This window comes from Quercus suber, unplaced genomic scaffold, assembly GCF_002906115.3.
Source record: "Quercus suber isolate HL8 unplaced genomic scaffold, Cork oak 2.0 scaffold_788, whole genome shotgun sequence".
NCBI lineage: Eukaryota > Viridiplantae > Streptophyta > Magnoliopsida > Fagales > Fagaceae > Quercus > Quercus suber.
This window is the reverse complement of record NW_027070224.1, coordinates 87343-159431: the sequence shown is the minus strand read 5'-3', so window position 1 is coordinate 159431 and position 72089 is coordinate 87343. Positions and strand designations below refer to the sequence as shown.

General features: G+C 37.3%; 1 protein-coding gene, 2 long non-coding RNA genes and 1 pseudogene across 4 annotated transcripts; 2 read left to right on the top strand and 2 right to left on the bottom strand.

Annotated features, from left to right (window-relative positions):
* Nucleotides 1–3654, bottom strand: part of LOC112035857 (protein TRIGALACTOSYLDIACYLGLYCEROL 2, chloroplastic-like) — a 3734-nt pseudogene extending 80 nt beyond the window's left edge.
* Nucleotides 3655–37210: 33556 nt separating this feature from the next.
* On the top strand, nucleotides 37211–38520 carry LOC112033425 (zinc finger BED domain-containing protein RICESLEEPER 1-like). The gene is made up of 2 exons (XM_024066197.1): nucleotides 37211–37503; nucleotides 37578–38520. The coding sequence occupies exons 1-2, from the start codon at nucleotides 37211–37213 to the stop codon at nucleotides 38518–38520; spliced, it is 1236 nt and encodes a 411-aa protein (XP_023921965.1).
* A 1044-nt stretch (nucleotides 38521–39564) lies between these two features.
* On the bottom strand, nucleotides 39565–44554 carry LOC112033434 (uncharacterized). The gene is made up of 2 exons (XR_002885224.2): nucleotides 44368–44554; nucleotides 39565–39841 (listed from the first exon to the last, which is right to left on the bottom strand). It is a non-coding gene; the product is annotated as an uncharacterized LOC112033434 (long non-coding RNA).
* Nucleotides 44555–60198: 15644 nt separating this feature from the next.
* On the top strand, nucleotides 60199–63902 carry LOC136064874 (uncharacterized). 2 transcript variants are annotated; one of them, XR_010626530.1, is made up of 3 exons: nucleotides 60199–60456; nucleotides 62524–62947; nucleotides 63049–63902. It is a non-coding gene; the product is annotated as an uncharacterized LOC136064874 (long non-coding RNA). The 2 variants fall into 2 exon arrangements; XR_010626529.1 differs by having other exon boundaries at nucleotides 62524–63902.
* Nucleotides 63903–72089: the final 8187 nt, after the last annotated feature.

The following is a 72089-nucleotide window of genomic DNA, read 5'->3' as shown; positions in this document are numbered from 1 at the left end:
ATGCACTTTGACTAGAATTCACATTTAAACCAGATAAAAGTATGCAACTTTTACCTTTAGCATCAAAGCCTTTCTATGCAAGTGCAACCAAAAGAAAATCCCAAAAAGGACAAACTTCAGTTTCTCCCTAAAATGACAATGGAAGAAGAGCACCATTTTTAACCATCTAATTAACTGTCATAATATGTTTCCCTATTTCCAACTTTCATTTGTCTTCACATTAGCCTGCTAAGGGACCTGACAAGTGCTTTCAAATTCTGTTTTGTAGCCTCATCACCCATAAATCCCTGAATATCAGAGCATATATTCTGCAATGGTGGTTGGACCGAGAAATGGAAATGTAAGGGTAAAAATTAATAAATAAATAAACACAGCTCATGACTTATAATTAGCAAAGATTTTAGGCAGTTTGTCAATTTAGGATCTCACCTCAATGTTCTTCAAGGTAAAAAGCAAAGTTTGAATAGAATCCTGAATCAGTGAAGTGTTCTCAGGGGTCATGATAGATGAATGTACCCTTCTGCACAAATTAAAAAAAAAAAAAAAAATAAAATGGTTTCCTTTTCGGGGTAGGGAAAAGCGAAAAGGATTAAGATCTCTTTCCATGGCAAATGGCAAGGATCCTTTTCGCAGTATAAAGTGTTAGAAATTAGTTGGAATCTACTAAAACGGTAACCATGTGATACAAGGTGTCAATACCTCTCCATGAATATTTATGTCCAAATTTATACATAAAATAAAGGTTGGACAATTCACCTCAATTCCTCACAGGATTCTGTAAGGCTTCTGGTTAATTTATCAACGTCCTGTAGCAAACCACTATCACGAACTTCAGCAAGCAAAGGTTGAACATCTTCAGTCAGGGCTTTGATCTGAGACATTAATGCTGATTACACAAATGGATCTTTCTTAGTTATATAGATGCATGCACATGGACATAACATAGGCACACAAATTCCAATGTCTCCTGCATAATGAATTTCCTAAATATTGTTGAAGTTCCCAACTTGTCATGAATCTTAGCGCAATACAACAGGCACTGCTACCATGTCCCTGACAAAAGCTAGGATAAACTAGAACAGTTCACCATTTTAGTTTTAACATGAATAATGAAACACAGTTATATTACTTGCCATGATGCAGTTCTCTATGACAAACAAATAGACACAGCAACAGTAATAGATAATATAACTCAATATGCAAGGATCAGGTAAGCTTAAATGCAAGAGAAGATATGCTGGAAACTTGTCTAAAGTGTGTCAATATATCTAGAGTTGTGAAAGATCTACTAACTTCTTCAACATAACACTGACATTTCTCCAAGTGAGATTCCTTGAAGGATCACAGCCCCATTAGGCAACTTTTTAAATGACTCTTTCCCATCTGATTTAATTACTTTTCCCCCAATAACTAACTGTGGAAAATGTCCAAATGCTACCCGTAAATAGCATAACTGTAGAACAATGAAGGCATTATATATTCTCTTAAAGCCAAAGCCAAAGATGTCAGAAGTTCCCACTCACAATACGTCTTACACCTAATTTCTTTAAGACTGTAACACACAATGCTCAAGAAGATAATTCTTGCTAGTGGACTTGTCAAACTTAGACACAGATGGCAGACTAGGATGTTTATCTCATTTACACTCTTTGCCAATTCCCTGATGACAATAACCCTCCTAAACAATTTTGAAAATTTGATCTTGAAGAGGACTACAAGAATATAAACGGGTGAATTCCTCAAGGATTGTCTTAAATTGAGAAAATAATTGGACAACATGAAAGTTCTTAAAGAAATCAAGTTTTTAAGGGTCAACACTGCAAACTCGAGATGTAACTTCCATAACTATGTAACTTATACACTAGATTTTCAGTTTGTATAATGCTCACTTCTATCTCCATGAATATTCAATTGTTTATATGGCAATTTCTAAAGCTACTCTCACTCCACTCCACATATATTCAATTTAAGAATTGAACTTTTTTAAGCTTTGCAATAAATCCACTTTTCATATATCAAAAAGCTTCATCCATAATCTTTAAGGACTGCCCCACTGCCACATCTCTTTGGATATGTTTAAGGATGTAATCGGTTTCCGATGCTAAAGGGCAATGCTCCGTTAAATTCTTTAGATTAGGTACATTCATTTGGTCTGCACTTTTCCCTTGTAAACAGATGCCTAACAATTTCTCGCACATAGACCCTTGACCTATCTTAATAAATCAAATAGGGTAGCTTAATAGGAAAGTATGTAGCTAATACATTCTATATCTTTACTAACAAATTCTTCATTTTTCCATAAACTTGCTTGGCATTTGCAATAGTAATACCGTTATCTAGTTCAACAAAGCAGTCAATAACTATTTTCAGTTAAACATATAAACCAAGAGATGCACATCCTACCTTTGAGAGCAATGGCCTTGCTTCTTCGATAGCAGATAAAACTCGTTTAGCCAGTTAATAGTGGTTGGCAATACCAATGTCCTCCACTTCACGTCCCAAACGGGTGAATATCCCCACCAATTCATCCAAACTTACTCCTTGATTTCCCTTTATCTTTTTGCAATCACATACAATTAGACCTTCTTCAGAACATTTTGGGTCAAGTGGCCCTACTGAAGGTGTTGGAATTGGATTGTGAGGTGTAATTTCAATTAAAGTTTCCATGAGAAGACCCGATTGGTTCACCTCTATAAGTGAATTTCGAGGTATGACTGTTTTATCGTCATCAACCTACAAAGAGCATTAAAGTAAAATACATACACCAAGTAAAATCAACAAAATCTTGATCACATTCAAGAATTTCATTGTTAAGAGGGAAACATGAACAAAATTAAGCATCCGTAACAAGATTATGGTGTCAAACTCACCTCAACAACTGCTTCAATACTTTTCAATGAAGGATTAATGCGGATGACATTGCCAACATTCACCACTCTAATCCTCACTGGTGTTCCGATGCTAATACCACAAGCTTGAGCAAACTCGAACACAGCCTGATACTTCTGGAATTTATGCCGCATTTGATACCCCCTCAACCAAGACAAACTAAAAGCTATGAGAACAGTACCAGACACTAGAAACAACCCAACCCCACCTTCCCAAATGCTCTTCCGACTAAACCCAAAATCATTCAATGGCCGCAATGTTTGCCTCCAAATAGTTTGAGGAACATCCAAAACCAAAGAAAATGGGTTCTTAGTTTTCACATTAGAGGGTGGGTGACTATGTCCTGTATCAGCGGATGTAGCTCTTATCCGGGCTGGTTTCCTCTGTGATCTCAATGGCAACTGAGGCAAGCAATTTGAAGAACTACCCGGTAAAGTAAGAATTGGTGAGTATAGCACTTTTGGGCATCCTGAGACATGGGCCATAGGATTTCCAACCATCATTTACTCAACCCCAGCTGAGAAATTTTTGCATCAATACCCCCTATAAACAATGACAAGAGCACTAAAGTTTGAAATTTGCAATTATGGTCTATCAAGAACAATAGGAAATGTGGGTTTTATAAGTCTAAAGCTGATATATATATATATATATATACACTCCAATTTGATGGATTTTACACTCCCTTTAGTTACTATGAAACATATATAAAAAAAAAATATATATATATATATAAAAGTTCCAAGTCTTATGATCTAAATTCTTATTATCTTTAAACACACACACACAAAAAAAAAAAAAAAAAAAAAACAAATTNTTGGACCTTTACCAGCTCCATGGCTAGGCTTGGGAGGCAACAGCTACTTTGGCTATTTTTCAACAGCAGGAACACCCGGTCCTTTCTTCAGCAAACAGTCATCCTTCCTGTCACTGTTCTGCTTGGATGTTCCCTTGCCGACGCCCTTGGGAACTAACGAGGAGGCCCCCTCCTTCTTACGTGCCACAGCTGACGCCCTTAGCAAGGCTCTTTGCCTCGCTGCCTCTATTTCTACAAATGGTAAGAGACAGACATTAGATAAGTAGATGAAAATAAAAAATAAAAAATAAAAAACAGGAAGAAAAAAGCTAAGGAATAGGAACATACGATGTCGGGAGTATGTGTTTAATTTACGAGCTGCAGACGTCGGTACAGGACCACCGCAATAGGCATGCAATGTATCAAGGGTGATCAGGTCCCTGCACTTCCTCTCGTCAAAGGGTATCTCAAGCACCCGACAGATGAAAGCCTTTTGCTCGTCGGTTATACGTGGACAAATGCTAGTTGAAAAGAGAAAAAGTAGACGACGTTAAAAAATTAGAAAAATAAATAAAGAAAAAATGAAAGGACAGATAGTGCTAGACCTAAATTCTTAACAATACTTAGGATATTGTCAAAACCATGAGGCATCGTCACCCACTCTTCCCGACGGCATACCCAATCCATTCCTTAAACAAAAAAGTATCTACCCTTCCAATTTCTATTGGAGTCGAGCATGTCCAACACCAGCTTAAGTGTCTTCTTCCTCGTTACAAAATGATATATCCCCTAAGACGAGGAGATATGTTATGGTCTGTAGCACCAAAAGAACTCGTCTAGGGTAAGATAACGATTCCCCCCCACTAAGACGACCCTAGAGGATTTCAACCCCTATGAATATCCTTCAAGCATTTAGGGTAATTTGGCTGACGGATAGACCAAAGAAAATGGCCAACTGACGATGTAGTGCAGTCAAAGGCAATCTCAATCCTACCGCAAACATGGCGTCATACATGCCGACGTCTGTGGTCTTCCCAAAGTAGTACTTTTCATACTTCCCAGGCAGACGAATTGGAATGTTATCAGAGATTTGGTAACGATCCCTTAAGTTATTAAAAATTTTGGTTGTCATCGTCGGCTTAAAATCATTAACAGTCCATACCGCGGAAAGGATGAAAGGATGGGTATGACCATCCCCTGGGCTTCTTGAACTTCCCTCCATAGAAGCTCCCCCATCGCTCTCACCCTCATCTTCTCCCTCGAACTCCCCCTCATTCTCTCCTTCACCCTCGTCGCACTCATCCTCATCTCCCTCTCTCTCCTCTACTTCCTCTCCGTCATAGTCTTCCTCCTCATCGTAGGAGATTGGGCAGACGATTCCCTCTCTGACGACCAAGACAATCCTTCCTCGGGCCTATAACCTGACAGGAAGAGTTCGTCGTAGCCTGCTCCCTCACGGACTTAAGGTTAATAGATGAGTCTGTAAAGGTGACAAGATCAGCAAGTAAATGGCAGCAAAAATAACAAAATGACAACTCTCGCTCTCTCAAGATTTGCAAAGATGTAATAAGGAAAAATGAAAAGAGGAGGTGAGTGTCACATGTCGTCTGGCATTTAAGCTTAAGGATGCTTACACCATTTAATGACACACTCATCGATAAAACACGTCATAAATACTTTAATACTCCGTGGCTCGTTAGCCAAAGCTGACAGTACCACGAAGTAAGGGGCAGCTGATAGGGATATTTTAGTCATAACTTTAATACCCCCAAAACATCGTACAAAAAGGTCATCAGCACCCACATATCTGTCAGCTTCACGAAAACCAACGGAAGAGTTAGGCCGACGACACCATACGAGACGACCCCACAAGGAGACTTGACAGGCATCTCCATAGGTCGATGGGAATGCTAGGACGAAGCAAATGGCTGACAGATGTGGAGAAGCTGACGGGGTTAAAGAGGCCAACAGGTCCAACCTGGCTTAACTTGTTCCCCACGGATATCTATGTAAGGAAATTTCTTGTATCCCACAATCAACTCTAATAAAAGGAATCCCTACAAGGAAAGGATCCTGCAAAGTACGTGCATTAATGAGGATCTTCCCTACAAGGAAAGATTTTCTCCACCAAGAAACGAATGTCAGCTCTACACTACTATAAAAACCCCAAAGCCCCCACAAATTAGGGGCACGCTTAATTTACCCCAGCTCTGGCACTCTAGAATTGTGAAAGTTTTCTAACATAACCTTCAGAGGGTATTTGGCCGATACCACACCGGTGCTCTCTACAAGATCTTCTTTGTTTCTGTTTCGCAAGTTTTGTCTGAAACACGTAAGGACTGTGCAGCTCATTGACAATTTTAGGCATCATCAATATGTTTCCAAACGAATTTTCAAATAATTACTCATTCGCTGGATAGGAACAAGATTTGTTTCCAAATTGTACCTTTCATGGATAAGATTGTGTTTTGAAAAAATATTGGAACCCATGCATTTTACCAAACCCTTTTTTTTAGGACCAAACCACTTTATAAAGTCTTATAAAACTGTTTCCACACCCCCCCCCCCCCCCCAAAAAAAAGGGCTGGCAGGTGCGAGTCACGTGCCCTACAAACACCTTTGGCGTTTTCCTTTTCATTTTTGACCAGCTAGTTAGGTGAAACTTACTTTATAGTAGTTTAATACAAAGTACAGAAACGTATGTTAGAATCAAAACCTCGGGGGAATTTGCAGACCAACTATGTAAAGCTTAACAATGTAGTAAGTTAAGCAATGCTTGGAAAGATTATGAAAAATAACATCTCGAGTTTTAGAAACTCGAAATCCATATTAAAACTCGAGTTTCAAAGACTCGATTTGCAAGTGTTTTGCTGGTGACTTGGACTGAAAATGCCACACAAATCTCGAGTTTTAGAAACTCGAGTTCTATGTAAAAAAAAAAAAAATAGTTTGATCACCCCTATAGTGGCATTTTTAAGTCCTATAATGACGTTTTAAAGTCCTATAACGACGTTTCCTTAAAAAAATTTCATAAGTGATCAATACCAGGGTTCCCAGTGGCGTTTTTAAGCTCTATAGTGACATTTTAAAGCCCTATAGCAGCATTTTTATGCAAAAAAATTTTATAACTCGATTTTTAAGCCCTATAGTGACATTTTAAAGCCCTATAGCGGCATGTTTATGCAAAAAAATTTTATAACTCGATTTTTAAGCCCTATAGCGGCATTTTTAAGCCCTATAACGGCATTTTCTTGTAATTTATGAAACTTGAATCTTTAAACTCGAGTTCCACGTGGATTTTTTCCACATCAGACCCATCTACTTACAAATCGAGACTTAAAAACTCGATTTTTATCTTGGAACTCGAGTTTTAGACACTCGAGATGCTAGTTTCACACATTCTTTCAAAACCAGGTAACTAACGATATTGTTAGATATCCTTTGTTATTTGGTAAGGGTGTTCTCGAAACCTCACTGTGATTAGCTTTCCCGCGTCGGAAAATCCTACGTACTATGACACAATTCTAAGATACCTTGAGTCCTAGCCAAGGTAAATATGTCAGAATATATAGATATGACATCCTACTTTTTGTTTTCATTAGACTGCTAATATTTTTTTATATTTTGTTATGCATGCTTTTCATTTTCACTACATTTCTCTGTTTGGTTTCTGAGAAAATATAGGGAAGGAAGTGAAGAGAAAGGAAGTGGGACACAACAGAAGGCAAGCCTAAATCAACTCCGTTAGAATACAAGTGCTTCTCTTAGTTTAGGTGTGCTTTTCTTATATCTTTCTTTTCCTTATGAAAAGAAAACCAATTATTGAATATAAGTCATTTATTTAGTTATTCTTGTTAAACAAATTGCCTAACGGTTGTTTTTGCTTCTAGGCATCGATGTGCATAAAGGCACTCTAGGACAAGTGTGTCGTCAGAGAGGGAGTGATCCATTAGCTCTAGAAGCGTCAAGATATCAAAAACAAGGAGATAATTTAGTACAAGAAGGTTGTTAACAAGGAGCTGACGGCCGTTATTGAGAATTTGAAGCAAGAATCCATTCTCTGAAAGAAGGTGCAGGAGGTGGAGTTGACGACCATCTGTAGGCAGGTAGAGATGGCTAAGGTTGACGCCATAGCAGAGTTCAAGGCTTCCCAGCCTTTTATCGATGCATGCGAGTGTGTACTCTGGTGACGGGTTTGAAGATTGCCTGAAGCAAGTTGGGTTCGTCTACCTAAACCTGGACTTATTTAAGGTCACTATAGACAACTCGATACTGACAACTCCTACATTTGGAGACACCGTCAGCAAGGAGACCGATGATTCCACTCATATAGAGTAGGACCCGAAAGACGACGATGTGGTCCTTGCTCAACCTGCACTTGAAAAGCCTGTCATTCCCTTGGTCTCTCGACTGCTGAAGATCCTCTTGCTCATGACGAACCCAACTATCCAGGACGCCCCGAACGTTTAGCTTTAATTCTTAATTTTTTATGCATCCACTTTTATTTCCAAACAGTAGTAAATGCCCTTGGCTTTAGGCTTTGTTGTAAACACTTTTTATTTGTGGTGTCTATTTAACATTTTACATCTGTCACTATTAATATTTTTTTCTATGTGTTGATCTTTATTTTGAGATATGCGTATGTCCGTCCATCTTTTAGGATGTACTTGTCCGTTAAAGGACTTGGTGAATGATTAGGATGAACCCATCTACTTTGGCGTACTCATCCACCTATAGACTTAACGATGAACTCGTCCATTTGTGGATCTAATAATAAACTTGTCCACTTGGGCATCTAATTATGGACTTGTCCACTTGGGGACTTAATGATGAATTCTTCCTTTGGTGGACTTAATAATAAACTCGTCCTTTTGTGGACTTAATAAACTCGTCTACTTGTGGACTTAATAATTTCAAGGCATCCCCATGGGACGAATTCGTCCACTTGTGGACTTGATAATTTCAAGGCATCCCTATAGGATGAACTCGTCCACTTATGGACTTAATAATAAACTCGTTCACTTGTGGACTTGATAATTTCAAAGCATCCCTATGGGATGAACTTGTCCACTTGTGGACCTAATAATGAACTTATCCACTTGTGGACTTAATAATTTTAATGCATCCTTATGGGATGAACTCGTCCACTTGTGGACTTAATAACAAGTCATATTTGAATAAATCCTTTTATTGTGATAAATGCGTGCATAAGTAAAAAATTGTTCTTGAAAGAGTAAAAAACTACCCTTTGGGCTTAAAAGGTTTTGTAGAAATTAAAAATTAACTAAAAGGAAATGAGGAGTGTTGTTCTTATGCCGTTGTCTACTGATAGTATTTTTTCAAGTGTTTTGTGATCCATAGGTGGTGCAACTATTGCCCATCTATCATTTCTAGGTGGTATGTTCCCTTCCTCTGCCATGAAGCGATCTTGTAAGGTCCTTTCCAATTAGGTCCTAGCTTTCCCTGGGAGGGATCTCTTATAGTGCCTATCACTTTTCTCAAGATGAGATCTCTAACTGAAAGTCTTTGTGCCTAACTCTCGAGTTGTAATGCTTGGCCATGAGGTTCTGGTACAGTGCTAATCTTTGTTCAGTCGCTATTCTGACCTCATCCACTAAGTCAAGCTGCAAATGCATAGCTTCATTGTTCTTGCTCTCGTCATGGTTTCCCACTTTGTATCTTATGAGTTTGACATTAGCTAAGATGACAATCTCATTTTGGTATGCTAGTTGTAACAGTGTCTCTCCTGTAGGTGATCTCGCCATCATCCGTGCGCCCATAGAACGCTTGGCAATTCTTCTGGGCAAATAGCTGAGTCTTGATGATTTTGAGCAAGGATTGGTTCGTTACCTTGACTTGTCTGTTGGCCTGAGGGTGGGCAGGTGAAGAATAGTGATTCTTGATCCTCAACTACGAGCAAAAATCTTCGAACGAGTCATTGTGAAACTGCTTCCTGTTATCTGAGATCAATACCCTAGGTATGCCGTACCTGTAGATGATGTTCCTTCATACAAAATTTCATATTTTCTTCTCTGTGATAGTGGCAAGGGCTTTAGCTTCCACCCATTTGGTAAAGTAATCTATGCCGACCATTAGGAACTTCAGCTGCCTCATTGCTATTAGGAATGGGCCCATGATGTCTAACCCCCATTGAGCAAAAAGGCCATGGGGCCGTCATTGGAGTGAGCTCTTCTAAGGCCTGTTTGATGACGTGGCCGAACCTTTGACATTTACCGTATACTTTGACATTGGCTTGGGCATCCTTTTGCATGGTGAGCCAATAGTATCCAGCCCGAATCAACTTGTGCACCAACGACCGTGACTTGGAATGGTTCCCACAGATCCCCTCATAGACTTATTTCATGACATAGTTTGCTTCTTTGGGTCCTAAGTACCTTAGGTATGGGCGAGAGAAGCCTCTTTTGTACAAGACATCCTTTATTAGGGTGAAACATACTGCCTGGACCTTCAGCTTTCTTGCGGCCTCCTTACCGTCAGGTAGTGTGCCGTCTTTTAAATAAGAAACTATCGGTGTGGTCCAGTTGCTTCCTGAGTCTATTTTCTACACTCAGACGCCATCTAGCAAAGGTAAGAGCTGAATAAAACAAAGTACCTTATCGGGGATGATTATGTATTCTGCTAATGCGACTTTTGCAAGACAGTTGGCCTGCTCGTTCTCTTCCCTAGGGATTTGAACAAACTTAGTCTGAAACTCGCCCATCCGTTTCCTTACTTACTCCAGGTATTTCTTCATTCTTTCCCCTTTGCATTCATAGTCACTGTTCACCTGGCTTATGACCACTTGAGAATCACAGTATACAATCAGACTTATGGCCCTTGTGACCTTGGCGAGATCCAGTCCTATCACTAGGGCCTCGTATTCTGCTTCATTATTGGTCGCAGGGAAGTCGGGGTGAACCATACACTCGATCTTGTCTCCTTCTGGAGAACAAAGCACTATACCTGCTCCACTAGCTTGCCTGTTAGACGATCCATCTGTGTGAATACTCCATTGGGGATGTTCTCCTGCCCCCTGGCCTTCCATGTTGGTGAATTCCGCAATGAAGTTAGCGACTACCTGTCCTTTTATGGTAGTATGTGAGTAGTACTGTACATCAAATTCGCTTAACTCTATTGTCCATAGTGCCATCTGTCCAGCTGCTTTAGGGTTACTCATTACTCACCATAGGGGCTATCTGTCAAAACGACCACAATGTGGGCTTGGAAGTATGGCTTGAGCTTATGGTTGCTATAACTAAAGTGAATGCAAGCTTTTCCATTGGTGGGTACCTTTCCTCTACACCACGGAGTGCCCAGCTAGTGTAGTACACGGGCTTCTTCACCTTGTCTTTTTCTTTGACTAAGGCCGCACTGATGACAGTTGGGGATACCGCCAAGTAGAGGAACGGTTCTTCCCCTGGTTTGAAGGGCCTTAGCAATAACAAGGAAGAGAGGTAGGCCTTTAGATCCTCAAATGCTTGTTAACATTTAGCCGTCCACTCAAAAGACTTCTTCAGCGTGCGGAAGAAAGGTAGGCACTTGTCTGTTGCCCTTGATACGAACATATTTAGCGCGGCCACCTTGCCGTTGAGGCTTTGTATTCTTTCAAGTTCCTTGGTGGTGCCATCTCCATTATGGTCTGGATCTTGCTTGGGTTGACTTCCATACCTCTCTGAAACACCATGAATCCCAAGAACTTTCTGGCTGTCACCCTGAATGCACACTTGCTCGGGTTAAGCTTCATGTTGTTTGAGCGAACGGTGTCGAATGTCTCCCTGAGGTCGTCCAAATGGTCATTCTCTCTTCGACTTTTTACCGGTATGTCGTCTACATAAACTTAGATGTTTCTTCTGATTTGATGCACAAACATTTTATTCCTAAGCCTCTAATACGTTGCGCTTGCATTCTTGAGACAAACAACATCACCTTATAGCAGAATAGACCTTGACTGGTGACGAACAAAGTTTTCTCCTGATCAGCTTCATCCAATTTGATCTGATTGTAATTGGAAAATGTGTCTATGAAGCTTAATAACTGATGTCTTGCTGTCGAGTCTATTAGGATGTCAACCTGCAGGAGAGGCTAGCTATCCTTGTGGCATGCATTGTTTAAGTCTGTGAAATCTACACACATTCTCCAATTCCTATTGGCTTTCTTAACCATCACTACATTGGCCAGCCAGTCGAGGTAGTACACCTCCCTAATGAAATCTGAATCTTGTAATTTGTGGACTTCTTTCGCTATAGCCCTGTCTCATTCTTGGGTGAACACTCGTTTCTTTTAACAGATTGGTAGAAAAGAGGGTGACACATTCAACTTATGCACCATGATTGAAGGGTTGATCCTGAGCATGTCTTCATGACTTTAAGCAAAGATGTCCTAGTTTTCTATTGGAATGTCGTGAGTGCTTGACAGACTGGCGGACTGGTGAAGGTGCCGATCCTAGTCATTCACTCGGGCCTAAAGTTATCAAGAAGTATCTCTTCCAATCCTTTAACGAGCTCTGCGACCGCCCTTTGTTCTTCATTGTTCATGGTCTGCAAGTGGTCATCCATCTTTAGCATTGTTATGTAACACTCTCGTGCTGCCACTTAGTCCCCATGTACCTCTCCTACTCCATACTCAGTAGGGAATTTGATCATCATGTGATAGGTTGAAGTCACAACCTTTCATGAGTTAAGGGTAGGTCAGCCTAGTATGGCGTTATAGGCAGACGAGCAGTCAATAACAAGGAATGTAAGATCCTTAGTAATTTGCTTAGGGTAGTCGCCGACCGTCACGGGCAATGTGACCATGCCAAGAGGATATACCCATGTTCCTCTGAACCCAATGAGTGGCGCGTTGGCTGGTATGAGTCGCTCTTTCTCGATCCTCATCTACTGGAATGCTGGGTAGTAGAGTATATCAGCAGAGCTTCATTTATCAAGCAAGGCCCAGTGAGTATTGTAGTCCCCTACCCGAATGCTAACAACGAGTGCATCATCGTGTGGGTGGTGAAGGCATCGAGCGTCTTCTTTCGAGAATCCAATTATGGGGTTATCGACTTGCACCATTTTTGAGACGAAGCCTATTAGCTGGATGTTCTGAACCATCTTGAGGTAAGTCTTGGCCTTCTTGGATGAACTTGAAGTCGTAGTGCCCTTACAATCATCCTTATGTCCCCTATGAGTGGTCTGGGGTGCTCGTTATCCCTTCTAACAACTTGCTCCTATGGTGGATTTGCCCTTTCTTTGCTGACGAATCGTTATAGTATCCCTTGTCTAATAAGGGCTTCAATTTGTTACTTCAGGTTATAGTAGTTAGACGTGTCGTAACCGTGGTCCCGATGAAACGGCAATATTTGTCCCTAGACCTCTTGCTGGGACTCCCTTTAACTTGCCAGGCCACGTTAATGCCATGTCACCCTTAACCTGCATCAACACATGATCAATCGAGGCAGTCAGTGGGGTGAAGTTGGTGAACCTTCCAGTGGGTGGCTTGGAGTGCCTGTCCTCTCGTCGATCTTCGGTTCTAGTCATCTTTCGTCCCTTTTTCCTGCTGGGCATCTTTGGGTCGTTCTTGTATAAGGAGAACAAAAACTTCCCCTTCCGTAGACCATTGGTGAATGGAACATCTAGTATCTTGTCATTAAATTCATCTATCAAGAGGGCTTCCTTGTTGGAACGGGTTATGTAAGACCTTAGTGTCTCGTCCTCCCGTTGCTTGATGCTCAACAGGTATGCAGTGGACTTCTTATACCCATGTCCCCCGATAAAGTGCGAGGCAAACTGTGCGCTTAGCTCCTTGAAGGTACCAATGGAGTTGGGCGTCAATTTGCTGAATCACACCTTTATGGGACCCTTCAACATAGGTGGGAAGGCTCGGCACATGATTTCATCTGCCACACCTTGTAAGTGCATGAGGGTTTTGAATGACTCCAGGTGATCCCTTAAACTGCCATAGGCTTCTATTTGTAGCATACAGAACTTTGTAGGATGGGGGAACGAAGTGACGGGTGCTGTGAAAGGCGAGTCTGTTCGATGAACCAACTCGTCAAGGTCATTTGACACCCGCCTCTTGAGGGCGTTCATCATGAAGTCCATCATTTCCTTCATCATCTACATCACCACAACCATATGTGGTGGTGCCATATCTGTGATAAATGGATTACTAGTATCTTGTCGCTTTTGCCTACTTGGGGTATGGTTGCCATCCTGTCCTTCTCGATTCCTCCTTTTGGTGCTGGTGCCCTCTTGCTCCTCCTTGTGATTGTCGAGCCCAACATCCTTTTGGAGCAGTTGTTCTTCCAGGTCATGGTTCTGCTTGGTAAGGCATTCCACCACTGCCACTAAGGTCTATATCTGTCTTTCAAGGGCAATAGTGCATGGTTCTTCTCCAATATGGTTATTGATTGCCATTGAGCGAGTGAGTACCATACAACTCTTTGTCTGAGAAGTGGTAGGCTGTTACTATTTTACTCTCTACGATTCCCTATAGATGGCGCCAATTGATGATGCCTAAAATTGTTAGTGAGCCGCATGGTCCTTATGTGCTTTAGATAGAACCTGCTAAACAGAAACAAAGAAGACCTTGTAGAGAGTACCGGTGTGGTACCTGCCAAATACCCTCAGAAGGTTAAATTAGAAAACTTTTACAACTCTAGAGTACTAGAGCTGGGGTAAATTATGCGTACCTTAATTTGTGAGGGTTTTGGAGTTTTTATAGTAGTGTAGAGCTGACCTTCATTTCTTGGTGGAGAAGATCTTTCCTTGTAAGGAAGATCCTCATTAATGCACGTACTTTGCTGAATCCTTTCCTTGTAGGGATTCCTTTAATTAGGGTTGATTGTGGGATACAATAAATTTCCTTACATAGATATCCGTGGGGATCAAGTTAAGCTAAAATTGACCTATCAACCTTTTTAACCCCGTTAGCTTCTCCACATCCGTCAGCCATATGCTCCATCCTAACATTCCTGTCGGCCTATGGAGACACTTGTCGAATCTCCTTGTGGGATCGTCCCGTATGGTGTCATCAGCCTAACTCTTCCATTGGTTTCCATGAAGCTGACGGGTATATGGGTGCCGACGACCTTTTTACACGTTGTTTGTATTAAAGTTATGGCTAAAATATCCCTATCACATATCTTGTTCTTATCAAGCAATTAATAATATCCAATATTTTATGAACAATGGTCTTTTCTCTTATATAGGTTTTTCTTTTTTAAAGACTTTTTTCAATTTATTTGTTTATTTACACCTTCTATTTTCTTACTTTTTTTTTTAAGTATAATTATATTTTAATTAACTCTTTAACAAATAATTTTTCAACATATATATTTTTACTAATTTTTTATTGTTATTTTAGGACCACGAACAATTTCATTATTATTTTCACAACCATCTTATTTGACAAATTGTGATTGATTGTCTCTTTTACATGAATCTGCCACTTTTTATTTTTTTTTTCACAATTTCCAATCAGAAAATGGTATATTCACAATATTTTCATAAAAAATCTTAAGTGATAATTTATTATAGATTAATGGATAAAAATTGGTTTTATTGGTAGGTTCAAATTAGAACCAATAACAATTTATCACTTATGATTTGTTATGAAAGTGCTATGGAGGTAATATTTTCTTTTTAATCAACCTTTAAGCATTAACAAAAGGCATAAAGTTACATTAATGCACACAAATGACAAATGTTAGGTTTTGCAAGAGTCGGTGGATTTTACTACTAGAAAAATACTAGCAAGGAGGTTGAGTGGTGGGTCCTTTCGTCTCCTATTTTTAACTTTCCTATTTTATGTTTTTTGCAGTGGCGGGTCTAGAATTATTTTTTAGGGGGTTCAATAAGAAACATAAATTATACAATTTTTTTTTTAAAAAAAGATAAATTAAATATATTGACATTACAAAAAAAAAAATATATATATCTTTAATACATAGAGTTTTACAATTGCCTTCTATGGTTTTTCATATTTTAAAATTATTGCACGATATCTTCATTATCAATTCTACTAGCTACATATGTTTCAATGTACATAGTCAAGCAATCATTCATCCACTAATTTCTCATTTGATTGATTAATTTAAAATTTCTTAAGATCTAAATGAGCTTTTTCTAAGGTTTAAGATTAGAGGTTATTAAAATTTTTTCTCATATTTTAGATCAAATTGATTTGTTATTGAGATTTTTCCATGTTTAAAAAGATCAAGATATTGTTAAGATGATTATATTTAAGTTTATTTCAATTCGGCTTAAGGTTAGGGTGTTCAAATTTTTTATTTTAAGTGTCAAAACAGTAAAAATTTTATAAATTTTTTATTTTTATTTTTTATTTTGGGTTCAATTCAGGGGGTTCATTTGAACCCCCTAGGCTCCAAGTGGAGTTGCCCCTGGTTTTTTTTTTTTTTTATATGTTTCTATTGTCTAGAGACTCTAGACTGCTCTAAGATTTAAGATCAACTAGTAAGTTTAGCCGTGCAATGCACGGATAATGTTGTAATATTTTATATAAGATGGTTTTGGAAAATGTTATATATGTATTATAGCGTATTTGTTATAGAACTTTATTAGAAATGAGTTTATCATAGGGTTTGGCTTACCTCCGGTACTTTTTAAAATAAAATCTCCTTTTATTTTAATGAGAAATTGTCACATCACCCACTAACTATATAAAATGTGTAGATTAAAACCTATTACCACTTGCCATTGTTATTTAAAAAAAGTACTGGAGGTAAACCAAACCCTTGATCATAAAAAGCAATAATTAAAAATTGAACACACATATCCATTATAATTATTTAATTGAAGTAATGAGAAATTAAATATATATATATATATATGTATATATATAAATTGGAGGAATATTATAGAATAAAAGTTTTTATAGAATGTGTCTTTCTTTTTCTCCTTAATTTTAAAACAAAATACATATCCAAAACACCCATAGTCAATCACATCATTTACAAAACTCACAAATCCACAACATCTAACCTTAACATCAAAATCGTAATTGTTGCATTATTCAATATAAAACGCGAGCCCCCTTTCCTTAGTTGTAGACAACTCATATGAGTTAGGATTAAATGAAACAACAATGTTAGAGCTAGTTAGGTGTCGTCGAAAGATTGAAAGTAAATAACATAATTTTTTTGTCTATGTGTATTTGACATGGGATAGCATGAAGGATTATGGGTAGGTATATATAAAGGGGTAGAAGTGCAAATGGTGAAAATGATGAATTAAAATGCAAAGAGTTTTGTGTGTATGTGTGAGGAATGAAAAGTCTTGAAACATTGAATTAAAGGATACAAAGAATATTTATTTGCTAATTAGAAAAGTCTTCAAACATTAAACCAAATGAAACAAAAATTCTATTTTTAATTTGTTCTTATCTTTAATGTGGTCTTGAGAATATTTCAATTCTCTTTGCATAGAATGCGCCACTTAACAGAACCTCATACTTTACCGAATAAGATCTCTGCTTATATATATATATATATATGCACTATGTTATTAAATGGGCCGATAAAAAACAACATGTTCATAAAATGAGTAGAGTTAAAATGAGAACTATAAGATGAAAAGTGAAAATACACAAAAAGATTAAAAAAAAAAAAAAAAAGATATAATTGGAAATGAAGAAATTCAGTTGATGATAAAAGTGGTTTCAAATGATTTGGTTATGTGCATAAGAAACGCCCAGTAAGAAAAAGTGCATTGATTTAACTTGAAGGGCTAAAAACAATTGGAGAAAGACCATATTAACACTAGAAGGAGGAGCAGTTAAAATGACGTATTAATTAAGAAAGTAACAAATTGATTTTAGAAAAGGTTAAGGATCCGTAACTAATGTCGCCAAAATTTATTATGAAGTCCCTTTTATATTTCTTTTTAATACAAGATAGATATTTTACTCTAGCCTAATTTAAGTGTATGTGTAAAACTCCCTCCTAGAGACTTAAACTCCAGCTCTTGCCCCTCCCCACAAACACTTAATACTTGTGGAATGACCATCGCGCCAAGGGTGCATGGTGGTCCCTTGTATATTTCTAATGTCTCATGTCTGTCCTATTTATAAATTTTCTCGTTAATATCTAATGCATCCATTTATTACAACAAATATAATTAGTACTTTTAGCATTTATTAACGTCCGTCTTTAACTCTCCATTTTACACTCATCCAACTCTTTTATCTGCACCTATCACACATAGGTAGGTGTACTTTGAAAAGCTTCAAAGCAGAAATTATACAAAGGAATCTTTCCTCTTAAAATCTATTATTTTGTGCTCTGGAAAAGCTTGTCCACAAATATATTTTAACTGAGAGAAACGGCAACACCTACAAAGTCCTTATGATATGCATGTTTGGAACCTAACATTCTACAATGGAAAGCATTTTCCGTGAAAAAGTTTTCACTATAACATTACTATATTGCTGTTGCTGCTAGTCTAGCCTCTAACAGTGTAGTCCAGCCCAGGAGCACCATTCTATTTGCAAAACAATCGAAGAAATTGCTTAGCCTCAAACTAATTTTAAATCGAAAAGGTACAGATAAAGAATCCAGCTCAACCATCCATAAATTGAACAAACTGAAAAAAGAAACAAGAGTCTAAAGGAAACTGTAATAATGCAAAATTCTCGAATTCAGATTTTCAAATGCTTTTCAGGGGTCACATCCATCTAGCAATTAATGGATGAACAGGCACAAACTATAAAATCAGTATTTCAATTACTTTGAGAAGGCATAAATTAAAGAAAAATTTCATTCTTTCTAGTAACCATTTGACATGCTTGGTCTAGATCCCATTTTCATAGGCCTTGCATGCTCAAACCTGCAGACAAGAAAACCCAGCAAAAATTAGCTAATTGTTAATAGGAATAATCCAGTACCCAAAGATGAAAGATAAGAAACCAAAATAAGACACCAAATGCACCCATCATGCCTATTAATCACAGACCGGTTCTGGATTGGTCTATCTTAATAAAAAGTAATTTTTTCATACAGATCAGGAGGGAGAGATTGCTTCAACTTTTCAGCCTTCTCCAAGTTAAACACACAAAGTGTATACAGATACTTAAAGCAACGGACCTTGTGTTGGAAAAGCTGGTTTTGCATCTCATACAAAACCCACAGTGAAAGCAACACAAGGATCTACTTCATTCATGAGAGATAACATATAACTTTGAATTCAAGAATAAAGAAAAGAAAGCGTACCTTGATGTAGTAAAATTAAAAAACAAGACTTGAGAATATCTTCAATTTTCATCCCAATTCCACGTGGTGCCCAAGATGAGTGGCTTTCAATCAGTTCTTATGTACGTTGATTTTCCTTTTTGGAAAAGTGTATTCAAAAGATTCTTCAAAGAAAAAGTGTTTTCTCTTCTTTTAATCATACGTATATATTAGATGCCTTGGCAGTTACTTTATTTAATAACTCTTATTAAATAAAAACTGATTATCTAATTGAATTAGCCTTTTGGGCCAGCCCAATTGGGGTTTAGTGTGTAGCTTGGGATAGGACAAAAGAAACTAATAAGACTCTAGCTCCAATGGGTTTTAGACTTATCTATCAACTCTTGATAAGTTCAAAATTACCATTAATTATATAACAAGTACCACTATAGAAATATAATTGCACACTAGGCCTTATTAATAAATTATATCTCAAGACTTTAATATAATATCATTTGACCCCTCCATGAAATATCTATAGTGAACAAAGTCATAATTAAACTGTCACTTTGTAAACAACTATTTTATTCCTTGAGTCTCCGATTTAATCTTTTAGTTATTCATATTTATAAAATCTAATTTCATAAAATATGAACTTTAGTAACTCTTTACTAAAGTGGCCGGCCCTGAATAACTAGTTCCCATTAAACTTATCTCAAGGGGATATTATGTGTCTCTATGAAAGAGATTATGAATTCTATTTTGAGAATATGTGTTCCCTCAACACTACGTATAGTTATCCAACATACTGAAATTTTAACCATTAAATTAGATCTCACTCCTGATATATCAAAGTAACCTACATTTCATAATCGGGTTCACTATCCTCTCAGGATTAAGAGTCTATGAAATTAGAAGTCGTAAGATTAATTATTGAGGTGATAGTTGTTAATTGAATAATTAATCTCACAGTGGTCCAGTTCAATATGTCTTACACACTTAAGACACATCAACACATTAACTAGAAGTCTCCATTTCCATAATCAAGACAAACCATCTTAGTTGATGTGTTATAGTCCTCACAGATGAAATGCATAATTTCATCATTGACTACAAACTATATTTTGAGTTTACAAGGAACTTGTGATATCTTTTATAACTAAATCATATACAATGCATCTCAAGGACTATGAAAATGTCCAATTAGTTTATTTACAAATAGTTTCCTATAATTAAACAATTTAATTATTTACAACATGCCAATAAATTTTTATTTTAGGCCATAAACCCTAATAATCTCCCACTTGCCCTCAAAGACAATTTTACTTATACATCTGACACTTATTTCCCTTTAGAGTAAATCACAGTCACTCTAAGGCAAGGTCTAGAAAGAAGTTTCAGCTAAATTTATTTCATAAATTATCTTTTCTACTACTACATCCCACATACTCATATCTCTCTAATGAGATGATACTTAAGCTTAATGTGTATCTTCACCACCTAGAGTGAACACATATCCTAAAGTCAAACTTCATGAATCACAATCAAACTACAAGTCAGTGGTGTAACCAGTAACTATCAAACTCTCACTTTGGTGGACGAGCATATAATCTCCCATTCTCCTAAGATACTTCAGTATATGCTTTATTCCCACTGTAAAATAGATATTTGGCCTAGTATTTAGTATAACATAATTGAGACTTCCTTTTAACATTGTAAGGAACCGTCTTTATATGTTTTTCCTTTTTTATATGTCTTAGGACTACAGTCCTTTACAAAGAAACTTCAAACTTAAAAGGAAGCAATCATTTCTTGAAGTATCACATGCTATACTTGGCTAGAATCTAATCTATTTTAGTAGTTTGAGATAGACCCAACATTCTAATTTTTGAATCTTACCAAAGTTTAACTTTTAGGATGTGACCAGTCTTCCAAGTACTTCATATCAAATTGGTTTTGACACAAAAAATTCTATTGATAACTGTGGGGACTCAATTTGGATTTGACCCTGAGTATGAATGGGTTTTCAGCCCAACAAGCCCAAACAATAAATTTGTAGAGAGTGGGTTAAAGGTTTAGGCGCTGGCCGTCGTTCACCAAGCATGAACTCTCTTTTATTGAAAAAATACTTAGAGTTTATTTACAACTGGGGGGATGCTCCTCGGACCGTGGCCGAGGAGCTCATTTCCTTCTCCTTTTCCCCCCCTCCTTTGCTTACTTTACTTGTTTTTCTTATATAGTCTTCCTCTTCCTATCTCCTTCTTCCATCTGTTGATCATCTATTCGCCTCTCTTCTGGCCGTCCATCCCATCAGAGGCCTTATCAGTACTTAAGTGGTTCACTCTGATCAACGTTGCCCTGCTAAGGGGTTATAACCCCATTAATGCGGCCAGAGGGGTTAGGTGAATGCATTAAGTGTGAATGTGACAGCTCGGTATGGGCTTGTCCCTTCCCAAAAATTATCCTTAGTATGCCGAGGACGAAGAGGTCCTCGGCGTGGGTCAAAAAAGAGGCTTTCCCCAACTTAGCCTTGAATGGTCAGTCTTCCTCAGCGCCGGCCTTGGGCCTACTACGCGATGGGCTGAGGCTGTCAGGCCCATGGGCCCCACAATAGCCCCTTAAAACCCTGCTGCATGTTCCCTTGGATGGGGAGGAGGGTTTTGATACCTATGGGCCCTCTAGTCAAATCGCCCCACTTCGGTTCGTGCTAATGCTGGCGACTTTTCGACTGCCCGATGTGCGTTTTTTGCGTTTCATGACTTAATGTGTACCCACATTAAATTTTGGCGGCACCACGTTTTCCACTTTCAACGGTGTGATGGTAATTGTTCGGTGGGGATCTCCTGCTTTTATGGGCAGGCAGTTACATTTGGGGAACCTAAGGGGGAGTATAAGTACCTGTTTGAACCGCCTGACATGAAGCCCTACACCAAGCAGGGGTTGATGCCTCTTCTGACCTTAGGAGGGAGGACAGGGTATATTATCCTATTGTAATTCGCGAGACTACCTCTGCTGCTCCCGAGGAGGGGTCCTCATTACCAGCGGTTGAGAGTCACGATAAGACCGCCGAGGACATATCTTTAACTGACCAACCATCCGAGGAGGTTAAACCCCAGAGAATGTTGGGGGGAGTTATAACCGAGGGTCAGGAAATACCACAAGACGTGGCGAGGCCTCTGGCAGACCCTTCGAGACAAAGCCCTTAGGCCTTGGCTAAAGCCTTTTGATTTTCTTATCGAATTAATTTGCCTACTGAGTTGGGGAGACTAGTATACGACATAGGATAATTTTGTTTATTTTCTCTTTCATTCTCTCTTTTATTTCATTTTGTTTCTTGCCTCAGTGGCGTTGTAAGGAAATTGAATACTTTCTGTTTGAGCTGAATGCTTAATACTTTGCTTCCAACTACAGATGTTTTCTTTTATTTGCTTTACTATAATATTCTGCTCGATATTTGTATTCTATTCTGGAGTTAGTCTCATGAAATCATCTGTTATCCTTCAAATATAAATCTAAGGACAGTGTTATATCTTGACTCTAGGTAACGCTTAGGTTTTTCTCCAGATAGTTATTTTCTCCATGGCTTCAAGTCCGAGGACCACGCAATACCTTGGTTCTGTCTTGTACTTATATTTTTCTGTAAGTATCTAGTTTTCCATAGGCTTGGGTCCGAGGACCATGCAATACCTTGGTTTTGTCTAGTACTTCTATTTTTCTGTAAGTATCTAGTTTTTCATAGGCTTGGGTCCGAGGACCATGCAATACCCTGGTTCTGTCTAGTACTTCTATTTTTCTGTAAGTATCTAGTTTTCCATAGGCTTGGGTCAGAGGACCATGCAATACCTTGGTTCTGTCTAATACTTCTATTTTTCTGTAAGTATCTAGTTTTCCATAGGCTTGGGTCCGAGGACCATGCAATACCTTGGTTCTGTCTAGTACTTCTATTTTTTTATAAGTATCTAGTTTTCCATAGGCTTGGGTCCGAGGACCATGCAATACCTTGGTTCTGCCAACCCCTTCTATTTTTCTGTAAGTATCTAGTTTCCCCATAGGTTTGAGTCCGAGGACTATGCAATACCTTGGTTCTGTCTAGTACCCAGGTATAATGGTGTGAATAGTTTTACCATAGGCTTAGGTCCGAGGACCATGCAATACCTTGGTTCTGTCTACCCCTTCTATTTTTCTGTAAGTATCTAGTTTCCCATAGGTTTGAGTCCGAGGACCATGCAATACCTTGGTTCTGTCTAGTACCCAGGTATAATGGTGTGAATAGTTTTACCATAGGCTTGGGTCCGAGGACCATGCAATACCTTGGCTCTGTCTACCACTTCTATTTTTCTGTAAGTATCTAGTTTCCCCATAGGTTTGAGTCCGAGGACCATGCAATACCTTGGTTCTGTCTAGTACCCAGGTATAATGGTATGAATAGTTTTACCATAGGCTTGGGTCCGAGGACTATGCAATACCTTGATTCTGTCTACCACTTCTATTTTTCTGTAAGTATCTAGTTTCCTCATAGGTTTGAGTCCGAGGACCATACAATACCTCGGTTTTGTCTAGTACCCATGTATAATGGTATGAACAGTTTTACCATAGGCTTGGGTTCGAGGACCATGCAATACCTTGGTTCTGTCTACCACTTCTATTTTTCTGTAAATAGGGGTTTGTCCTCGAACCGCTTTACTGGAGGTGATTCCTCTTTGGGTCGGATTATGATCTTTACACGTGGCGTTGATCTCGCCTCCAGCTCGAGGCCCCATCTTTTTCATTAATGAAGCACCCTTTGTCTGTTCGTGTTCCGCGCTTGACGCTTCGGTGCGCGAAATGTGCCTTCATTAATGTCCTCGTGAATTAACACGAGTCCAACAGTCCACGGCCTCCTTGGAAATTGGTAGCTTCATTATTAGCCCAGCTGATAATTCTCTTTTCGAATTCTGCATGAATTAATTCTCACCAACCCTCATCCCCTATATAAGGTGGGGAGATGGTTTCTCCACAATCCATGAACCTCCCAACACAAACAGAAAAGACACATCCTTACAGCTCCCCAACCCCTTTTAACAACCCCGCCGGAATTGTGACTGGAATTGGCAAATATGAGGCGGCTTTGGGCGGGTGTGAGGACATCCGTGCCAAGAGCCATTGTGGCCGCAGCTCCCACTGGGCTTCCGGTGCGGCAGAATCTAGGCGTAACCCCGATGGTGCCATACAAGGTGGCCCGGAGGGATGTTGTTAAAGTACCTAACGTCTCTCCTCGGAGCGCACCCCTGACGAAGAAGACGTGCGAATTCGTATCATGGGCGGTGCTCGAGTGTTGCCGTCTCCAACGGCCAACACTCGCGAGGATTGGAGAGAATCAAGGGAACATCGTGGGGAAATGTGTCCCGGAGCCCCTGCATCTGCTCCTCTCTTTGTTCCAGCTCCGCCGCTCCGAGAAAGGAGTTGTTGGCGGCCTTGAAACAAGCTGGCCCTCCCCCTTCTCTGCTTTTGGTGTCAAGTTCTCCCATTCTCTTGATGCCAATAAAAGCATGGGTTGACACTTCCCTCTAGCTAGTTTTTTAAGGCGGGTCCACCTGGGCCTCTGATTGTAGAACTAGCTGGTAGGATTAGCTTGTAAATTTGTTTGTGAAACACGCCTGCCTAAGCCTCTGATTGTAATTTGTACTGTTTCTGTTTATGAAATAATATCAAGATTTCTCTTTTCTCTGTCAAATCTTCAATTTTTTTTTTTTTACTTCGCTAACCTATTGTAAAACGACCACTTAGAACAATCGCCTGGTGCGCCGGCCAGCACCCTAATCCTCCCCACAGATGGCGCCAATTGTGGGGACTCAATTTGGATTTGACCCTGAGTATGATGGGTTTTCAGCCCAACAGGCCCAAACAATAAATTTGTAGAGAGTGGGTTAAAGGTTTAGGCGCTGGCCGTCGTTCACCAAGCATGAACTCTCTTTTATTGAAAAAATACTTAGAGTTTATTTACAGCTGGGGGGATGCTCCTCGGCCCGTGGCCGAGGAGCTCCTTTCCTTCTCCTTTCCCCCCCCCCCCTTTGCTTACTTTACTTGCTTTTCTTAAATAGTCTTCATCTTCCTATCTCCTTCTTCCATCTGTTGATCATCCATTCGCCTCTCTTCTGGCCGTCCGTCCCATCAGAGGCCTTATCAGTACTCAAGTGGTTCACTCTGATCAACGTTGCCCTGCTAAGGGGTTATATCCCCATTAATGCGGCCAGAGGGGTTAGGTGAATGCATTAAGTGTGAATATGACAGCTCGCTATGGGCTTGTCCCTTCCCAAAAATTATCCTTAGTATGCCGAGGACGAAGAGGTCCTCGGCGTGGGTCAAAAAAGAGGCTTTCCCCAACTTAGCCTTGGATGGTCAGTCTTCCTCGGCGCCGGCCTTGGGCCTACTATGCGATGGGCTGAGGCTGTCAGGCCCACGGGCCCCACAATAACAATATCTATACATTTTTCTAAATGATTAGAATGTCATCAACATACATCAAAAGATTTATTACTCTATATAGCTTTTACACAGATAAGGTGTATCACTACTTGATCAAAACCAAACAATTTGATTGCTTGATCGAAGATGATATTCTGTGATCTAGATGCTTGCTTTAGTCCATAAATGGATTTTAAGCAACTTGCTTTCTAAATACTACTGGTTCTTTGCTATGAACTGGTCTAGCTACATCATATAGATGTCTTTCTCAAGACTGCTACTAAGAGAAGCTTTCTTGATATCCATTGTCATATTTCGTCCAAATGAAATATAATGGATAAGAGAATCTAGATAGAGTCAAATAACACAAACACCTTGTAGTCTTTATGACTACGAAAATAATCTTCCACAATTCCTTTTGAATACCCAACATAAACATACACTTTTCAACCTTTTGATTCCAATTTGTCAGAATTCCTTTCTAGCACAAGTGCTAGACATCTCCAAAAGTGGAAGTATCATATACTAGGTTTTTCATCCAATCCACAATTTGACAAATGTCCTAGGAACAAACTTTTGGAATTAATTTTAGAAATGTATAATAATAATTAGATTATATCTCCAAAAGAAATAAGTAAATAGAATAACTTATCATGTATGCACTGACTTCAAGAAGTCATTGGAACTATATTCCTTTACAATAAAGGAGCTCTAGGTCATATTATCCTCTAAATAGGATTTGTAAACTGGGAATATAACAAAATAATGGTTTTAAAAGCCCATTTTTCACCAGTCTTGAACATCATTTAGATTAATAAGACCTAGATTTAAGTGCCAAAACATACAATACTAAAGTATGGAAACTCTCTCTTTAAAAGTAAAACATGTAAATTTCCATTTAGATTACAATTATGGACAATGCTTAGCTTTACCATGAAGGAAACATTTTCCTTTTGGTCATACTTTTGAGTCTAATTTCCTTTTGGCAACTCCTAGGACAACTAGCCTTCCCAACTATTTGATATTATTATTCTTCTTCTTACCCTTACCTTTCGGTTAAGGCTTAGAATTTGAATTAAGTTATTTTGATCATAGCCTTAGCTTTTAGGATGTCTTCTGTTGCATAGAACTCACTTATCAACTTAGATGATATAAAAATTATTTATTTATTTCAAAACAATATGAATTGATCAAATGATTCTAACAAGGATTTGTGGATCATATCCATATGAGATTAACGATTAATCTCTACATCCAAGCATTCCAACTCATTTAAAGATGAAAATATTTTCATAAAATGACATAGAATTGGAATTTCTTAAGCTTTTCTTAGCATTCAATATGATTCATGCCAAACATCTCATTTAGACTTAATATAAAGTCTAAACCTAGTGCTAACTTTTGTAACTCATGTGGTAGCACAATTGAGATAGAAGCCAATGTAACATTTTAGCATCTCAATGAGACTATGAACACATCATAAGCTATCTTCCAAAAATGCATAATGTATAGGAAATTATGACAATGCTAAATTGAAACATATTTATGTATTTCAGCTTCTTTAAGCACATTGTCCAAAACAGTTTTTTAGTCCGTGATTCAATTAAAATAGTAGTTAGAGGACAAAAATTTATGACAACTTTAATTTGAGACTATAAACATAATTACAAGGACATTATATTTTGCATTCATAACTATATAATATGGAACCCATAAAAACTTATTATATTAGGTGCAACGACAACCCAATCATGCAATTAATATTCCTCGATAGCAAGATCATACCAATCACTATGATCAGATGAGAACTATTCTAATTATTAATGCTATCATGATAACTCTTACTAAACAAAAATAATTTGCTGCTCTTCCCTTAACCTCTAAGTAATAATGACATAACTCTGTTGGGAGGTTAACATTACATTTAGTCTAGTGTACACTATTACCTAGACTCTATGTGAGTCACCAAGTAACTCCGCAGTAGCGTGGTCGTTCTCAATGTAAAAACACACTTCATCCATCATTAAGAAGTTTAACCTGTAGTACCATGAATTAAACACCCTTCGTAGGGAGCAAGGCATATACGCCAAGGCGAGGTGCCTAATCACACTACTATATACCAGCAATGGAGGCCGTGAGACTCAACGCTTGAATCTCTCTCCCACTAGAAATTTTAAAATAAGTGGATTGTCTTGAAATCATTGTGATCTTGTCACAATTTTAAACCTACACATCAAATGTGTTTAATTGTTTAAATTCAATGTGATCTAACTAAGTCACATCACAATAGTGTAACGTACATTCGCGTAATCACAAAGAAGTTTCATCATGTAATCCATGAAGTAAATACCCTCTACATGGAATGCAAGGCTCAAGGGCAATACAAGGTACCTACTCACATTACAATAAACTTAACAAAAGGGTTATTTTAAATCCAACACTCCCACTTGTTATTTGGGTTTTCTTTAGACTATTGCGATCTCATCACAATTTATAACCTTGCATTTGTTAAAGACTAATCTCCTTAGAATCACTAACTAAAATTGAAGTCCCAAACTATTTAGGATTCCTTATAATCTAATGGATTAAAAATTAGTTATAAAGAACTCTATCCTTAACTTACTTGATAAAGGATTCTAATCTCATTAGAATCTATATAACTTTTAATTAGAGCTTTAATCCCATTAAAAACTTCTAATTAAAATAAATCAAGGACTTTTAATTATATAACAATTCCAATCTCATTAGAATGTTTCTTAAAAGACAAGTCCTAAAAAATTTAGGATTAAGAGTTTTATTTAACTAATATCTTTAATCTCATTAGGCCTCTTAGTTAGATAATGATTTATAAATGTCCTTAACTTTTAAGAACTATAAAAATTAATCACTTTATATATAATTATGTGCAATCTCATCAGACATAACCTTGCTTTTATTAAAATTTTAACATTTAGTAAAAAACAAGTGAAAATTCAAAATTCAGTACCTTCTATCGGTTGAACCTTTTTTTTGATCGATCGAAACATGAAGAAATTCATCATAAAGTCTCTGCCTAAATTGATTGATTCTTGATTCCTGTTCGATCAATCAAAAAGAACATTCAATCGATCGAAAGGAATTCTCAATCGATCGTGACTCGTAAAATTGAATTTTTTCTTTTCAGAATTTTCTGGTAACCGTTTTTGATGTTTTTACTATTTTGCATCAAAACACTTTCTGATTTTATAAAAGAAAATTTATATATCTTAAGAGTTTAAGATCAAGAACAAGAACCCTAACATGCTAGAAACCCTTGAAAATAAAATTCTAATCCCATTAGGAATAAATTTCATTAAAGGGTTTCTATCTTTGTATATCTCCATATAAACCGCAACATATAAAGCACTTCAATTATAACATACAGATTCAATGGAAACAACACATGTTCATAAAATGGTCAACAAACATAATGGATACCATGTCTTATTATCAAAAATAATAAAACAAAATTGACCAAGGGAAATAAGCAACATTACCATTGTGGGGACTCAATTTGGATTTGACCCTGAGTATGAATGGGTTTTCAGCCCAACAAGCCCAAACAATAAATTTGTAGAGAGTGGGTTAAAGGTTTAGGCACTGGCCGTCGTTCACCAAGCATGAACTCTCTTTTATTGAAAAAAATACTTAGAGTTTATTTACAACTGGGGGGATGCTCCTCGGCCCGTGGCCGAGGAGCTCCTTTCCTTCTCCTTTCCCACCCCCCCCCCCTTTGCTTACTTTACTTGCTTTTCTTATATAGTCTTCATCTTCCTATCTCCTTCTTCCATCTGTTGATCATCCATTCGCCTCTTTTCTGGCCGTCCGTCCCATCAGAGGCCTTATCAGTACTCAAGTGGTTCACTCTGATTAACGTTGCCCTGCTAAGGGGTTATATCTCCATTAATGCGGCCAGAGGGGTTAGGTGAATGCATTAAGTGTGAATATGACAGCTCGCTATAGGTTTGTCCCTTCCCAAAAATTATCCTTAGTATGCCGAGGACGAAGAGGTCCTCGGCGTGGGTCAAAAAAGAGGCTTTCCCCAACTTAGCCTTGGATGGTTAGTCTTCCTCGGCGCCGGCCTTGGGCCTACTACGCGATGGGCTGAGGCTGTCAGGCCCACGGGCCCCACAATAGCCCCTCAAAACCCTGCTGCACGTTCCCTTGGACGGGGAGGAGAGTTTTGATACCTACGGGCCCTCTAGTCGAATCGCCCCACTTCGGTTCGTCCTAATGCTGGCGACTTTTCGACTGCCCGATGTGCGTTTTTTGTGTTTCATGACTTAATATGTACCCACATTAAATTTTGGCGGCACCACGTTTCCCACTTTCAACGGTGTGATGGTAATTGTTCGGTGGAGATCTCCTGCTTTTATAGGCAGGCAGTTACATTTGGGGAACCTAAGGGGGAGTATAAGTACCTGTTTGAACCGCCTGGCATGAAGCCCTCAACCAAGCAGGGTTGATGCCTCTTCTGACCTTAGGAGGGAGGACAAGGTATATTACCCAATTGTAATTCACGAGACTACCTCTGCTGCTCCCGAGGAGGGGTCCTCATTACCAGCGGTTGAGAGTCACGATAAGACCGCCGAGGATATATCTTTAACTGACCAACCATCCGAGGAGGTTAAACCCCAGAGAACGTTGGGGGGAGTTATAACCGAGGGTCAGGAAATACCACAAGACGTGGCGAGGCCTCCGGCGGACCCTTCGAGACAAAGCCCTTAGGCCTTGGCTAAAGCCTTTTGATTTGCTTATCAAATTAATTTGCCTACTGAGTTTGGGAGACTGGTATACGACATAGGATAATTTTGTTTATTTTCTCTTTCATTCTCTCTTTTATTTCATTTTGTTTCTTGCCTCAGTGGCGTTGTAAGGAAATTGAATACTTTCTATTTGAGCTGAATGCTTAATACTTTGCTTCCAACTACAGATGTTTCCTTTTTTTTGCTTTACTATAATATTCTGCTCGATATTTGTATTCTATTCTGGAGTTAGTCTCATGAAATCATCTGTTATCCTTCAAATATAAATCTAAGGACCGTGTTATATCTTGACTCTAGGTAACGCTTTGGTTTTTCTCCAGATAGTTATTTTCTCCATGGGTTCGAGTCCGAGGACCACGCAATACCTTCGTTCTATCTAGTACTTCTATTTTTCTGTAAGTATCTAGTTTTTCATAGGCTTGGGTCCGAGGACCATGCAATACCTTGGTTCTGTCTAGTACTTCTATTTTTCTGTAAGTATCTAGTTTTCCATAGGCTTGAGTCCGAGGACCACGCAATACCTTGGTTCTGTCTAGTACTTCTATTTTTCTGTAAGTATCTAGTTTTCCATAGGCTTGGGTCCGAGGACCATGCAATACCCTGGTTCTGTCTAGTACTTCTATTTTTCTGTAAGTATCTAGTTTTTCATAGGCTTGGGTCCGAGGACCATGCAATACCCTGGTTCTGTCTAGTACTTCTATTTTTCTGTAAGTATCTAGTTTTCCATAGGCTTGGGTCCGAGGACCATGCAATACCTTGGTTCTGTCTAGTACTTCTATTTTTNGGTTATTTAAAAAATATATTAAATATATAATATATTTAAATATATATTAAATATGAGTGGGTCAGGTCGGGTTTGGCGGCTTTGTAATTTTATGACCCAAACCCAACTCAACCCGCTATAAAAAAAGTTTTGTAACCCAACCCAACCTGCTAAGTCCTAAAAACCAACCCAACCGGCAGGTTGGGTTGGGTTAGGTCGGGTTTGGTAGGTTGGTGGGTTTTCTGCACACCCCCACTTAAGTGTGTAAGACATATTAAACTAGACCACTGTGAGATTAATAATTCAATTAACAACTGTCACCTGAATAATTAATCTCACAACTTCTAATTTCATAGAATCTCAATCCTGAGAGGATAGTGAACCCGATCATGAAATGTAGGTTATTTGATATATCATGAGTGAGATTTAATTTAACAGTCGAAACCTCAGTATGTTGGGTAACCACACGTAGTGTTGAGGGAACACATATTCTCAAGATGGAATCTATAATCTCTTTTAGTGTTGAGGGAACACATATTCTCAAGATGAAATCTATAATCTCTTTCATAAAGACATGAAATATCATCTTGAGATAAGTTTAATAGGAATTGGTTATTCAGGGCCGGCCACTTTAGTAAAGAGGTACTAAAGTTCATATTTTATGAAATTAAATTTTATAAATTTGAATAACTAAAAGATTAAAACATGAACTCAAAGAATAAAATAGTTGTTTACAAAGTGACAGTTTAATTATGACTTTATTCATTGTGGATATTTCATGGAAGGACCAATGATATTATATTAGTCTTGGGATATAATTTATTAATAAGGCCTAAAGTGCAATTATATTTCTATAGTAGTACTTGTTATATAATTAATTTTAACTTTGGGCTTGTCAAGAGTTGACAGATAAGTCTAAAACCTATTGGAGCTAGAGCATTATTAGTTCCTTTGGTCCCATCCCAAGCCACACACTAAAGCGTAATTGGGCTAGCCCAAAAAACTAACCCAATTAGATAATCAATTTTTATTTAATAAGAGTTATTAAATAAAGTAACTGCCAAGGTAGTTAATATATACATATGATTAAAAGAAGAGAAAACACTTTTTCTATGAAGAATCTTTTGAATACACTTTTCCAAAAAGGAAAATCAACGTACTTAAGAACTAATTGAGAGATCACTCATCTTGGGCACCATGTGGAGTTAGCATAAAGATTGAAGGTATTCTCAAATCTTGTTTTTGAATTTTACTGCATCAATGTATGCTTTCTCTTCTTTATTCTAAAATTCAAGGTTATATGTTATCTCTCATGAATGAAGTAGATCCTTGTGTTGCTTTCACTGTGGGTTTTGTATGAGATGCAAAACCAGTTTTTCCAACAAGTGGTATTAGAGCAAACTTCAATATCATGCTTGTATAACATGTGATTGGGTTTTAGAATTAAAGAAATCTGTTTTCTTGGTGTTTCAAAATTATGCAAAAAAAATTACTGCTTAATTTTGTTTAGATTTATTGTTCAATAAACCCTGAGTGCATTTATTAATATATGGGATATATTGTTTTGTTTGGTTCAAAGAGGCCACGTTTATATTTGTTTTCTTTTCAGTGCCGTGTGCTTGTTCAATGCTATGTTTATTGAAATTGAAATTAGCCTTTTTTTTATCATTATCAAGTTAGCGTTAGAATCGTAATAGTGCAATATAAATGCATTGTTTCACTTCTATGTTGGCGTTGGAATTTAAATGCTAGAACTTGACAAGTAATGAAACATGTTTGTGTGTTTTCTTTCTTGGATGGTTGTGGGGCCCGTGGGCCTGACAGCCTCAGCCCATCGCGTAGCAGGCCCAAGGCCGGCGCCGAGGAAGACTGACCATCCAAGGCTAAGTTGGGGAAAGCCTCTTTTTTGACCCACGCCGAGGACCTCTTCATCCTCGGCATACTAAGGATAATTTTTGGAAAGGGACAAGCCCATAGCGAGCTGTCACATTCACACTTAATGCATTCACCTAACCCCTCTGGCCGCATTAATGGGGATATAACCCTTAGCAGGGCAACGTTGATCAGAGTGAACCACTTGAGTACGGATAAGGCCTCTAATGGGACGGACGACTAGAAGAGAGGCGAATGGATGATCAACAGATGGAAGAAGGAGATAGGAAGATGAAGACTATATAAGAAAAGCAAGTAAAGTAAGCAAAGGGGGGGGGAAAGGAGAAGGAAAGGAGCTCCTCGGCCACGGGCCGAGGAGCATCCCCCCAGTTGTAAATAAACTCTAAGTATTTTTTCAATAAAAGAGAGTTCATGCTTGGTGAACGACGGCCAGCGCCTAAACCTTTAACCAACTCTCTACAAATTTATTGTTTGGGCTTGTTGGGCTGAAAACTCATTCATACTCAGGGTCAAATCCAAATTGAGTTCCCACAATTGGCGCCGTCTGTGGGAGGATTAGGGTGCTGGCCGGCGCACCAGGCGATTGTTCTAAGTGGTCGTTTTACAGTAGGTTGGCGAAGTAAAAAAAAAAAAAAATAGAAGATTTGACAAAGAAAAGAGAGATCTTGATATTATTTCATAAACAGAAACAGTACAAATTACAATCAGAGGCTCAGGCAGGCGTGTTTCACAAACAAATTTACAAGCTAATCCTACCAGCTAGTTCTACAATTAGAGGCCCAGGTGGACCAGCCCTAAAAAACTAGTTAGAGGGAAGTGTCAACCCATGCTTTTATTGGCATCAAGAGAATGGGAGAACTTGACACCAAAAGCAGGGAAGGGGAGGGCCAGCTTGTTTCAAGGCCGCCAACAACTCCTTTCTCGGAGCAGCGGAGCTGGAACAAAGAGAGGAGCAGATGCAGGGGCTCCGGGACACCTTCCCCATGATGTTCCCTTGATTCTCTCCAATCCTCGCGAGTGTTGGCCGTTGGAGACGGCAACACTCGAGCACCGCCCATGATAGAATTCGCACGTCTTCTTCGTCGGGGTGCGCTCCGAGGAGAGACGTTAGGTACTTTAACAACATCCCTCCGGGCCACCTTGTATGGCCCATCGGGGTTACGCCTAGATTCTGCCGCACTGGAAGCCCAGTGGGGGCTGCGGCCATAACGGCTCTTGGCACGGATGTCCTCACACCCGCCCAAAGCCGCCTCATATTGCCAATTCCAGTCACAATTCCGGCGGGTTGTTAAAAGGGCTTGGGGAGCTGTAAGGATGTGTCTTTTCTGTTTGTGTTGGGAGGTTCATGGATTGTGGAGAAACCATCTCCCCACCTTATATAGGGGATGAGGGTTGGTGAGAATTAATTCATGCAGAATTCGAAAAGAGAATTATCAGCTGGGCTAATAATGAAGCTACCAATTTCCAAGGAGGCGTATGGACCGTTGGACTCGTGTTAATTCACGAGGACATTAATGAAGGCGCGTTTCGCGCACCGAAGCGTCAAGCGCGGAACACGAACAGACAAAGGGCGCTTCATAAATGAAAAAGATGGGGCCTCGAGCTGGAGGCGAGATCAACGCACGTGTAAAGATCATAATCGACCCAAGGAGGAATCACCTCCAGTAAAGCGGTTCGAGGACAAACCCCTATTTACAGAAAAATAGAAGTGGTAGACAGAACCAAGGTATTGCATGGTCCTCGGACCCAAGCCTATGGTAAAACTATTCACACCATTATACCTGGGTACTAGACAAACCAAGGTATTGCATGGTCCTCGGACTCAAACCTATGGGAAACTAGATACTTACAGAAAAATAGAAGTGTAGACAGAACAGGTATTGCATGGTCCTCGACCTAAGCCTATGGTAAAACTATTCACACCATTATACCTGGGTACTAGACAGAACCAAGGTATTGCATGGTCCTCGGACTCAAACCTATGGGGAAACTAGATACTTACAGAAAAATAGAAGTGGTAGACAGAACCAAGGTATTGCATGGTCCTCGGACCCAAGCCTATGGTAAAACTATTCACACCATTATACCTGGGTACTAGACAGAACCAAGGTATTGCATGGTCCTCGGACTCAAACCTATGGGGAAACTAGATACTTACAGAAAAATAGAAGTGGTAGACAGAGCCAAGGTATTGCATGGTCTCGGACCCAAGCCTATGGTAAAACTATTCACACCATTATACCTGGGTACTAGACAGAACCAAGGTATTGCATGGTCCTCGGACTCAAACCTATGGGGAAACTAGATACTTACAGAAAAATAGAAGTGGTAGATAGAACCAAGGTATTGCATGGTCCTCGGACCCAAGCCTATGGTAAAACTATTCACACCATTATACCTGGGTACTAGACAGAACCAAGGTATTGCATGGTCCTCGGACTCAAACCTATGGGAAAACTAGATACTTACAGAAAAATAGAAGGGTAGACAGAACCAAGGTATTGCATGGTCCTCGGACCCAAGCCTATGGTAAACTATTCACACCATTATACCTGGGTACTAGACAGAACCAAGGTATTGCATGGTCCTCGAACTCAAATCTATGGGGAAACTAGATACTTACAGAAAAATGAAGGGGTAGGCAGAACCAAGGTATTGCATGGTCCTCGGACCCAAGCCTATGGAAAACTAGATACTTACAAAAAATAGAAGTACTAGACAGAACCAAGGTATTGCATGGTCCTCGACCCAAGCCTATGGAAAACTAGATACTTACAGAAAAATAGAAGTACTAGACAGAACCAGGGTATTGCATGGTCCTCGGACCCAAGCCTATGAAAAACTAGATACTTACAGAAAAATAGAAGTACTAGACAGAACCAGGTATTGCATGGTCCTCGGACCCAAGCCTATGGAAAACTAGATACTTACAGAAAAATAGAAGTACTAGACAGAACCAAGGTATTAATAATTAAAAAAAAAAAAAAAAAACCAGCTGTAGGGCACTTCGATTCCTACTATAAATATATATTATATATTTAATAATTTAAAAAAAAAAAAAAAACAACTGGAGAGCACTTGCACTTCCTCGTTTCCTCCTACTAATACTATCATATATATTATATAATATAAAATCCTAGTAATAGTTCTTTTAATATATATTTAAATGTATTATATAATTAATAAAAAAAATTTACAAACTAGCTGTCCATCACTTGGTTTCCTCCTATCATATATAACATCCTATTAGTTCACAATCACACTAATGACAAACCTAACGTGCCGCCTCCCTTTTCCCCTCCCCTCCCAGTTTCTCACACAATCACACTTCACTCCTATTTGAACTCTAACACTCTCTCCCTCTGCTGAGCCACTGCCGTCCATCAGCTATCATCACTGCCTCGGCGGTGGCTCTATCTTTCCTGTGGTAGCTATCTCTTCAGGTTTTAGGTAAAGTTTCTCAATGTTTTCTCTCTCTCACTCACTCTATCTATTTATCTCTCTTACTGTGGTGGATCAATGTTTAGCTTTTGCTTTGTTGATTTCTTAGTTTTCTTTTGGCTGGTTTTTAAATGTTTTTGCATTGTCTCAACCTACAGGTGTATTTCTTACTCTACTATATTTTCTCTTGTCGACTTGTTGTGTCTCTTTCTCTCTATCTTGCTTTGCAGGTTTGTCTCTGTTTAGCCCTCTCCCCATTATTTTTACTATTGTTGTTTAGTCATTAGTGTTGTTTGTCTTTAAGGAGTAACATTATACTAATCTTTGGGTTTTTTAAAAAAAATATATATATTTATATTTATAGATGGCATCTGAAACTTAATGCGGCACAAATGAGGTTCCTGTAGCACCCACTCCCACAAATGAGGCTCCTTAAATGGCGACAACAGACACTAGTGCTGCTGCCTCAAATCTCCCTCCCATAGAAGCAGAAGGTAAAAAAAAACCTAATCAAACATCATATGTATGGGGTCACTTCATCTTATTAGAAGGTGAGAGAGCTGAATGTAAGTATTGTGGTAAAACTTATGTTGCTGGGTCAAAAAATTTTGGCACTACTAACTTAAGAACTCATTTGGAAGCTCGGTGTAAAAAATATCCTTATGGTAAGAATAAGGAGGAGGATAAGACTCAAATGACTTTAAGCCTTCAGACCTAAAAAGAGTGATGATGCGGAGGGTGCTAATAGTAATAGTCTTATTGCTGTAAGCTACAATGAGAGCATGTGTAGGGAAGCACTTGCTAGGATGATTATTGTGGATGAATTGCCATTTAAATTTGTTGAGCATTAAGGGTTTAGGTACTATAGTAATGTGTTGCAGCCTAGGTTCATTGTCCCAACTCGCACTACTGTTGCGAGAGATTGCATAAGAATTTATTCAATAGAGAGGAATAGGTTGAAAATATTTTTGGAAAAATCTGAAAGGATTTCCCTCACCACTGACACTTGGACTTCAATCCAAAATATTAATTACATGTGCCTTACTGCTCATTTCATTGATGATGATTGGCAATATCACAAAAGGATTTTAAATTTTCGTCAAGTCCCTAATCATAAAGGTGAAACCATTGGAAAGGTGGTGGAGTCATTGTTGCTTAGTTGGGGCATTGATAAAATTTTCACCCTCACAGTTGACAATGCAACCTATAACAGTGGGACCGTAACCTACTTGGATAGGATAACTAAAGAGTGGGGTGCTTCTATCTTGGGTGGTGAGTTTGCACATGAGATGTTGTGCACACATTGTGAACCTTATTGTGATGGAAGGTTTGAAAAGCCTTCATAAGTCAATTGTTAAAAGTCCATAATGCAATAAGGTATGTGAGGTCCTCTCCATCTAGGTATGATAAGTTTAAAGCATGTGTGGAAAAAGTAAAGATTGCTAGCAAGGGTTGTGTATGTCTTGATGTTCCAATTCGATGGAACTCAACCTACATGATGCTAGAAAATGCAGAAAAATTTCAAAGGGCATTTGAAAGATTACGTGTTAATGATGCACAATATATTCATTACTTCTTTGATGATGGAAATGGGAAAAAAATATTAGGACCACCTGATTTTGAGGATTGGGATAATGTGAAGGTGTTTGTGAAATTTTTGAAGTTGTTTTATGAAGTTACATTACGATTTTTTGGTTCTCTATATGTCACATCTAATGTATTTTTTCATGAACTTTGTGTGATGAAAATTGAATTGACAAACTTGTGTGAAAGTGAAGATCCTCTTTTGAGTATGATGGCAAAGGATATGCATGAGAAATTTGATAAGTATTGGGGGGACATTGAGAAGCTTAATTTGATGATGTTTGTTGCTATTGTACTAGACCCGAGGTACAAGTTGAGGTTTCTAAATTTTTGGTTTACCAAATGGAATCCAAGAGCAGTGGCAAAGAACATGACAAAAAAGGTGAAAAAGACTTTTGTTCGTATGTATGAGTACTATTGTGACTGTGATGGGTATTCAAACGGGCAAGGTCAAGATGGCTCTTCTTCAAACAATGTTGAGACTAGACCTGTGCAAGATCCCCATGCATTGGTGAAATCTATTTGTAAGATGCATTTGGCAGCAGATAGTTTGGAAAGCAAATTAGAGGTGGAAAGATATTTGGTTGATTGTGTGGAAGAAGATTCTCCAAATTTTTGTATTTTGAATTGGTGGAAGGTGAATTCCTCAAAATATCGACTTCTCTTAAAAGTAGCTCGTGATGTGTTAGCCATTCCTCTCTCTACAGTTGCCTTTGAGTCTGCATGTAGTACTAGGGGTCGTGTGTTGGATCCATTTTGAAGCTCTTTGTTGCCTAACACAGTTGAAATGCTGATTTGTGCTCAGAATTGGTTAAGTGCTACAAATATAATTGATCTTCAAGAATCAATGGAAGAAGTTGAATCCTATGAGGGTCTTGAGTTAGGTAATTTTTCAACTAAGTAATTTTTCAACAAAGTAATTTTTTATGATTGTAATTTTTTAATTATTATATAAGCCTTTTGGGTTTTGAAATTGCACTATATAATTTATTTATTTTTTTGATTTGTCTCAAAGTTTGCATCTCAAAGCACCATAACAATGGAAGAGGAAGATTAGTTGGAAATTGGAATGTTGGATAACTTGGATACTTTGGTTCTTAGTGGGACTAGTATAGAACTCTTTTATAAACTCGGTTTGATATATTTTGTTTATAATCTCAATTTGATATATTTTGTTTATAACTGAGTTAGGAACTTAGGATACTAGTTCTGTATATTTTATTTACTGACTCAATTACATATATTTTGTTTATAACTGAGTCAAGAACTTAAGACACTAGTTCAATAGTTCATATAATTTTTTTTTATCAACTCAGTTAGATATATTTTGTTTATAACTAAATTAGAAACTCATGTATATTTTGTTTATAAATGAATTAGGATAATAATTCATTTATATTTTATTTATCAACTCAGTTAGATACTTAGACATATTTTTGTTTACAACTGAGTTAGAATATTAATTTATATATTAATGTATATTTTGTTTATCAACTTAGATGACAAGTGTGATACATTTTTTTCCTACTCAATTTAATAATAATAGTAATAAAAAAAATGTCCAACTCATGGGTTCAACCCGACCCATGTGAGTTGGGTTGGGTTAAATTTTTTTTTGACCCACCATGGTGAGTTGAGTCAAAAAATCCCCTCAACCTGATCCAACTCGACCCATGCACACCCATATACTTAAAACACATCAACTAAAAGTCTCCACTTTCATGATCAAGACAAATCATCTTAGTTGATGTGTTATAGTCCTCACAGATAAAACGCTCAATTTCATCATCGACTACGAACTACATTTTGAATTTACAAAGAACTTGTGATTTATATCTTCTGTAACTAAATCGCATACAATATCTCAAGGACTATGATAATGTCCAATTAGTTCATTTACAGATAGTCTTATATAATTAAATAATTTAATTATTTACAACATGCCAATAAATTGGATTTTTGGGCATAAACCCTAACACCTTGAACTTGACAACATCCTCGCCCTTCTTGATTTTCATAGAGAGTGCATCTTTTCTTCTTGCAATGAGAAGGAAATCTTTGATGTCGTGGATTTGCTTAGGCTGGGTAATAGAATAGATAATGAAAACACTTTAGCAAAACAATTGACAATGCAATCAAATAAGAAAATGAAGAGTAGGCAACTAAAGAACAATGTAAATGTATATCACTTTGAATTGCATCAAAAAAGGTTAATCAGATAACAAAAGATATGGTACAATATCTTACACCTCTCAAGCATTTTTGTTGTTGTTAATGAGTACGCCTCTCAAGCATTCATTAGAGCAAGATCTACTAGTAAATATCACCATGATCAAGATATAATTTAAATTTTAAAATCAAAGTTCCCTTTCAACTTCAGGATAATTTGAGACTAAAATTATGACTTCTATGGCTCTGTGTAGAGAACACCCTAAGCCCTAAGAAGGAAATTTTGATAATAGTGTAACAATTTCAAATTCAAAATTTAGAATCCAACTGAAATAAGGAAAATTTGAATTGTAGAATAAAAATCACAGCAATAAGAGATAGGTGATGTCTTCTAAATAAAAAACCACAAGTTCAACCTATTAGAATGCTCCACAATGTCTACACCTCAGAATAGGAACAAAAGCTAATGCTATCCAGCAGACATATCTAGAAAGATGTAGTAGATAGTGCTTGAACTTAACTTCAGATGTCCCTCATCAGAAGACTCTACCATACATTTGTGTGAAGGGAAGTTATATATAAGTGTAAAGAAAGGAAGTTTCTAGAGAATGAAAAGAAAAATTCTCAGTTGAATCAATTCTGTAAAATCAAGTGAGTTAATTTACAAGCTTAGTCAATATATATAAATGTACAAACAGAGAAGCAAATGGCGCCAAAACTAACAGCTTTAACAAAAATTCTAATTGCATAACTGCCACTATGACTACACCAATAAGAACATGACAGCTGGAGCTTCTAACTAATTTTACTTCTTTCTTTCACACGTGTTGATCTATCAAACTTGTAGTGTGTTGTTTGCTTCTTTTGCTTATGGTCTTGATTGTCATTTAATGCATCTTGCCATTTAGTGCTTGCATCAGTCTCAACACTCCCCTTCAAGTCATGGACCTTAAGTTTTGTGACTTGAACTGAGGAAGTTGACTTCATTTGTATTGGTGCAAAAATATCCTTCAGGCCTAACTTTTCTGACAGTCTTGCAAAAGATGAGTAACCCAATGCCTTGGTGAATATGTCTACAACTTGTGAATTTGTTGCAATACAAAATGTTTTAATCATGCCCTCCATGATCTTGTCTCTCACCAAATGGCAATCTACTTCAATATGCTTTGTCCTCTCATGGAAGACTGGATTAGTAGCTATCTACAATGCTACTTAATTGTCATAGAATAGCATAGCTGGCCTAAGATGATCAGTCTTCAAATCCTTAAGCAACTGCAAGACCCAAGTACTCAGCTTCAGCTAAAGATCTTGAAACCACCCCTTGCTTCTTTGACCTCCAAGAAATCAAGGATTCACCCAAGTAGACTACATAACTTGTTAGTGATCTCCTAGTGTCAGGGCATCTAGCCCAATTTGCATCACTGAAAGATTTGATATGTAAATCTGAATTGTTAGGAAAGAAGATCCATTTCCTTGGTGAACCTTTAATGTACTAAGGAACCTTGTTAGCTACAAGCAAGTGAGGTTCCCTTGGCTGTGATACAAACTGACTCAACCTATAAATAGCATGCTTTGTCCTCTCATGGAAGACTAGATTAGCACCTATGTACAATATTGCTTGATTGTCACAGAATAGCATAGCTGGCCTAGGATGATCAATCTTCAAATCCTTAAGCAACTACAAGACCTAAGTAATTTCACAAGCTACACTAGTCATTGCCATGTACTCAGCTTCAGCTAAAGATCTTGAAAGCACCCCTTGCTTCTTTGACCTCCAAGAAATCAAGGATTCACCCAAATAGACTACATAACCTGTTAGTGATCTCCTAGTGTCAGGGCATCCTGCCCAATTTGCATCACAGAAAGATTTGATATGTAAATCTGAATTGCTAGGAAAGAAGATCCATTTCCTTGGTGAACCTTTAATGTACTAAGGAACCTTGTTGGTTGTAAGCAAGTGAGTTTCCATTGGCTGTGATACAAACTAACTCAACCTATGAATAGCATAGGTGATGTTAGGTCTTGTCAAAGTCAAACACAATAATCTTCCAATCAGCCTTCTGAATTATGCAGGGTTTGCAAGAGGTTTACCTTCATATTTAGATAACCTCAAGTTTTGCTCCAAAGGAAACTTGAATGGTTTAGAACCAATGAACCCTGTGTCTTTTAAAAACTCTAAGACATACTTCCTTTGGTTTAAACTGATTCCTGCATTAGTTCTAGCCACCTCAAGTCCCTTCAAAATACCTTAAAGATCCAAGATCTTCAAGCCAAACTTAACATCAAGTAACTGCTTCAAATTATCAACACAAGTGGGATTGTTTCCAATAAGCAAGATATCATCCACATACACTAAGAGTATTGTAAAAGAAGAACCTTGTGTATGAGAGAACAAGGAGTAATCAAATCTTGATTGAACAAATCCCATCTGCAGAATTGTAGTAGAAAACTTTTCAAACCATTGCCTAGATGCCTGCTTAAGACCATGAAGGCTTTTATTCAACTTGCAAACTAGATTCTACCCCTTGCTGTGAAAGCTAGGTGGAAGACACATGTAAACATCCTTAAGCAGATCTCCATGAAGAAATGCATTATTTACATCAATCTAATGCAAGAACCACCCTTTCATAGCGGCCAAAGAAAGAACACTTCTGACTGAAACAGATTTAGCAACAAGGGAAAATTTCTCAGAATAATCCAAGCCATGGTGAGTAAAAGCCTTGGCAACTAAACGAGCCTTATACCTCTCAATGGTGCCATTTGCATGATACTTAATTATGTACACCTACTTGCAACCTATAGGTGATTTGCCTAGAGGTAATGGTGTCAAAGTCCAAGTATTATTAAGTTCTAAGGCAGTAATTTCCTTGTCCATAGCATCCCTCCATTTAGAAAATTGAACTGCTTGATTAAAGGAAGAAGGTTCTGATAGGGTTGTAGTGATTGCCATAACAAAGGAATGGAAGGCAGGACCAAGGTAAGAGTAACTCAAATTTTCTGAAACATCAGATGGCGAACTTGAAATCCAAAATCGAGGGATTGAAAAACAAAAAAGGGGAAAACAGAGCTTCAGCAGAAGCAATTTGCTCTGATACCATGTAAAGAAAGGAAGTTTCCAGAGAATGAAAAGAAAACTTCTCAATTGATTTTATTTAGTAAAATCAAGTGAGTTAATTTACAAACTTAGTCAATACATATACATGTACAAACAGAGAAGCAAATGGCGCCAAAACTAACAGCTCTAACAAAATTCTAACTGCATAACTGCCACTATGACTACACTAATCAGAACATGACAGTTGGAGCTTCTAACTGATTTTACTTCTTTCTTTCACACGTGCTGATCTATCAGACTTGTAGTGTGTTGTTTGCTTCTTTTGCTTATGGTCTTGATTGTCGATTAATCCATCTTACCATTTAGTGATTGCATCAGTCTCAACAATAAGAAAGGAAAACCTCTATGTGTCACTCATTAAGATTCTTTTTACGTTACAAGCACCTATCTACATCTATCCAACAAAACAGTACAAGGAAATAGAATTGATCAGTCAAAGGATGATAAAAAGAAAGTACAAGGCAACAAGAGAAAACACATGTGATGCACCACTTCCCTCTTTGTCTCGTGCTTGTAACCACACCACACAAAAGAAGAGCCCCATTGACCAACAATAAAAGACAATGCCCTATCCTAGGAAGCCAACCCTTGTTCATACATCAATAAGTATCCACCAACATATGCCTGCCTAAAAAAATTTAAAACATCCATAAAATTTTCCTATAAAACTTTGCTCATTCTTGAACACATTGAATTACAATTTCAGCCTAAAAATGCTAGATTGCTAGCTAATTCACAACCTCGAGACAATCACAGCTTTCGCAGAGGCTTTCACTTTCACACCTCACATTTTCGTTGATCACAAACACTCTTGTCAAGCAATCAAGGTATTCAGATTACCCCAAGTGAAAATTTTACCATAAACAATTTCTAGACTTTTAATTTGTTAAGTTTATCTTGCTTATATCTAGACTAAAATTTTTTTCCTAAAGATATTTTTGGAGCAACTAAAAATTTTCTGAATTTTGAATCATGATTTTTGTTGTTAAATTTATGAACTTTGAAAATTGACTTCTGATCTATATCAATCCTACCAAAATTTAACATTTAATCCAATTTTTTTTATCAATATGATTTTTATTTTAATTGAAAGAAAAATTAATGGGTCTGAATCTCAAACTCAAAATAAGCATAATAAAGCTTCCAATAAAAACAAACCAAAACAATAACTACCAACCCCAACCAATACCCATTCTTTCATTTTCCACACTTCAAATCACAAATCAAAAAAAAAGAAAAAAAAGAAAGAATATATCAAACCAAAAACAATATGATAACAGAAACATCATACGAGACAGAACAAAAGATGAAGTAGAAGCATACCATGTTGCTGTGAAGTTGAGAGGCTCAACTTCAAACCCTATCTCGGAGATGTTGAGGCAAATAAAGACGCAAAGATGGGCTAAGCTGGGCTATCAGTTCCTCTGAGAGCGTAGACTGGCCCAAGCGTTATGGTTGGGTTGGGTTGGTGGGCTGAGCTCAATCTGATACATGGGTTAGTGGGCCTCATTAAATTATTCTAGTATTAGGGTCTGTTTGTTAACACTTTTATACCAAAATACTTAAGGAAGATAAAATTTGAACCACAAATATAAAGCACCACAAAATATTATGAAACTCATCAAACATTAGGAACACTTTTTCTTTTTACATAAGTTGACAATTCACATCCATAAATTGTTTCTTGCGGCCTAAAAGTAAAACCAAACATTTAGTTAGGAATTAAAATAGATATCAATTTTGCTAAAAAGGATTAAACTAAGGCTGTGTTTGGTTCGATGTAAATTAAATTTCGAGTGTAAAATGAATACAGGAGAAAATATTTTCGGGAAAGGAAAATATTTTCAAGTGTTTGGTTGCATTTGAAAAAATGTTTTGGAAAATATTTTCTAGTGTTTGGTTGTGTTGCTGAAAATGCTCTAGAAAACCCATTTTTATCATGTTTCTCACATTTTCTTAGGATCCAAACATATATTATTACAGAGAATCAAAATATATAAACAATCAAAGAAACAAAAATCAAAACAAAAAAATCAAAATCCCAAGACCAATCATGAGAGAGGGACTTAAGTGTCAGAAAGAGAGAGATCGGCGCGGTTAGTGGGGGTTTGAGAAATAGGTTTATGGAATGGGTTTGTCGGAGTGGTGGGTTTGACGAATGGGTTTGGGGAATGGGTTTTCTGGGTTTCAGGGATAGGTTTCTGGGTTTGAGGAATGGGTTTTCAGGAGGGGACGACGCCTTGTGGTTTGGGCATTGCTCAACGAACGAGCTTGGTCTTGGGTGGGTCGAGGACGAGATCAGTTTTGAGTGGATCGGTCTTGGGTGGTGACGATCTAGATGGCGGTGCCGCTGAGCTTCTAGTGGCGACTATGGGTGCAATCTCGCCGGTGCTGGGTGCGACTCGCCAGTGCTTTTGGTGCGATCTCCTTGCTGTTTCTCTCTCTCTCTCTCTCTCTCTCTCTCTCTCTCTCTCTCTCTCTTCTATTTTCCTGGGGTGTAATTCATTTGAAGGTAAAATAAAACCTGAAATGGTTTTACACCCTTCAAGCCTTGTTTTACAGTCAACCCAGAAAACCAATTCCATTTGACCCAATTTTCTATACCTGCCAAACACACACGCTGGTGTAAAAGCATTTTCGAAAATGGTTTGAAGCCAAAACAAACGGAACCTAAATCTCAATTTTAACTGTCTCACATTGTCTAGATTATACTATATACTTTTTGGAGCTCTAAGATAACCTAGGTTATACTATACTTACTAAAATAAAAATAGAGTAACCATATTTTATATCATTTTTTATTTATAAGAAAATCTCACTAAAAAAAAAAAACCCAAAAGGCTAAAAAAAAAAAACCCAAAAGTCTGAAAAAAAAAAATTAAAAAAAAGTGAAGGTATAAATTAAAATTTTTGTTTGTTTTCATTGGGATGATATAGGATAGAATATTAGGGTTAACTTTTATCTTTAGTTAATTTGTTATATTTCTATGTAACACACATAGATTAAAAAAAGGTGTAAATTTAAGTAAAAAGTTTTATGTACAGTACATTACATTCTCCAATTAAATTCAAATATTTGGTTGCATTGACCAATAAAACATAAATTATTTAATTTTTTTCAAAAAACAAAAATTAAAACAATCAAGTATTTCAATTCAATTTAGGAACCTACTATGTATTGCATTTAAGGTGTTGTACCTAAGTTTTATCTATAAAACATACATTGATGTGTGAAAAAGACATTAAGGCCAAATATTGTCGTCTTAGAAAGAAATACCTTCTAAAAATAATGGTTTGTTTTAGTTGCATCTCAAATCTCAATCGCAAAATCATATGATCAATGTAGAGATCTAGTCCTTTGCTCATTTGTTAGGATTCAAGCTTCAAAGTTATAAATAATGGGCAATAGGAGTGAGGCTAAAGTTTTAGAAGGTCAAGTCATCTAAAAGCTTTAACATTTGACAATGATATTATCTTATATTGGATTGATTTGTGCTAACAAACTGATGTCTTCCTAAATGACCTCCCTTATGATATCATTTTCAAGGATCCAAATATGCTTCCATGTTTTTTAGGGTTTTGCTATGAAATTCAATTGCTTTTGGTTACTATCGACCTTTTAATTCTAAATTTGATTTCAAAGCTTGTCTTTAATCAAGTTTTCTAAAAATTTAGCATTTAGAGGGTGTTTTGTACGGGCGTTTAAATAACAATTTTCAATGTTTAAACACTGAAACACGTATTTTCGCAACACTTTTTAACCCATACGTATTTCCACAACACTTAAACAATGATACTAAAAATCTCTAACCAAACAGGACCCTAACTACTGTCTACTATAGACACAAAATGTAGGCCCTAAGTTATACATACTTATGAGCATAGACACAAAAAAGGAAGATGGCTCAACTTGTGACCTTATAGATGGAGCCTGCTAATAATTGAACCTAAAAAATTGCCAAGCTTAACATATGATTTGATGTCAACTCCAACCAACCATTAGCACTGACTCTTAGCGGTTTTTTTCCCTTCACTTTATGCTGATTCTATGCAACTCAACGTGTTGACTGAAAAGTTTATCATTTATTTTCCCTTTTTCTTTTTGGGTTATCTAGCACTAAACCACCACATTGTCAATTTTTTTTTGAAATGAAGATATATGATTCAAAGGAGCGACTTAAATCTGCCAAGAATTATGACTCCCACTACTAAATTAATATTTTCAACATCTCTTAAATTTAGTACATGTTGCTACTCTTAAGTCTTAACAATGTAATTATCGTTAACTCCTAAACTCTTAATTGTTCAAATTTCTTATCTACTCTTAATCAGTTTATCTTACATATCCCCTTTTCAAATTAAATTGCTATTGTTCTCTTATTCATTCACATTGCTAGGAAGTATGAACTTCCAAATCTGCTTATGTCATGTCCCCTTTTACAATAGTAAACTCGTTGTATATAGCTTTCCTCTTTTTCGAATTCAAATAAATAACAGATGATAAAATATTAGAGATGATGTACTTTAATGTTCCAACTCCACTAGAGGCATTGGTGGTAGACGGAATATCAAGCTAATAGCACCAATCGACAAAACAGTGCTGACGAAGTGACTAGAGGTTGATCTAAACACTGATGAGAGTATCTAAGTTGTTGGACAATCGAGAAACAGAGAGATAGGGAGATCATGTTACAATCGTGTCTCAGCCATGTCCAAAATAATATATACATCATCATCACACGCGCAAAGATGAGAGTATCTAAGTTGTTGGACAATTGAGAAATAGAGAGATAGGGAGATCATGTTACAATCGTGTCTCATCCATGTCCAAAATAATATATACATCATCATCACACATGCTTTGCGCGTGTGATAAGGCTCACTTTGTTTTTTTATTTATTTTTTGGTTTAGTGTTTTAATTTTTCATTCATCTCAATTTAGGGTGTCATATTTCCAATCACAAAATAGATTACCTAATTTTTACTGATGTTCAAAGGTTAGCAATTACGCAATTATTGAATTAAAAATTTGAAATTAACTTGAGTGATAAATCTAATCAAAGTAGCAATAGCATAATCAAGAAAGCAGTTTCCATAGTGTTAAATAATTAAACAGTATAATCGTTGATGGACAACAAGGGTGTAGTTCTTGTGCCTTCTAATTAATCTAATAATGACATTCAAATGAGAAAAAAATTGGCAATTACCCTTTTTGAGCAAAAAAAGCAGCATTTTGCCCTCTTTCCCAAACTAATTAGGGAAATGCCCCTCTTTTTGTAACTCGATAATAAGACGGGCGAGTTATATAAATAACTCGATTATTATATAATCAAGTTAGCTTCAGCTTTGTGCCATGCTGGCAAAGCAGATGTGGCCTTTTACAATTAAAAAAATGGTTGTTTATAAACGTCTCACAACGCCATTTGCTTTACATTTTCAAAACCAACGTCTCACAACGCCTGTTTACTCTTTGCCTGTTCGTGCTCCCTCGCTCTCTGCCATTACTCTCTATGTACACTCTCCCTCGCTCTTTGCGATCACGTTTCCTCACTCTCCCCCCACCCTTCATCAGTCTCCCTCACCCTTTTCGATCAGTCGCCGTTATCGGTATTGTGGTGCTTTGCCGTACCTTTTTCGAACCCTCACTGTACCCTTTTCGAACCCTCACCGTACCCGCTGCCGTTGATTACAGGTACGTTGCTTTGCCGTTGATGATTGTTTTGTTTGTGCTGCATTTGTTTTGTGGGAAATGGATGATTATCAGAGGGGGATCTCGCATTACCAAAATCTTCAATTTTTTTTCATTTGTTTTATGGGTATGACTCAGGTTCAGATTTTGCCTAGGGGAAGAAAAAATGATAATAAATGCAAGTTAAATTTTTTAGTATTTGAAAATGGTTTGTTTGTTTGAAAAAGTTCTGTTTGATATTGCCAACTGTGGAAGGAGCAAAATAGCTGTATTTTTAAAGATACAAACTGATTAAAGACTTGGTTGGAATCATTATTGATTAGAACTTTGGTTGATTGGTCTCGTGCCTGGGGTGCTTACAAATAGCAACGGCTGTTCTAGATTTCCCATAATCACTTGGTTTTGTGCATAATTTTTTTAGGTTATGGTGTGCTTATCATCATGAACATGAAGGAACCTGTTCTATCAATAAAATTTATTTATTAATATATGAAAGTCTAGTTTATATAAATATTTTCCATTTCTGCGATAGGTGTGGACATTGAACTTCATGTTGATATCGTTTCTTGATTTCATTTATTGTAGAATTTCTATTTGTTGCAAACAGTATGAGTGTATGCATTGACATTGAAAATAGAGAATATATTGCTACTTTCATTAGAGTTCAAGCCATGGCATGAATTTCATGATTTCCATTTTCTGAAGTTTCTTATATTAATCTATGCACTGACATTGAAAATATATACTAAATGCACATCAAAGATTGTAACTTTTGTTTTATGATTATTAATATTCAATTGTTTTATGATTATCAGAGGGGGATTAATCTATATTTGTCTTTCATTCTCTCTAAGAATGTGTGAGTTATAATATGTTGACTGTTACTTCAATCTATCTTTGTTTTTTCATTTGTTTTATGTTGACTGTGAATCATATACTTTTTATCTTGTTGTTAAATGTTGGTTCTCAAATCTTCCATCATTCATTTGAATCTTAAACCAAATGATAAAATCTCTTTTAAAATAGGAAGACAATTTGGTGAGAAGATGTCTCAATGACTTTACTTTTTTTTGGTACCCTTTTGTTTGGTACCTTTTTGTTAGTTTCTGTTAATGCTAATTGAATTGCTTTTGTATTAATTCACTAGTGTGCTCTCCCACAAATTAGGATTAATCTTTCAAGTATGCTTTCTTTATTGCTAAAACCAAACAATTTTCATGCTTTCTTTAGTGTTTTGGAATTCTGTACCAACTTGTATATGTTCCTTTTATGGAGAGAGAGAGAGAGAGAGAGAGAGAGAGGCATAGAAGGATATTTTGGAATGCCAAGAGTTGTCCATGTAGAGTCCTTTTTGTAATTTGTAGTTTATACTAGAAACTTATAGTTTGTACAAAATCCAGTGAAGTATACACATCCTGTATACTTCACTGGATTTTGTTATACTTGGTTTTTATTTGATGAAATTTAAGCCTCATGGTCTAATGTAGAATTCTGACTATTGCTTATAGCTAATACTGGACCTAGGTATAGTTTGGAGTCTGATAGAGTCATACTCATATAAATGGATCTAGAACCAAATCCTAAAATTAATTGACCAAGCAGGAAATTGAGTAGAATTAACTCCTAAAATGTTGATAATAGACCTAAGAAGTAGGGAAATGGGCTGACTGAGTTATGGTATGCTTACATATCTAGTGAGTAGAAATGTAGAATAATTAGTATAGTTTTCTAGATATGAAGTTGAGAATTTGAGACCAAATGACCTGTAGCTGTAGGGATCTTAGTGGTCCATTGCTCAGCTGTTGAACAGCTAGGTATCAATCAAGTTTCTAGCACATTAATTAGTCATTTTTTTTTTGTTTTTTTTTACTTCAATTACAGATAATAGAAAAAAAAAAGTGTTTTTATGTAAAATTATGGCAAGTTCTTATTTATTTAAGCTTTAATTTGATTGCTTTTGGGTTGCATGTTAAGTGGGGGCAAGAAGTGATGTTGACAATCCTGTTGGGATCATAATATGTCTTACTGTATTCATAATTTTATTTTGTATTAATTGTGGTTTACTTTTCAGATAATTTCTAACAATCTATTTGCTGCCATGTCAGATATGCAGGCACTAGATAGAGTGCAGCCTAGTCCCAATGAGCTGACCCAGTTGACCTAGCAGCCGGATCATCGGTCAACTCCACTTTGAAGGCACGCTACCGATGAGATATGTAGTTGTATTATTAATACACGTCTGTTTTATAATTACCTCATGTGCACTACCTAACACAATGCTCGTCCATGTGCAGGTGGTGCCTGGCATCATAAAGGTTCGACGCTGTAAATGTGCATTGCTGCAGGGTGGGCTAGACCCGCGTATCATGCAATATATAGATACAGCAGGTTTGACCGGGTTATTCAAGGTCCCTGATATGGAGGTCGACCATGCCTTGATCACGGCATTGGTAGAGTGGTGGCGTTCAGAGATGCACACATTCCACTTACCCCATAGAGAAATGGGTATCACCCTGCAAGATATAGAGGTGATGCTGGGGATTTCGATGGATGAGTTGCCTATCACTGAGAGGACAGACCAGCAATGGAACTTGGTGTGCCGGGATTTGTTGGGCCATGAACCTCCACCTGTGATACCAAACTCAAACAAGTCTACCCTTACTGGGGTGAGGATAAAATACAAGTGGCTTGATGAACAGTTTGCCGCTCCTCCAACTACGAACACTGGTGACGAAGTTCTGCAGCAACATGCCCATTACCACCTACTTGTACGGATGGGGGCCCTGTTGTTCATGGACAAGTCGGTGGACCGGGTCTCACTGTTGCCTCTACAGTTCTTCAACTCAATCAGCGGTGCGAGACAGTACAGCTGGGGTAGTGCAGCATTGGCCTGGCTCTACAGGCATCTTTGTCATGCATCGAAGAAGGATGCAATGCAGATTGGAGGAGCACTCTTTTTGGTGCAGCTATGGGCCTATTCAAGGTTCCCATGAATATGCCCTATTACAAGGCTGCCTCTCCTGCCAATGCACTCAGGGCCCCTTACCATTAGGTACGTTCATTGAATTCTCGTTATTCAAGCTAAGTGTCTCTTACGAATAATTATTTATGTGTAATAGTATATTATATTTTATTTGTCTCTTTGATATAATTAAAAATATGTCAAACTAACAAACAAAAGAAACTTATCAATGCAACGTATATGGATGTGAAATATAAAGCAAAGTTTGTTAAATGTAAAGTAAAGTTCAGTAATGAGCGTTTGTCGAAACCTCATGTTTGGTAGGTGGAGCGGGCCAAAGAGCACCGCAGAGCATGCCACACACGTCCTTGCTGCGTATCAGACATTGCTGGCTACATTACAGGCAGAGCAGGTATTCGGTTAATTTACTAACTCAATTTGAGGTTTTTATTTTCGTTTCCCTCAATTGCATGACCACGTTTTTATTTTTATTTTTGTTTGAATTCTTGGATTGTTGTAGGAATAAGTTGATTTATGAATATTGGTTCCTTTCTAGGTTGGTTATGCTTTATTGAAGCCTTCTGGTTTACTTAGGATCTATGCTTGGTATTGATGTTTCGTTAGATTAATTTGAATCATGGTGCTAATTGTCATATGGTGATTCAAGGCTCTTATCCCCGATTAAGGAGTTGTATTGATGAAAGATAATGCTGTAGTGTTATGTTAAGAAGCTTAATACTTTAGATTAATGTTTACTAGTCGCTAACCTGTGCTATGCTATTAAATATGAGTCAGAAGATTATTCTAATCACGCACACAATCTTCTCTTTTTCTTCCCCAATTTTCATACACTGCCAACTCTGTCTTAGGCTTGAACTCAATATAAGTTTGTTTAGTTTTGTGTTATGTAGGATTAAATGTGTTTTGTTTCCTATGTTGGGGCTCCTTTCGTTTCCTACAGTAGCAACACTTGATTGATGCACCCATAATGCTGGAAATTATGAAGGTCAGAATTGAAAGCCAACAAGTATATTAAAAACAATTAGACCTATTAGTGGTAATTTGAGCTCTAGTAGAATAACCTACTACTAATTTCACGAAATTGAATCCTAGAAGACATTTTTCTAAACCTACAAATAAGTTTACAAAAAAAATAAAATAAAATAGGGAGCACAATAAAGGAAAAAACAAAAAACAAAAAAACAAAAACAAAAGAATTTCAAAATTCAAAGGAAAAGTTTTGTGTACCTAGCATATGTTTATGTTGTCTTTCCCACATTGGCTCCTGTGATTGCACATCCTTGATCTCACTCTAAGTTGAAAGCCCCAAGCGTTCCTAACCAAAAATAATATATATTTTTTACGAAATATTCAATAAAATTTTTAACAAAATTTGAGTACAACCACCAATCCAAAAGAAGGTTCAAGTTTTGTACTTTTCTTGGCAGTAAAATAGATAATTACATGGTTAGATTCAGTATAAGAGATGTTGTCACAGCAATGATGTACCAAAAGCTCATTCTTGCATTATGTTTCAAGTCATTCAAAGTTCAGTGCTAACTTAAACCAATTACAACAAAACTGAAACCTCACCATAAAACCATAACAGAACCAACCAAAAAAAAAAAAAAACTGGAAACCTTAGTCTTTGATGGAGTCGCTTGGTTTGAAGGATATGCATATGAACATGGGGCTGAAATTGGAATGTGGATCTCGGTCAACCTAGATCTTTTACTATTTGTTAGGTCACAATCTGAATGACCCCTTGTGATTAACCCTAATTAATTAATTAATTAGCCAAGTTATTAATTAATCAATTTAACATGCAAATACGTGGAAGCACAAACAAATCACCAAATACTAATTATGCAGCGGAAAAATAAATGACACGGTGATTTGTTTACGAATGGGGAAAACCCTAACGGCAAAAACCCCACCGGGTGATTTTCAGGTCCCCACTCCCGAAACTCCACTATTATCAAATCAAGCGGTTACAAGAAAGGAATCCCAAGTACCTTACCAACCTACAGTTGAACCCTTACCCCAATACCCAATTGGACTTGATCTGTAGTGACATAAAAATAAATGACACAGTGATTTGTTTACGAATGGGGAAAACCCTAACGGCAAAAACCCCACCGGGTGATTTTCAGGTCACCACTCCCGAAACTCCACTATTATCAAATCAAGCGGTTACAAGAAAGGAATCCCAAGTACCTTACCAACCTACAGTTGAACCCTTACCCCAATACCCAATTGGACTTGATCTGTAGTGACAGTCTCCACCTTTGATGCACGGCTCCCAAGTATGTGACTAACCAATGCGCGGATCCAAGTACGCGACTTCAGAACACCAACTTGAGGAAGAAAGGTTAGCTGCAAAGTTCTTCAGTTCATCCACGTGATGAATAGCAGGAAGATGCTTGGTCACAAAACCCTATGGTGCAAATACACAGCAACTTCTTGATGGAAGATGAACTAGGTCAAGAACCTTGTCTGTTGAGCACAATTTGCATAAACAGAGATTGCTCAATGATAATACAACTTGTGTCCTCCAAAACTGCTCTTAAAATAATCCTTTTATATGTTTAGGGTTAGAAGAAAAGAAAGCCCTAAAGCATATTCACGGATCCCAAGAAAATCAGATTGGAATTCTGACTTTTTAATTCTCGACAGATAGCAGGTGTCGAGGTAGCTATCGAGAGGTGTCGAGCTTTAAAAATCCTACACTTCAACTTGCTTTTTCTTGGACAGACTTGATGACTTCAACACTTGAGCTTGAAACATTGTTTCTTGAAGTATTCAAAACACCTAGAACTACCCAATTACAAGCAGAGTGCGTTTTGTCAAAGGATTAGCCAATATACATAACTAAGTGACATATGTCCTTAAACAAGTTAAAACATATATGTCCTAACACTATTTTCTGTAGATCAATGCTAGTCATTGTTTTAATTACTTGTTGACTTCATTTTGTTAATATTTTGAACACAATGTTGTTGTTATTTTACGAATAGAAGCAAGAAATTCCATGCTTTCCATATTACATATCACAAACATAATCTTAAATTAGTATGATGTCTCATGTTGGGCTCCCTGCCTGCGTATTGCACTGCCGAGCAGCATATTTGGAGGGCCGATGTGCCATTGATCTACTTTTGGATAGTGGAGGGGCATCATCCTAAGCGGGTCTTCTATCAATTTGGGATGAAGCAACCAGTTCCACTTGCCGTGGATACGTCGACTGTCCTTCACAAAATATCCCTCCAGGGTAAATGGGAGAAGAATTGGGAGACGGAACATGATGTCTATATTCAGCAATGGGCCAACCAAGGGCGTGAAGTTCACGTTTCCCCTCTCCTGGACGGTGATGATAGTACCTTGTTTAGTACATGCAATGGTACAATCGCAGCATAAGGCAGTACATAACACTAGAGTCTGCGTACTGGGAACTCATGGTGAGGCAACAATTCCTTCCCCTTTGTTGAAACCATTGTTCGATTAAATATCATTAGCAAGTTTATCATGCATGCAAAACTCCACAATAATTATTGTCGTTACATCTCTATGGAGTTTATCTTTCATTATATTTTAAACTCAAAAAATATTGTCTACATGGAGTTTATCTTTATGGAGTTTTATCTTTCATTATATTCTACATCTCTATGGAGTTTATCTTTCATTATATTTTAAGTTCTTCATAAATAAGTGAATTTGTCTTGATACAATTTGTTTTCGTGAGGAATGGTTAATCGGCAATGGGTTAGGTAGACCACACCTTTGTTCATATAATTACATTCAAATTTTAAAAAGGGTGGGTTGGGTTTTATTCTTTTTTTATATTTCTAATTTATTTGTTTTTGGTTGCTTGTAATTTCAAATGGACGGTGCAACTCTTTTTAGTAGTGATATTTAGATATTTCATGATAGTTTACGGTCACACTAGTTAGCCTTACCTCTAGGACTGAAAGCTATCTAGTGTGATATGATAGATATTACCTGTATAATGCATAACTGTTTTATGGTTGTTCTCAATTTAAGGACTACAATTTCTCATGAAACACTGTAAAATTGTGATTGGTTACCTTGGAGGTTTTTGTTTTGGTATTTTCATAATTTTCTGGTGCTGTAGAATCTGTCAAAAATAAATATAATTTTGAATGTTCTTTTTGATGTTGTTTTGGTATAAAAGCATAAGAAACATTTCACTACTAAGCCTAATTGTTTTATTATGCACAGTTGAGTGAAAGTTGTCATTTATACTCTTTTATTTGTAAAATAATGAAAATCTTATTTTTCCCTCACCTTTGCTTTGGAGCCAAACTCAAAGGTGCTACTTTTATGTTCTAAATTTAAGATCATATGCTCCTGTTAATACGGTTTACAAAGCGTTACCTTAGGTGGATAGGTAGGTTGTTCTGTATCTTGATATACCTGGTCCTTGGACACTGTTTTTAGTCTAGCTTAGATTAAACCTACTGCAATAGTATGTTTTACATGAAAAATATTTTTTAAGACTTGATAATTTCTACAAATGCTTTGGAAACATCAGAGAAAGCTGGTTGACTGACCACTCTAGTGCACTATTACCTTATATATTTCTCCTTGACTTGCCAAGCATGGCCCAATATTTTTAATCAATTGCCACACGTGTAAGATTCTTTATAGGGTACTCTTCATTTGCACCATTGCCTCATGCTTAAATTAATGACATACTCTTGACTAAAGGACCAAAAATAGGACACAGACATAATGGGCCTTTCCATTCCTTGCTCCCCCCCCCCCTGCCTTAATATGATTTTAAACCTCTTGTATTTTCTCTCTATTGAGGAAAAATTTAGCTTCCCTATCTTAGATTTTAGGGATTAGGAAGTGAACATGCATGTAGAGTATGGAGAATGATGAAGAAAGTAGCAAAGATCCTGGATACTGTTGTTTGTCCAATCTTCTTACTTGGGTGCTTTTTACATATGATGCAAATTGGTTGAGGGAGAAGAAAATATTTTCATATTCTATGTTGTTTTCTCTTTCCTAGTGGAATTAGGATTGAATAATGATGCAGATTGGACCCTCACCCACTATATGCTCTCAATAAGATAGCAATTAATTTACTGACTTGCATTATCTAAAAGATTGTTACCACGCAAAAGTCTACTACTTCTGTAAGTGTCTGAGAGGTGATCAGTAAACATTCTTTCCTCCAAATTTGGAAAGGCCGATACTTGGCTCAAACCCACAACACATGGCTTGGACAGAAGGCGCATTTTTTTTGATAAGTAGAGATTTATATTTAGCAATAAGAATTTAAATAAATAAATTAAAAAAAAAAAACCGTAGACTTCATTTCACCACCAAGCTATAGAAATACTATTCAAAATTCACTACTCAAACCTAATCCTGTAGCCTCTTTTTAAAAAGGTTCAAGAGTTCATTGAGTGAAAATTGCAGTCCTTAAAATCCTCAACAACATGAAAGTCCAATTTCAAATTTTCAAATATGACATCAAGTATATCAAATAAGTAACATTTGAGTCCAATTTTAATTTTTTACTTTTTTTCTTTTGATTTTGGAACATATTTATCCATGTTTTGCATCATACCTGTGTTCTTGCTTTTATGACACCCTTGTTTTGTAGGTTCAGACAATGCTGAGGTCTCTATAGAGGTGTGACGAAGGTTCTGACATACACAATGACCTTAAGCTGACACTAGAATATTTTGATGAGTTGGACCGACTTAAATTGGCAAATGCGCTCGTAGAAGCCTTCGACATTTGTACACTGGTCTCAGGTCGCGACAGGCAAAGTGGTGGGTCTCAAGGGGGTAGACGTTGTGGAGGTGGTCGAGCTAGTTGTGACTGTACGACCTAGCCGGATCCCATCTCCGACGAAGGGGATGACTTTGGTGCAGAAGAGTCATGGCTTGGCACTAATTGGGTACTGTCTGACGAAGGCGGCAGGACATCGCGATGCACGCCTGATGCTGGTACTGGGCCATCCCACACTGCCAGTCATGAGGGCACTTTTCCAGCCCAAACTACATCCCGTGGTGCTAGCATAGACTATGAGGACCCTCCCCGTATGTCGCCCCCAATTTTCAGTGGATCTGCCCATGATGGTGAATGCATATTTGTCCCCACACCAAGCATGCCCACCCCACCTCTAGTGCATGTAAGCCCACTATGGAAACTTAATCTCCAACCCTTCACGAAGAGGCTGTACAAATTGAGCAAATACCGGTTGAGGACATTGAGCTAGTGGAGGGTTTGCGGAGATCGTGACTGTTGGGTTTTTGTATCTCATACAAAAAACACACGCAGCGGAAGCAACAAAACACGGATCTACTTCAATCATGAAAGATAAACATGTAACCATGAATTCTAGAATCAAAGAATAGAAAGCGTACCTTTGGTGCAGTGAATTTCAAAACCAAACTTGAGAATACCTTCAATCTTCATCTCAATTCCACATGGTGCCCAAGATGTGTGGTCTCTCAATCAGTCTTTTGTACATAGATTCCCAAAGAAAAATCCTTCTCCTTCTCCTTGTGGAGAAAAACTGATTTCTTTTTCTTTTCATCTTACGTACATTAAAACCATTCACATAGTTTCTTTATTTAATAACACTTATTAAATAATGACTGATTCCTAATTGGGTTATCCTTTTGAGCCTACCTAATTGGGCTTTAGTTTGTGGCTTGAGATGGGACCAAAGGGACCAATAAGACGCTAGCTCCAATGGGCCTTGGGCTTTTCCGTCAACTCTTGACAAGTCCAAAGTTACCATTAATTATATTCAATACCACTATAAGAATATAATTGCACTCCAGGCCTTATCTATAAATTATTTCCCAAGACTTTATTATACATTCAACCCCTTCATTAAAATATTCGTAGTAATACAAAGTCATTAATATTGACTGCCACTTTGAAGGTTACTACATCTTAATCCTTGAGTACCCGGTTTAATCCTTTATGTTATTCATCATATATTTATGAAATCCAATTCCATAAATATATACTTTAGTAACTCTTTACTAAAGTGGTTGGGCCCAACACTCTGAATAACCAAACCCATTAAACTTATCTCAAGAGAATATTTTATATCTCCGTTAAGAGATTATGAATTCCATCTTGAGAATACATGTCCCATCAACACTTAATGCGGCTGCCCAACATACTGAGGTTTTGACCATAACTTATAGATCTCACTCCTGATATATCAAAGCAACCTACATCTCATGATCAGGTCCATTATTCTCTCAGGATTTAGAGTTGATGTAAATAGAAGTCGTGAGCTTTATTATTCATTTGACAGTTATTAGGAGAATAATAAATCTCACAGCGGTCCAGTTCAATATGTCTTAACTCTTAAAACATATCAACATACCAACTAGAAGTCTCCACTTCCATGATCAAGACAAATCATCTTAGTTGATATGTTATAGTCTTCGCAGATGAAATGCCCAATTTCATCACCGACTACGAACTAAAATTCTGAGTTTACAAAGAACTTGTGATTTATATCTTTCTGTGACTTTTCACATAAATCACATACTATGCATCTCATGGACTAAGATAATGTCCCATTAGTTCATAAATGGTCTCATGCAATTAAACAACTTAATTATTCATGACATGCCAATAAATTGGATTTTAGGGCACAAACCCTAACAGTGACGCCCTCCTATACATGCTCCCGATTGTGGGACTGGTGATGGTATGTACTTCGTCTACACTTCCCAACTTCTTGAGCTACTTATACTGTGCATTTGATTGAATATGTTAAATTAATTATGCTGTTGTATTTGATGAAACAGGTAAGATTAGACCTGTTAAGGCATATGGGCAGAAACAAAAAGATCATTAAATGGCTTAGTGTGTGCTTATACTTCTTGTCAATAGGTGATTGGATATTTCTATTTCACTTTTCTTTTAAAGTTGTATCTTTTTTTTTATAGCTCATATATGGTGGAAAAAATGCTACCCGTAAAAATATTTTAAAATTTTCCACAATTTATTAGAGTGAGCAGTTATAATTGGTACAATATCACTTTCTTTTGATTCCATACTAATACAATTTTTTTGTAACCACTAAAATACAAGAGAGAGAAAGCATATTCATTACTTCATGGGATTTGGGAGAAAGCATATCATAATGCATTATATCCCATCTCTCTTTCTTTCTCAAGCAATTTAAGAGAGGATGTTTGATATTTAATATGGTCAAAATTGTCTCTCTAGGACCTTGGAAATAATGCTATGTTTGTCATTACAATCATATACTCTCACACTCTCTCATGATCTGGCAAGCATGTTTGACACATTTCCGATGCTAAAACAAACTCTGATATCTGGTAATCTTCTTCTTGATGCAGGACAAAATTAAGGAATTTGCGTACATGTGCTTATGGTGGGTTCAAGGTTAGGAGAATTTGTAGGTTTTGATTTATAATGGTTGAGGAGAAGGTTGTGAGGTTTTGTTAGGAATTAAAAGATAGTTTGATGAGTTTCTTGATGGCTATTTGGTAGAAGAAAAGTTAGGGTTTTGATAGGTAACAGGAAGGACTTAATTTGGGGTTTGTAAGAAAGAAGACAAAAGAGACAATATGGATATGTTTAGGGGCTGTATAAATAGTAACATTCATCCATCATATTTTTTTAAAAAAAATAATGTACCCATGAACAGTACCACAGTTGAAAAACAAAAGAGAGAAGAGAAAGGGAAGAAGAACGGGAGAAGAGAACAGAGAATAACAACAAGGTTAATGTGCCCTATACTCTTCTGTTTATCACGGTTGTCATCCGCATGTTTTGTGGTCTTGATTATTGTGCCTTATACTCTCCTGTTTATCACGGCTATCATCCACAGTCATAGTTTGTTTTTTCTTTTCAAGCTAAATTAGGGATCATTTTTCCCTTTTATCAAAGCTTTAGATTAGCCAGTGATATATGGGATTAGAACATTATAAAATTCAGTCAACAATGAACTTGTTTACTAGATAGGGGTAGTGTTCATTTGGACAGTAAAATGGAGTTGGCGTTTTCCTTGTTCTGTGGAAATAGCTTTGGAATGCTATTCTTCTTCTGATCAAATTCATGCTCTAACCATGGTCAGAATTTTAATCCTAGTTTTCAAAATACAAAAATTTCTTATGTGTGTGTGTGGATGGAATTTGTAACAGTTTACCCATATAGTTTGATAGTTCCTCACCCATTTTTATCTATATAGATAGAATTTTGTAACATGTTCAGATGTTTTATAAGTCAAGGATTCTTGTACAAGACAAAGTCAAATATATGAAATTGTGTTAGTATGTGTGTGAAGGGAATTTTGTAACAGTTTAAGATCAGGTGGTGATGCAAACAATAAAGAGTTCGAGGGAAAACAAGATTAAATACCGAAAGTTTCAAGTATTGTGGTTTAGTTTCAATGTGCAGTTTCTTGACACCTTAGGTGATTTAGGTTATTATTAAGTTTAGTATTAAGTTTCTTTAGGTTAAGTTTCTGGTTCAATTTTATTTATTTTTTACTACAAGAGTGGTAGTTTGTAAATTTTCAGATTTGTGGAATATGCTGTAGTGTGTTGTTCTAGAGACCCATGTCTTCCTTTATGTTTTGAGTCCTTTTCCTTTTTGGTTTAAAAGTTCATAATTACTTTTCGTTATTGTTAGGAGTCCTAGACTTTCTAGGAAGTGATTATTTCAAATCCAAGTGCTTCGAGGAGTAGTCTTGGTAATAGCCTACAAAAGAATCTTTATGTATTCAATTAAAGATAGGTATAGAGAGATTGATTTTAATTAAATTCTAGTGGCTTATTTCAAGCTTTGAGGGTAGGTGCGTTTGCCTTCTCCTTCCTATGTGTAATTGCCTAGTTTTTATATTTCTTTGTTTCTCATTCCATTTGCCATTTAACCACAAAGAGCCATCAAACTCATTCAAGATCTCTTTTTTTTTTTTTTTTTTTTTACCACTCAACCTACCCGAACCCTTAAACATCAAAGCCTATTCAAGAACTCTTTAATGTCTCATCAAGAACTGTAATTTAGTACTGAACTCCTAAAAAGATCCTACTTCACAATCGGCAATAGAGCCCGGCAAGGCTTTTGTCTTGCGTAAGGTAGTTCTCCATTGAATTGATAGGGCCTCACCCATTTTTGCCTATGTTGACAGAATTCTGAAACAGTTTAAGATATTCTACAAGTTAAGGACTCTTATACAAGTTATAACAAAGTTAGAATATGATTAAATGCACCTTTTCCCCTACAAAAGATGAATTTTGCTTTCTTGCTCATGTTTGAACTGCTATCTACAATTCAAATGCAAGTTCAAAAATAACCATTTTACTCTATTAATTCAAACCCAATTGGAAAATATTGATCATTATGGTTTGATCTACTAGTAGACTAATATGTGTAAATGGGTGAGGCCCCATTAAGATTGATAGGAGGCGATCCCATCATAGTTTATCTCTTTATAGGCACACACACAAAGCTATATACAAGAATTATTTTAGTATAACTTACAAAAAAAAAAAGAAAAAAAAAAGAAAAAAGAAAGAGAATCATTTTAGTATATGTCTTCACTTTGCAAATAATGTTGTGTAACAAATAGCACACAACTGCACGACACTAAGCCTTTTTTTTTCCCCAAGTTGTCCTCTGATATTTTATAATCAAAAACTTTCCATTTGCAATTTCTTCTGTGACTAATTTGGTACATAGTATAGATATGTTCATCCTTCTCAGTTGTAATCAATACAATATCCTTATTTCTCTCTCCTTGCTATTATATCAACTAGTGACATTACTTATTTATGTTTTCATACAGACCAAAAATAACAGCCCCGCAACTCAGGAGAAATGTATTACTTGCCTACTGCTTTATCATTTTGGTGTCAATCTTCTAGTTATGCTTCTATCATATCCCGACTTCAAATTCATGGGCATGCGTAGTAGTCTTCCATTACCGTCCTGGTATTTGCAGGTTCTTTATATACTAAAGGTTTTTTTTTTTTAGATATATACAATGCTATTATAATTATATAGATGCCTTCCATCAACTTATGCTATACCTGTGCTATTTCCATTTCACATAAAGCATACTAAGCAAGATCCTGATTTTGGTTCTGTTGGAATATAGTTTTTATGCAAATTATGTTCTACTTCGTCCTTGAGGATTTTATATTCTATTGGGGACATCGGGTTCTGCATACAAAATGGTTATACAAACATGTCCATAGTGTCCATCATGAGTAAGTGAAAGCTGTGAGTGCTTTATCAGGTATTTGGTTGTGAAGTACTCTTTTTCAGTAGCTGCTTTTGGTTGCTCTTAAGGGCTTGTTAACATGTCTAGATATGCTACGCCCTTTGGTCTGACTTCTGAATATGCTCATCCTGCTGAAATACTTTTCCTTTGTTTTGCTACCATTGTTGGTCCTGCTATCACTAGACCCCATTTAATTACTCTCTGGTTATGGATGGTACTAAAAGTCTTGAGACAGTTGAGGCACATTGTGGTCTTGATTATTCCAATCTGTCGTCTGCATGTTTTGTGAGTTATTGTACAATTAATCCTATATTATTGTTGACTATTTCTGTTTATCACGGTTGCCTAGCCATCTTGAGAAGTTTTTCAACAACTGCAGCTAAAAAAGCCAGTGCCAAATGATAGCAGTCTGTGCCTATTGCTCTACTGAATATGTCTTGAAATCTTCAGGAAAAGCACAACGTAAGATGACAATTTCTTTAGAATATAAAATTATAATTTTCTAATTTTGTAGTTTTTCTTCGTGTTAGTTTTCCCCATGTGTTGCCTCTCATTTCTTCTCTAGCAAAATACCTTGTAGCCACCTGTAGCAAAACCATGGTAGATCATTTTGAAATTCATAGAAGCAAGATGTGGTGAAACAAATTTGAGAAGCCTCTTCTTGGGTTCTTCTTGTATATGCTTTTATTCGTACAACTTTGGTTGTACATAGCTAGTAAATTTGTAAAAAGATTTTGTTGCGCATGGAGAAACAGGAATACAATAGATTAGACCAACTAAATTGTAATTGTAATTGTGGTGTATTAGACAAATTATGAACTCAGTTATTCCATATTAGTCTTCCTAATTGTGAGCTCACTTTAGTTGTACTGGAAGTTCAAGGTTCCAAAACATTAATTTGTTGTGTACAAGGTCAGGCTAATTATTTTTCCATTTACGCATCTCAATGTTCGATGATTATTATTACAATAATTATATCAAAAAATTATAATAACTATATCAAAAAAATTATAATATTTTGGATGGCTTAATTAGGAGATTGGCTGCATCGGTACTGGGTGACTGGGTTGCTCACCCAAGATGGTGGACTGATCTTTTATGACATTTTCCACTACCCCAAAGCTTCCACAGCCTCATACTATGCAAACATGCATTATATCTTTTTATTTTTATCTTTCTGGATAAAAAAAAAAAAAAAAAAAAAAAAAAAAAAAAAAAAAAAAAAAAAAAAAAAAAAAAAAAAAAAAAAAAAAAAAAAAAAAAAAAAAAAAAAAAAAAAAAAAAAAAAAAAAAAAAAAAAAAAAAAAAACTTCAAGTAGTGCGGAAACAAAAATAATATGGTTAACTAGAAAATGTGATAAATAAAATAATTAACAGGTTTGTTATCAAGCATCGGAAATATAGCCGCACTATACAGACAAACAGTTGGAAAATAATGATGTTTATAGTTAAACCACACTAATTAGGGAAACCACAAACTTCACATTTATACACATCTTATTGAATTCCACAGCAGGAAGTCATATATTTGCATTCATTTACCCGTATGCTGTCTACTCGATTTGTCAACTTCATTATCCCCCACAACATGGGCCACCACCTCATTCAACATGTTCGCACTCAAGGTTGCAATTCTTCTTGCTTGGTTACGCTCCTCAATGGCAACTTCCAACTGATACCTCAACAAGGTGTTCCTAATGTCTCCACTTGGATGGTTGCCTCCTTCGCTTTAAGATGTGCTCGATGGACTTGAGGTGGACATGTTTGGACTTGTGGACGATGCGGATGCACCACCCTACACGTCTATACCATTATGATGCAAATACTCCATGTATGCAGCTTCTGCTTCCCTTCGATCTTTATATGATTTGTGATTGGCGTTTGGGAATTGATAAACTTGTCTGCTCGCATCTAGCTAGCTGTTGTATATGCCTAGAACACGACTGTTAAACACAACATAAGTACGTCCCATTCTGCTCTACAAACATAGAATGGTGTGGCGCTAGTTCCTGCACTAGAATGTGATGCATCTTACTAGCAGAGTAGGCCTGGGATTATAAAGACAAAATGGGAAGGAAAACTCGATTTGTATGTAGTTGAGTTATTGAGTAACTCAATTCCGGAATTGCCAAGTTTCTAACTGACCATCACATCAATAGATTTCTAAAGATATAAATCGGCCACTTAGAGTTCGAGTTTTTCTTAAGTAACTCGACAACTTGGATATCGAGTTATCATTGACTACCCACATATCAGAGCCCATGCACTTGTCTGCCTCTTTCAAGTCTAAATAGCTTCACTGCGTGGGTTCTTGAAAGGAAAGCTTGAGAGTGAACAAGTTCGTCTACTGTGTTGGCGTTTTCCTCCCAACGATTGCATCCTCACCAAGCGTGCTGCACTTGTGGTCCCCTTATTCTTTGTTGTGGCACATCTCTCCTGACAGGTGTATTTCAACTGTGATTACACTTGGATTGGCTTTTTAGTATAAATGTGATTACCATGTTACTATGATTCTGACACTATGTGTGTGTATAGCCACACTATATAGATGTATGTATGTATAGATATATCTATATATAAACAAACCTACCTACCCATAGTTGATATTGATGTATGTGGACACACACACACACACACACATGTGTGTGTGTGTGTGTGTGTGTGTAGACTATGCCTATATATAACCAAACCTACCTACCCATATATGATCATATATATATATATACACGAGTGTGTTTAGATTACATTTTGTTAACAATTGAAAAAATTGTCAATATTTCCTTCAATTCCTGATAAAATTCTTTTAAAAAATTATTAATTATTTGTATCCCTTAGGTTGAACGTTAGCAAAATCCTATGTGTGTGTGTGTGTGTGTGTGTGTGAGATAGTGACACTGTATACATATATAGTAATGTATGTATAGATACCTATGAACATATATATAAACAAACATACATGTGAATTTCTATGATGATGATATATGCATTCATCCATAGGTATCAACAATGATGTAAGAAGCAATCATTGGTTTAAATTATGTGGCTCTTTCAGTTCTGAACAGCTTCAGCATGTGGGTTCTGAAAAAGAAAGCTGAGAGGTGAACAAGTTCGTCTATTAAGAATACTTAGGATGTCATTATAGTGTGTCCGTAAAAAATTGGTTTGTACGTTCATGTTGGTAAAGATTAATTACACCATGGCATAACATAACCCCCTATATTCTGCATGATAACCGCAAATAATTTTCCTTATCCAGGTCTGCCATGGGTTGTCATTGCTTCTACGTTTACTACGATGGGGAGCAGTATTTCCATGAGTTGCATGGGCTATCCTATAGAGGTGAGTCAATGAAGCAGAAGTTCATTGACTTGAAATGCGGAAGACACTTGAAAAAAATGCACCGGAAGATAATGGAAGCTCTAGGGTTGGACAGGGAGTCACATAAGATATCCATTGTGTACCATGCCCCTCAGCTACTTGTGAATACTTAGGTTGTCTATAACTCAAATCCATTGGGTTGTGATGCTGACGTGGACATGATGTGGACAGTGATTAAGCGGACCCCCCAATTCATAGCATCTGACTTGTATGTAACTGTTAAGGCTGTTGGGTTCCATGCTGGTGCAAGTTCGCAGCATGGCAGTGGGATGGAAGAGCCATACGGGTCCCTATCGCTTGACATGCATCCTTCCTTTGCTGATGCCACGCCTTTGCCTTACAATACTCAACCATGTAGTGCAGTTGATGATTTAGACAACACCGAAGTGTTGGGCGCCACCCAAACACATGATGTGGGAGGGTCTACTCACACATATGAGCATGTCCAAGCCTATATGGATAGAGGACTTGATATTGATGTCAGTCGAGATATGTACAAAGAGTTCATTAATATTGATGGACCGGTGGACGAAGCGGAGGTCTTAGATGGAACACAGATCGAAAACAACGAGGAGGATTCCCTTACTATAGTTCCTATCCCGAAATGGTTCACATCAAACACATGGGACAATATTAATGACCCATCACTTGCATTGAGTACAGGACAACTTACAAGTTGGCATAAAGGTGACCAGCTAGTGAAGGAGATGCTATTCCAGAATAAAGCCTCAATTCATTATGTGTTGACCCTCTACTCTGTGGAGCATAATAAGCAATACAAGATCATCAAGTTTGACACCAATAGGCTGGTAGTATGGTGCATACATGAGGCATGTCCATGGTCAATTTGGGCTACTTGCAGTAAGAAGCACAGGATGTAGGTGATTAGTAAATGTACTTGTCCCCATAGTTGCACATCCCTCTAGGTAGCGACCGATGGGTGGATGATGGATTCAAAGTTCATCTCCATTGCACTAGAGAAGTATGTACGGGAGGACCTAACCTGATCCATAAAGGACCTGTGCAGTATTCTGCATGCGAAGCACGGGCATGATGTAACTATGCACAAAGTTTGGGAAGCTAAACAGAAGGCAGTTGTGCATATTTATGGGGATTTTGATGAGTCGTACGTAGCATTGCCACGATTTCTAGTGGCATTGTCCGATGCAGATCCGGACACTATAACCACATTAAAGTACGACCCCTGTGTCCTGAGGACTTGTATATTCAACTATGCGTTTTGGGCTTTCGGTCAGTGTATTAGAGGGTTCAGGCATTGCAGGCCAGTGATAAGTATAGATGCAACGCATCTCTATGGCAAGTATAAAGGAAAGCTGTTGATAGCAATGGCAACAGATGGTAACAACGAGGTTTATCCACTTATGTTTACCGTTGTTGAAAGTGAGAGCACGGAGACATAGGGTTGGTTCTTGGCATGCTTGTTGACCTATGTTACGAACCGGACCAATTTGTGTATAATCTCCGACAGGCATCGTGGGATACAATCATGCTTCGATGACACTAAACATAGGGTCTACTTGCAACCGCCCTTAGTCCATCATCGGTATTGCCTCCGCCATTTAGTAAGCAATGTTAACACTAACTTCAATAGTGTGGCGTTAAAGAACTTGGTATGGAAGGCAGCAACTGAGAATCAAGTTAGGAAGTTTGAAAACACCATAGATGGCATCAAGAATGTCAACGCTGATGCTATGACTATCTTAAGGAGGTAGCTGAAGAAAAGTGAACACTTGTACATGACCCTGGGCACTGATATGGGGAAATGACAACCAACTTGTCAGAGTGCTTCAATGGGGTACTTAAGGGCACATGTAGCTTGCCCATAACTGTAATGGTTTAGTTCACATTTTACAAGGCGAACTCATACTTTGACGATCGTCGAAACAAAACCCTAGCACAGTTGGAAGAGGGATAAGAGTGGTGCAAATATGCCTATGACAAGTTCGAGGTAAATCAAGAAAAGGTGAAGCTCCATATGGTTAGAAGGATGAGCGCGCAACAACGCTTGTATACAGTGGAGACACAATCTTCATTGTTAAACACTGGTGGAGGAGCTCACACCCATACGGTTTCCCTCGTGGACAAGACATACACGTGTGGGAAATAGGAAGCAAACAAGATCCCCTGTTCACACTTGATAGCAGTTTGTGCCAAGTACAACCATGATGCCACGAAGTTTATGGATTATTTCTACCGCGTGGAAGAACGGTATCACAACTACGAGCCGATATTCCAACCACTAAAAGATAGGTTAGAATGGCCGAAGCCGCAAGAAAAGAGAATAGTGATGCCAAATCCACGGTTGATCTGCGAGAAAGGTCGGCATAAGTCCACAAGGATCCTCAATAAGATGGATGACGAGGATAGGGAGTTGCCAACCTCGTTGTGGATTGAGAACGGTCCAAAGTCGAAGTGTAGGTTGTGTCGTCAAAAAGGTCGTAACCGTCGTAGATGTCCAACTCGGAATGTGAAATCAACAAGCCGCGGTGGTACATAGCAAGTAACAATTACAAGTCCTAGTAAGGAGGGGGATATTCCATAAGTTATTCTTATTTAGTGTTGTCAATTATTCTTACAAGTCATAAGTTGTTCTTACAAGTCCTGTAGTAATGTGTATATTGGATTTGTGATAGTAAAACATGGTTTTAAAAGATGACTAAAAGATGTGGTATTGATGTATTTTTTGTCGTACATGTTTAGATATGGGTTTTGTGGCAAAGAGGCAGTTGGTGTGGCGCTAGTTGAACTTAAATCTCTTCTTGTAAACTATGACAAGACATCATTTATATGTAAATGGTTATACTTACATTGTGAACAACTTAATTATATGGTTTTAAATGTATAATGGCTCCTTATTTCCATTGTAGATTGTATGGATGATTTTCTCATTCACGTGATTATTTGATGAAGTGATTTGGTTATGGATGTGGTTGGAATTGTATGGATGATTTGATTATGGAAGTAGTTGAAACTCTATGGATGAGTTGTTGATGGAAGCCATACATGTACAGGTCCACTTTTATGATGACTAGACAAGCCAAATTAGTATGGGTGTGAATAGTGCTGCATGACTACTCCAAATAACTGAATCTTAACTCACAGTACATATAACTCGATTTGACAATAATCGGGTTATGTGGAAGATCTTCTGGGCACTTGGATTCCACTTGGACTGCTTTTGGATCAGTCCAAATTTATGGGCTGGGTGCGGTAGCCCAGTGCACATAACTCGATATATTTATTACCGAGTAATACTACGAATAACCCGATTTGCCTGTAATCGAGTTCTGTGGAAATTCAAATTGTGTGGGCTGTGTGACTTGCACTACACATAACTCGATTTGGAAGTAATCAAGTTATGTGGAAGATCTTCTGGAAACTTGGATTCCACTTGGATTGCTTTTGGATCAGTCGGTGTGGAAGCCCAGTGCACATAACTTGATATGTGTATTATCGAGTAATAATTCAAATAACCCGATTTTCGTAAAATCGAGTTATGTGCAAGGCAACACCACTTGGATCATCGTGAGTTACACTGCACATAACTCGATCTATGAAGAATCGGGTTATGTGGATAATCCTTCTGGACAATTGGATTCCACTTGGACTGCATCGGGATCAGTCTAAATATGAGAGCCTAGTGCATATAACTCAGTTAATATATTATCGAGTAATAATTCAAATAACCCGATTTTCGTATAATCAAGTTATGTGCAAGGCGACACCATTTGGATCAGCGTGAGTTACACTGTACATAACTCGATCTATGAAGAATCGAGTTATATGGATAATTCTTTTGGACAGTTGGATTCCACTTGGACTACATCAGGATCAATCCAAATATGTGGGCTGGGTCTGGGAGCCCAGTGCACATAACTCGATTACTATATTATCGAGTAATTTTGCGAATAACTTGATTTATTCAGAATCGAGTTACATGGAAGCCGGCCAACACAACATGGATTCCTTTCAGTTATAGTGCACCTAACATGGATTGGTTACAGTTACACTGCACATAACTCGATTAACTAATAATCGGGTTATATGGCAGACCAACCACCATCGTGGACACTCTATTTTAGTACTCAGCTTAAGAAGCATTAGCAGTTACGATTCTCAGCAAAAAACACTTTGGAAAACCAGTACAACACACTTCCCCCATTTTTTCAAGATTATTATGCCTCAAGCACTTCGAGAAGGAAAGCTTGTAAGTAAACTTAATTTCATTGCTGAGTTTGATTCTTGAAAATCATATGCTAATTAACGTCATCCGCTTTATCTTTTTTATTTGTGATTATTGAAAAAATTTACATTCGTTGATGACCAAATTCAAGAAAAATTTGTGAAGTTGGCTCCATGTTACATGTAGTCATAAAAGCTATGATTTTGTAATGCGTAGGTTACAGTGGAACAAAATATCGTATCAGTTTTTATTTTATTTTCTTAATTACATCTTTCTGCCATTGTCTATATGGTTTTTGCCTGGGTTTGTTTCATCCAACAAGTATCTTCCTTGAACAATTATTAAAGTATTATTATAACTGTATAGACTAAATTTACTTTTCCTATAATGGTACTGATACTGACTGCACAACTCAAATTTAGCTTGATTTTTACAAAGCTTGCATTTGTGTTCAAGTTCGTCTTTTTACAGCGGATTCCAAAGAAGTTTATAAGCGAATATGGAGTTGATTTGTCAGATATGGCCTTTCTTACGATTCCAAATGGTACAAAATGGAAAGTGAAGTTGATAAAACATAATGGGGAGGTTTGTTTTCAAAATGGTTGGTGCAAATTTGCAAGCTGTCATGCTCTAACCTTGGGGAACTTGCTAGTGTTCAGATATGAAGGAAATTTGGAATTTTCTGTACTCATATTTGACGCCACTGCAACAGAAATAAACTATCCTACAGCTGAAGTCCAAGTTAGTAGGATGGAAGACAATGAGAGTGATGATAACTCTCTCGAAATCATTGATGACTTTATGCCAAGCCGAAAAAAAGGGGAGAAACCACCAATACCATGCCCTCTACCTCATAAGAAGGCAAAAACCAATCCATCAAGTTCTAAGCTGGAAGCGGGGGATACACATTTCAGACCTGAACTCACTACATCTAAAGGGTCAATGTTAGAGAAATCAAAAATGGTGTTTGGGGTATCTTTTACTAGGGGAGAGAGTTCAAGTTTGAATCTTACACTTTTGTAAGGAACTGGTTGATTTTGAAAGCGTGTTCACTATTAATTTCATGTACATAACTTCATATTTTCATGTCATTTCAGGATCAGCTCATAGGGTTGGTGGTGTAGCTAAAAATCTTATGAGAGCCAATGCTTTGAAATCAGAAAATCTCCTTTTCACGGTTATCATTCATCCATCATACATTAATGGCAAGGATCGTGCAGTAAGCTTTCTCAGCTCAACATATTTTTGGATTTTAGAAATGCAACTCCCATTAACTTTGATTTTCCATAGATCAATCAGAAAGCATGTAGCAGAGAGTTGTTGATGGACATAACTTGGTAATGATTTGCTTCACTTGTGTTGTTAGTTCAAATAGTATCATCTTAGGTGGTAGAAGGAAATCACATAAGAATGTAGTCATTATGAACAACATGATCAAATCAAAATGGCATCAACATAACTACCATCCAACCATCAGCACAACAAACAATAGTACTACCTTAAAACTGCTTTTCATTCAAATGGGTTCAACTATTTTTGAATTGTA

Bases quoted from the DNA above. Each gene is read 5' to 3' on its own strand.
- LOC112033425 (XM_024066197.1), top strand. From the start codon at position 37,211: ATGTGCCTTACTGCTCATTTCATTGATGATGATTGGCAATATCACAAA. The intron at 37,504-37,577 runs GTTTGAAAAGCC...CTCTCCATCTAG, and splicing joins GAACCTTATTGTGATGGAAG to GTATGATAAGTTTAAAGCAT.